The following is a 72089-nucleotide window of genomic DNA, read 5'->3' as shown; positions in this document are numbered from 1 at the left end:
TGTGGATGGAGCTTAACTTGCATCAGTTTAAAGAATATATTTTTTGCCTTTTATTATGATAGGAAAGTATAGTATCAAGAAAGTTCGATGACCCGGGACTTGAACTCGGGTTGCCCCAAAGCTAAAAAAAAATATTATCAGGGAACTGACCACTAGGCTATTGAGGCTAGCAAAATTCCACAATTTAATAAATATTAGAACCTTATTGTGTAAGAAACATAGGGGGAACGGAATCCGACGGCAATAAAACAGTTGTCGGAATCCGTTCCCCCACTCCCATTATGAGAGGTGTTGATGTAATGACTTAAAAAATGCTGATTCTATTTTGTGTGTGGATGGAGCTTAACTTGCATCAGTTTAAAGAATATATTTTTTGCCTTTTATCATGATAGGAAAGTATAGTATCAAGAAAGTTCGACGACCCTGGACTTGAACTCGGGTTGCCCAAAGCTAAATAAAATATTGTCAGGGTACTGACAACTAGGCTATTGAGACTAGTAACTTGCCGTCAATTTGATCAATATTAGAAACTTATTGTGTAAGAAACATAGGGGGAACGGAATCCGACGGCAAATAGTTCAGCTGTCGAAATCCGTTCCCCCAGTCCCATTATGAGAGGTGTTGATGTAATGGCTTAAAAAATGCTGATTCTATTTTGTGTGTGGATGGAGCTTAACTTGCAACAGTTTAAAGAATATATTTTTTGCCTTTTATTATGACCCGGGACTTGAACTCGGGTCGCCCCAAAGCTAAAAAAAAGTATTGTCAGGGGACTGACCACTAGGCTATTGAGGCTAGCACAATGCCACAATTTAATAAATATTAGAACCTTATTGTGTAAGAAACATAGGGGGAATGGAATCCGACGGCAAAAAAACAGCTGTCGGAATCCGTTCCCCCACTCCCATTATGAGAGGTGTTGATGTAATGGCTTAAAAAATGCTGATTCTATTTTGTGTGTGGATGGAGCTTAACTTGCATCAGTTTAAAGAATATATTTTTTGCCTTTTATTATGATAGGAAAGTATAGTATCAAGAAAGTTCGACGACCCTGGACTTGAACTCGGGTTGCCCAATGCTAAAAAAAATATTGTCAGGGTACTGACAACTAGGCTATTGAGACTAGTAACTTGCCTTCAATTTGATCAATATTAGAACCTTATTGTGTAAGAAACATAGGGGGAACGGAATCCGACGGCAAATAGTTCAGCTGTCGAAATCCATTCCCCCAGTCCCATTATGAGAGGTGTTGATGTAATGGCTTAAAAAATGCTGATTCTATTTTTGTGAGTGTATGGAGCTTAAACAGCATCAATTTGATAAATATAAGAACCTCAGTGTGTCAGAAATATGGGGGGAACAGAATCCGACGGCAAAAAGAAAAACAGTTGTCAGAATCCGTTCCCCCACTCCCATTATGAGAGGTGTTGATGTAATGGCTTAAAAAATGCTGATTCTATTTTGTGTGTGGATGGAGCTTAACTTGCATCAGTTTAAAGAATATATTTTTTGCCTTTTATTATGATAGGAAAGTATAGTATCAAGAAAGTTCGATGACCCGGGACTTGAACTCGGGTCGCCCCAAAGCTAAAAAAAAATATTATCAGGGAAATTACCACTAGGCTATTGAGGCTAGCAAAATATCACAATTTAATAAATATTAGAACCTTATTGTGTAAGAAACATAGGGGGAACGGAATCCGACAGCAAAAAAACAGCTGTCGGAATCCGTTCCCCCACTCCCATTATGAGAGGTGTTGATGTAATGGCTTAAAAAATGCTGATTCTATTTTGTGTGTGGATGGAGCTTAACTTGCAACAGTTTAAAGAATATATTTTTTGCCTTTTATTATGATAGGAAAGTATAGTATCAAGAAAGTTCGATGACCCGGGACTTGACCTCGGGTTGCCCCAAAGCTAAAAAAAAAATATTATCAGGGGACTGACCACTAGGCTATTGAGGCTAGCAAATGCCACAATTTAATAAATATTAGAACCTTATTGTGTAAGAAACATAGGGGGAACGGAATCCGACGGCAAAAAAACAGCTGTCGGAATCCGTTCCCCCACTCCCATTATGAGAGGTGTTGATGTAATGGCTTAAAAAATGCTGATTCTATTTTGTGTGTGGATGGAGCTTAAACAGCATCAATTTAATAAATATTAGAACCTTATTGTGTAAGAAACATAGGGGGAACGGAATCCGACGGCAAAAAAACAGCTGTCGGAATCCGTTCCCCCACTCCCATTATCAGAGGAGTTGATGTAATGGCTTAAAAAATGCTGATTCTATTTTGTGTGTGGATGGAGCTTAACTTGCAACAGTTTAAATAATATATTTTTTGCCTTTTATTATGATAGGAAAGTATAGTATCAAGAAAGTTCGACGACCCGGGACTTGAACTCGGGTTGCCCAAAGCTAAAAAAATATTGTCAGGGTACTGACAACTAGGCTATTGAGACTAGTAACTTGCCTTCAATTTGATCAATATTAGAACCTAATTGTGTAAGAAACATAGGGGGAACGGAATCCGACGGCAAATAGTTCAGCTGTCGAAATCCGTTCCCCCAGTCCCATTATGAGAGGTGTTGATGTAATGGCTTAAAAAATGCTGATTCTATTTTTGTGAGTGTATGGAGCTTAAACAGCATCAATTTAATAAATATTAGAGCCTTAATGTGTAAGAAACATAGGGGGAACGGAATCCGACGGCAAAAAGAAAAACAGTTGTCAGAATCCGTTCCCCCACTCCCATTATGAGAGGTGTTGATGTAATGGCTTAAAAAATGCTGATTCTATTTTGTGTGTGGATGGAGCTTAACTTGCAACAGTTTAAAGAATATATTTTTTGCCTTTTATTATGATAGGAAAGTATAGTATCAAGAAAGTTCGACGACCCTGGACTTGAACTCGGGTTGCCCAAAGCTAAAAAATATTGTCAGGGTACTGACAACTAGGCTATTGAGACTAGTAACTTGCCTTCAATTTGATCAATATTAGAACCTAATTGTGTAAGAAACATAGGGGGAACGGAATCCGACGGCAAATAGTTCAGCTGTCGAAATCCGTTCCCCCACTCCCATTATGAGAGGTGTTGATGTAAAGGCTTAAAAAATGCTGATTCTATTTTTGTGAGTGTATGGAGCTTAAACAGCATCAATTTAATAAATATTAAAGCCTTATTGTGTAAGAAACATAGGGGGAACGGAATCCGACGGCAAAAAGAAAAACAGTTGTCAGAATCCGTTCCCCCACTCCCATTATGAGAGGTGTTGATGTAATGGCTTAAAAAAATTTGATTCTATTTTGTGTGTGGATGGAGCTTAACTTGCATCAGTTTAAAGAATATATTTTTTGCCTTTTATTATGATAGGAAAGTATAGTATCAAGAAAGTTCGATGACCCGGGACTTGAACTCGGGTTGCCCCAAAGCTAAAAAAAAATATTATCAGGGAACTGACCACTAGGCTATTGAGGCTAGCAAAATTCCACAATTTAATAAATATTAGAACCTTATTGTGTAAGAAACATAGGGGGAACGGAATCCGACGGCAATAAAACAGTTGTCGGAATCCGTTCCCCCACTCCCATTATGAGAGGTGTTGATGTAATGACTTAAAAAATGCTGATTCTATTTTGTGTGTGGATGGAGCTTAACTTGCATCAGTTTAAAGAATATATTTTTTGCCTTTTATCATGATAGGAAAGTATAGTATCAAGAAAGTTCGACGACCCTGGACTTGAACTCGGGTTGCCCAAAGCTAAATAAAATATTGTCAGGGTACTGACAACTAGGCTATTGAGACTAGTAACTTGCCGTCAATTTGATCAATATTAGAAACTTATTGTGTAAGAAACATAGGGGGAACGGAATCCGACGGCAAATAGTTCAGCTGTCGAAATCCGTTCCCCCAGTCCCATTATGAGAGGTGTTGATGTAATGGCTTAAAAAATGCTGATTCTATTTTGTGTGTGGATGGAGCTTAACTTGCAACAGTTTAAAGAATATATTTTTTGCCTTTTATTATGACCCGGGACTTGAACTCGGGTCGCCCCAAAGCTAAAAAAAAGTATTGTCAGGGGACTGACCACTAGGCTATTGAGGCTAGCACAATGCCACAATTTAATAAATATTAGAACCTTATTGTGTAAGAAACATAGGGGGAATGGAATCCGACGGCAAAAAAACAGCTGTCGGAATCCGTTCCCCCACTCCCATTATGAGAGGTGTTGATGTAATGGCTTAAAAAATGCTGATTCTATTTTGTGTGTGGATGGAGCTTAACTTGCATCAGTTTAAAGAATATATTTTTTGCCTTTTATTATGATAGGAAAGTATAGTATCAAGAAAGTTCGACGACCCTGGACTTGAACTCGGGTTGCCCAATGCTAAAAAAAATATTGTCAGGGTACTGACAACTAGGCTATTGAGACTAGTAACTTGCCTTCAATTTGATCAATATTAGAACCTTATTGTGTAAGAAACATAGGGGGAACGGAATCCGACGGCAAATAGTTCAGCTGTCGAAATCCATTCCCCCAGTCCCATTATGAGAGGTGTTGATGTAATGGCTTAAAAAATGCTGATTCTATTTTTGTGAGTGTATGGAGCTTAAACAGCATCAATTTGATAAATATAAGAACCTCAGTGTGTCAGAAATATGGGGGGAACAGAATCCGACGGCAAAAAGAAAAACAGTTGTCAGAATCCGTTCCCCCACTCCCATTATGAGAGGTGTTGATGTAATGGCTTAAAAAATGCTGATTCTATTTTGTGTGTGGATGGAGCTTAACTTGCATCAGTTTAAAGAATATATTTTTTGCCTTTTATTATGATAGGAAAGTATAGTATCAAGAAAGTTCGATGACCCGGGACTTGAACTCGGGTCGCCCCAAAGCTAAAAAAAAATATTATCAGGGAAATTACCACTAGGCTATTGAGGCTAGCAAAATATCACAATTTAATAAATATTAGAACCTTATTGTGTAAGAAACATAGGGGGAACGGAATCCGACAGCAAAAAAACAGCTGTCGGAATCCGTTCCCCCACTCCCATTATGAGAGGTGTTGATGTAATGGCTTAAAAAATGCTGATTCTATTTTGTGTGTGGATGGAGCTTAACTTGCAACAGTTTAAAGAATATATTTTTTGCCTTTTATTATGATAGGAAAGTATAGTATCAAGAAAGTTCGATGACCCGGGACTTGACCTCGGGTTGCCCCAAAGCTAAAAAAAAAATATTATCAGGGGACTGACCACTAGGCTATTGAGGCTAGCAAATGCCACAATTTAATAAATATTAGAACCTTATTGTGTAAGAAACATAGGGGGAACGGAATCCGACGGCAAAAAAACAGCTGTCGGAATCCGTTCCCCCACTCCCATTATGAGAGGTGTTGATGTAATGGCTTAAAAAATGCTGATTCTATTTTGTGTGTGGATGGAGCTTAAACAGCATCAATTTAATAAATATTAGAACCTTATTGTGTAAGAAACATAGGGGGAACGGAATCCGACGGCAAAAAAACAGCTGTCGGAATCCGTTCCCCCACTCCCATTATCAGAGGAGTTGATGTAATGGCTTAAAAAATGCTGATTCTATTTTGTGTGTGGATGGAGCTTAACTTGCAACAGTTTAAATAATATATTTTTTGCCTTTTATTATGATAGGAAAGTATAGTATCAAGAAAGTTCGACGACCCGGGACTTGAACTCGGGTTGCCCAAAGCTAAAAAAATATTGTCAGGGTACTGACAACTAGGCTATTGAGACTAGTAACTTGCCTTCAATTTGATCAATATTAGAACCTAATTGTGTAAGAAACATAGGGGGAACGGAATCCGACGGCAAATAGTTCAGCTGTCGAAATCCGTTCCCCCAGTCCCATTATGAGAGGTGTTGATGTAATGGCTTAAAAAATGCTGATTCTATTTTTGTGAGTGTATGGAGCTTAAACAGCATCAATTTAATAAATATTAGAGCCTTAATGTGTAAGAAACATAGGGGGAACGGAATCCGACGGCAAAAAGAAAAACAGTTGTCAGAATCCGTTCCCCCACTCCCATTATGAGAGGTGTTGATGTAATGGCTTAAAAAATGCTGATTCTATTTTGTGTGTGGATGGAGCTTAACTTGCAACAGTTTAAAGAATATATTTTTTGCCTTTTATTATGATAGGAAAGTATAGTATCAAGAAAGTTCGATGACCCGGGACTTGAACTCGGGTCGCCCCAAAGCTAAAAAAAAATATTGTCAGGGGACTGACCACTAGGCTATTGAGGCTAGCAAAATGCCACAATTTAATAAATATTAGAACCTTATTGTGTAAGAAACATAGGGGGAACGCAATCCGACGGCAAAAAAACAGCTGTCGGAATCCGTTCCCCCACTCCCATTATGAGAGGTGTTGATGTAATGGCTTAAAAAATGCTGATTCTATTTTGTGTGTGGATGGAGCTTAACTTGCAACAGTTTAAAGAATATATTTTTTGCCTTTTATTATGATAGGAAAGTATAGTATCAAGAAAGTTCGATGACCCGGGACTTGAACTCGGGTCGCCCCAAAGCTAAAAAAAAATATTGTCAGGGGACTGACCACTAGGCTATTGAGGCTAGCAAAATGTTACAATTTAATAAATATTAGAACCTTATTGTGTAAGAAACATAGGGGGAACGGAATCCGACGGCAAAAAAACAGCTGTCGGATTCCGTTCCCCCACTCCCATTATGAGAGGTGTTGATGTAATGACTTAAAAATTGCTGATTCTATTTTGTGTGTGGATGGAGCTTAACTTGCATCAGTTTGAAGAATATATTTTTTGCCTTTTATTATGATAGGAAAGTATAGTATCAAGAAAGTTCGATGACCCTGGACTTGAACTCGGGTTGCCCAAAGCTAAAAAAAATATTGTCAGGGTACTGACAACTAGGCTATTAAGACTAGTAATTTGCCTTCAATTTGATCAATATTAGAAACTTATTGTGTAAGAAACATAGGGGGAACGGAATCCGACGGCAAATAGTTCAGCTGTCGAAATCCGTTCCCCCAGTCTCATTATGAGAGGTGTTGATGTAATGGCTTAAAAAATGCTGATTCTATTTTTGTGAGTGTATGGAGCTTAAACAGCATCAATTTAATAAATATTAGAACCTCATTGTGTAAGAAACATAGTGGGAACGGAATCCGACGGCAAAAAAACAGCTGTCGGAATCCGTTCCCCCACTCCCATTATGAGAGGTGTTGATGTAATGGCTTAAAAAATGCTGATTCTATTTTGTGTGTGGATGGAGCTTAACTTGCAACAGTTTAAAGAATATATTTTTTGCCTTTTATTATGATAGGAAAGTATAGTATCAAGAAAGTTCGATGACCCGGGACTTGACCTCGGGTCGCCCCAAAGCTAAAAAAAAATATTATCAGGGAACTGACCACTAGGCTATTGAGGCTAGCAAAATGTTACAATTTAATAAATATTAGAACCTTATTGTGTAAGAAACATAGGGGGAACGGAATCCGACGGCAAAAAAACAGCTGTCGGAATCCGTTCCCCCACTGCCATTATGAGAGGTGTTGATGTAATGGCTTAAAAAATGCTGATTCTATTTTGTGTGTGGATGGAGCTTAACTTGCATCAGTTTAAAGAATATATTTTTTGCCTTTTATTATGATAGGAAAGTATAGTATCAAGAAAGTTCGATGACCCAGGACTTGAACTCGGGTCGCCCCAAAGCTAAAAAAAAATGTTGTCAGGGGACTGACCACTAGGCTATTGAGGCTAGCAAAATGCTACAATTTAATAAATATTAGAACCTTATTGTATAAGAAACATAGGGGGAACGGAATCCGACGGCAAATAGTTCAGCTGTCGAAATCCGTTCCCCCACTCCCATTATGAGAGGTGTTGATGTAATGGCTTAAAAAATGCTGATTCTATTTTTGTGAGTGTATGGAGCTTAAACAGCATCAATTTAATAAATATTAGAGCCTTATTGTGTAAGAAACATAGGGGGAACGGAATCCGACGGCAAAAAGAAAAACAGTTGTCAGAATCCGTTCCCCCACTCCCATTATGAGAGGTGTTGATGTAATGACTTAAAAAATGCTGATTCTATTTTGTGTGTGGATGGAGCTTAACTTGCATCAGTTTAAAGAATATATTTTTTGCCTTTTATTATGATAGGAAAGTATAGTATCAAGAAAGTTCGATGACCCGGGACTTGAACTCGGGCCGCCCCAAAGCTAAAAAAAAATATTATCAGGGAACTGACCACTAGGCTATTGAGGCTAGCAAAATTCCACAATTTAATAAATATTAGAACCTTATTGTGTAAGAAACATAGGGGGAACGGAATCCGACGGCAAATAGTTCAGCTGTCGAAATCCGTTCCCCCAGTCCCATTATGAGAGGTGTTGATGTAATGGCTTAAAAAATGCTGATTCTATTTTTGTGAGTGTATGGAGCTTAAACAGCATCAATTTGATAAATATAAGAACCTCAGTGTGTCAGAAATATGGGGGGAACAGAATCCGACGGCAAAAAGAAAAACAGTTGTCAGAATCCGTTCCCCCACTCCCATTATGAGAGGTGTTGATGTAATGGCTTAAAAAATGCTGATTCTATTTTGTGTGTGGATGGAGCTTAACTTGCAACAGTTTAAAGAATATATTTTTTGCCTTTTATTATGATAGGAAAGTATAGTATCAAGAAAGTTCGATGACCCGGGACTTGAACTCGGGTCGCCCCAAAGCTAAAAAATAATATTGTCAGGGGACTGACCACTAGGCTATTGAGGCTAGCAAAATGCCACAATTTAATAAATATTAGAACCTTATTGTGTAAGAAACATAGGGGGAACGGAATCCGACGGCAATAAAACAGCTGTCGGAATCCGTTCCCCCACTCCCATTATGAGAGGTGTTGATGTAATGACTTAAAAAATGCTGATTCTATTTTGTGTGTGGATGGAGCTTAACTTGCATCAGTTTAAAGAATATATTTTTTGCCTTTTATTATGATAGGAAAGTATAGTATCAAGAAAGTTCGACGACCCTGGACTTGAACTCGGGTTGCCCAAAGCTAAATAAAATATTGTCAGGGTACTGACAACTAGGCTATTGAGACTAGTAACTTGCCGTCAATTTGATCAATATTAGAAACTTATTGTGTAAGAAACATAGGGGGAACGGAATCCGACGGCAAATAGTTCAGCTGTCGAAATCCGTTCCCCCAGTCCCATTATGAGAGGTGTTGATGTAATGGCTTAAAAAATGCTGATTCTATTTTGTGTGTGGATGGAGCTTAACTTGCAACAGTTTAAAGAATATATTTTTTGCCTTTTATTATGACCCGGGACTTGAACTCGGGTCGCCCCAAAGCTAAAAAAAAGTATTGTCAGGGGACTGACCACTAGGCTATTGAGGCTAGCAAAATGCCACAATTTAATAAATATTAGAACCTTATTGTGTAAGAAACATAGGGGGAACGGAATCCGACGGCAAAAAAACAGCTGTCGGAATCCGTTACCCCACTCCCATTATGAGAGGTGTTGATGTAATGACTTAAAAAATGCTGATTCTATTTTGTGTGTGGATGGAGCTTAACTTGAATCAGTTTAAAGAATATATTTTTTGCCTTTTATTATGATAGGAAAGTATAGTATCAAGAAAGTTCGACGACCCTGGACTTGAACTCGGGTTGCCCAAAGCTAAAAAAAATATTGTCAGGGTACTGACAACTAGGCTATTGAGACTAGTAACTTGCCTTGAATTTGATCAATATTAGAACCTTATTGTGTAAGAAACATAGGGGGAACGGAATCCGACGGCAAATAGTTCAGCTGTCGAAATCCGTTCCCCCAGTCCCGTTATGAGAGGTGTTGATGTAATGGCTTAAAAAATGCTGATTCTATTTTTGTGAGTGTATGGAGCTTAAACAGCATCAATTTGATAAATATAAGAACCTCAGTGTGTCAGAAATATGGGGGGAACAGAATCCGACGGCAAAAAGAAAAACAGTTGTCAGAATCCGTTCCCCCACTCCCATTATGAGAGGTGTTGATGTAATGGCTTAAAAAATGCTGATTCTTTTTTGTGTGTGGATGGAGCTTAACTTGCAACAGTTTAAAGAATATATTTTTTGCCTTTTATTATGATAGGAAAGTATAGTATCAAGAAAGTTCGATGACCCGGGACTTGACCTCGGGTTGCCCCAAAGCTAAAAAAAAAATATTATCAGGGGACTGACCACTAGGCTATTGAGGCTAGCAAATGCCACAATTTAATAAATATTAGAACCTTATTGTGTAAGAAACATAGGGGGAACGGAATCCGACGGCAAAAAAACAGCTGTCGGAATCCGTTCCCCCACTCCCATTATGAGAGGTGTTGATGTAATGGCTTAAAAAATGCTGATTCTATTTTGTGTGTGGATGGAGCTTAAACAGCATCAATTTAATAAATATTAGAACCTTATTGTGTAAGAAACATAGGGGGAACGGAATCCGACGGCAAAAAAACAGCTGTCGGAATCCGTTCCCCCACTCCCATTATCAGAGGAGTTGATGTAATGGCTTAAAAAATGCTGATTCTATTTTGTGTGTGGATGGAGCTTAACTTGAATCAGTTTAAATAATATATTTTTTGCCTTTTATTATGATAGGAAAGTATAGTATCAAGAAAGTTCGACGACCCGGGACTTGAACTCGGGTTGCCCAAAGCTAAAAAAAATATTGTCAGGGTACTGACAACTAGGCTATTGAGACTAGTAACTTGCCTTGAATTTGATCAATATTAGAACCTTATTGTGTAAGAAACATAGGGGGAACGGAATCCGACGGCAAATAGTTCAGCTGTCGAAATCCGTTCCCCCAGTCCCGTTATGAGAGGTGTTGATGTAATGGCTTAAAAAATGCTGATTCTATTTTTGTGAGTGTATGGAGCTTAAACAGCATCAATTTGATAAATATAAGAACCTCAGTGTGTCAGAAATATGGGGGGAACAGAATCCGACGGCAAAAAGAAAAACAGTTGTCAGAATCCGTTCCCCCACTCCCATTATGAGAGGTGTTGATGTAATGGCTTAAAAAATGCTGATTCTTTTTTGTGTGTGGATGGAGCTTAACTTGCAACAGTTTAAAGAATATATTTTTTGCCTTTTATTATGATAGGAAAGTATAGTATCAAGAAAGTTCGATGACCCGGGACTTGACCTCGGGTTGCCCCAAAGCTAAAAAAAAAATATTATCAGGGGACTGACCACTAGGCTATTGAGGCTAGCAAATGCCACAATTTAATAAATATTAGAACCTTATTGTGTAAGAAACATAGGGGGAACGGAATCCGACGGCAAAAAAACAGCTGTCGGAATCCGTTCCCCCACTCCCATTATGAGAGGTGTTGATGTAATGGCTTAAAAAATGCTGATTCTATTTTGTGTGTGGATGGAGCTTAAACAGCATCAATTTAATAAATATTAGAACCTTATTGTGTAAGAAACATAGGGGGAACGGAATCCGACGGCAAAAAAACAGCTGTCGGAATCCGTTCCCCCACTCCCATTATCAGAGGAGTTGATGTAATGGCTTAAAAAATGCTGATTCTATTTTGTGTGTGGATGGAGCTTAACTTGCAACAGTTTAAATAATATATTTTTTGCCTTTTATTATGATAGGAAAGTATAGTATCAAGAAAGTTCGACGACCCGGGACTTGACCTCGGGTTGCCCAAAGCTAAAAAAATATTGTCAGGGTACTGACAACTAGGCTATTGAGACTAGTAACTTGCCTTCAATTTGATCAATATTAGAACCTAATTGTGTAAGAAACATAGGGGGAACGGAATCCGACGGCAAATAGTTCAGCTGTCGAAATCCGTTCCCCCAGTCCCATTATGAGAGGTGTTGATGTAATGGCTTAAAAAATGCTGATTCTATTTTTGTGAGTGTATGGAGCTTAAACAGCATCAATTTAATAAATATTAGAGCCTTAATGTGTAAGAAACATAGGGGGAACGGAATACGACGGCAAAAAGAAAAACAGTTGTCAGAATCCGTTCCCCCACTCCCATTATGAGAGGTGTTGATGTAATGGCTTAAAAAATGCTGATTCTATTTTGTGTGTGGATGGAGCTTAACTTGCAACAGTTTAAAGAATATATTTTTTGCCTTTTATTATGATAGGAAAGTATAGTATCAAGAAAGTTCGATGACCCGGGACTTGAACTCGGGTCGCCCCAAAGCTAAAAAAAAATATTGTCAGGGGACTGACCACTAGGCTATTGAGGCTAGCAAAATGTTACAATTTAATAAATATTAGAACCTTATTGTGTAAGAAACATAGGGGGAACGGAATCCGACGGCAAAAAAACAGCTGTCGGATTCCGTTCCCCCACTCCCATTATGAGAGGTGTTGATGTAATGACTTAAAAATTGCTGATTCTATTTTGTGTGTGGATGGAGCTTAACTTGCATCAGTTTGAAGAATATATTTTTTGCCTTTTATTATGATAGGAAAGTATAGTATCAAGAAAGTTCGACGACCCTGGACTTGAACTCGGGTTGCCCAAAGCTAAAAAAAATATTGTCAGGGTACTGACAACTAGGCTATTAAGACTAGTAATTTGCCTTCAATTTGATCAATATTAGAAACTTATTGTGTAAGAAACATAGGGGGAACGGAATCCGACGGCAAATAGTTCAGCTGTCGAAATCCGTTCCCCCAGTCTCATTATGAGAGGTGTTGATGTAATGGCTTAAAAAATGCTGATTCTATTTTTGTGAGTGTATGGAGCTTAAACAGCATCAATTTAATAAATATTAGAACCTCATTGTGTAAGAAACATAGTGGGAACGGAATCCGACGGCAAAAAAACAGCTGTCGGAATCCGTTCCCCCACTCCCATTATGAGAGGTGTTGATGTAATGGCTTAAAAAATGCTGATTCTATTTTGTGTGTGGATGGAGCTTAACTTGCAACAGTTTAAAGAATATATTTTTTGCCTTTTATTATGATAGGAAAGTATAGTATCAAGAAAGTTCGATGACCCGGGACTTGACCTCGGGTCGCCCCAAAGCTAAAAAAAAATATTATCAGGGAACTGACCACTAGGCTATTGAGGCTAGCAAAATGTTACAATTTAATAAATATTAGAACCTTATTGTGTAAGAAACATAGGGGGAACGGAATCCGACGGCAAAAAAACAGCTGTCGGAATCCGTTCCCCCACTCCCATTATGAGAGGTGTTGATGTAATGGCTTAAAAAATGCTGATTCTATTTTGTGTGTGGATGGAGCTTAACTTGCATCAGTTTAAAGAATATATTTTTTGCCTTTTATTATGATAGGAAAGTATAGTATCAAGAAAGTTCGATGACCCAGGACTTGAACTCGGGTCGCCCCAAAGCTAAAAAAAAATGTTGTCAGGGGACTGACCACTAGGCTATTGAGGCTAGCAAAATGCTACAATTTAATAAATATTAGAACCTTATTGTATAAGAAACATAGGGGGAACGGAATCCGACGGCAAATAGTTCAGCTGTCGAAATCCGTTCCCCCACTCCCATTATGAGAGGTGTTGATGTAATGGCTTAAAAAATGCTGATTCTATTTTTGTGAGTGTATGGAGCTTAAACAGCATCAATTTAATAAATATTAGAGCCTTATTGTGTAAGAAACATAGGGGGAACGGAATCCGACGGCAAAAAGAAAAACAGTTGTCAGAATCCGTTCCCCCACTCCCATTATGAGAGGTGTTGATGTAATGACTTAAAAAATGCTGATTCTATTTTGTGTGTGGATGGAGCTTAACTTGCATCAGTTTAAAGAATATATTTTTTGCCTTTTATTATGATAGGAAAGTATAGTATCAAGAAAGTTCGATGACCCGGGACTTGAACTCGGGCCGCCCCAAAGCTAAAAAAAAATATTATCAGGGAACTGACCACTAGGCTATTGAGGCTAGCAAAATTCCACAATTTAATAAATATTAGAACCTTATTGTGTAAGAAACATAGGGGGAACGGAATCCGACGGCAAATAGTTCAGCTGTCGAAATCCGTTCCCCCAGTCCCATTATGAGAGGTGTTGATGTAATGGCTTAAAAAATGCTGATTCTATTTTTGTGAGTGTATGGAGCTTAAACAGCATCAATTTGATAAATATAAGAACCTCAGTGTGTCAGAAATATGGGGGGAACAGAATCCGACGGCAAAAAGAAAAACAGTTTTCAGAATCCGTTCCCCCACTCCCATTATGAGAGGTGTTGATGTAATGGCTTAAAAAATGCTGATTCTATTTTGTGTGTGGATGGAGCTTAACTTGCAACAGTTTAAAGAATATATTTTTTGCCTTTTATTATGATAGGAAAGTATAGTATCAAGAAAGTTCGATGACCCGGGACTTGAACTCGGGTCGCCCCAAAGCTAAAAAATAATATTGTCAGGGGACTGACCACTAGGCTATTGAGGCTAGCAAAATGCCACAATTTAATAAATATTAGAACCTTATTGTGTAAGAAACATAGGGGGAACGGAATCCGACGGCAATAAAACAGCTGTCGGAATCCGTTCCCCCACTCCCATTATGAGAGGTGTTGATGTAATGACTTAAAAAATGCTGATTCTTTTTTGTGTGTGGATGGAGCTTAACTTGCAACAGTTTAAAGAATATATTTTTTGCCTTTTATTATGATAGGAAAGTATAGTATCAAGAAAGTTCGATGACCCTGGACTTGACCTCGGGTTGCCCCAAAGCTAAAAAAAAAATATTATCAGGGAACTGACCACTAGGCTATTGAGGCTAGCAAAATGTCACAATTTAATAAATATTAGAACCTTATTGTGTAAGAAACATAGGGGGAACGGAATCCGACGGCAAAAAAACAGCTGTCGGAATCCGTTCCCCCACTCCCATTATGAGAGGTGTTGATGTAATGACTTAAAAAATGCTGATTCTATTTTGTGTGTGGATGGAGCTTAACTTGCAACAGTTTAAAGAATATATTTTTTGCCTTTTATTATGATAGGAAAGTATAGTATCAAGAAAGTTCGATGACCCGGGACTTGAACTCGGGTCGCCCCAAAGCTAAAAAAAAATATTATCAGGGAACTGACCACTAGGCTATTGAGGCTAGCAAAATGTTACAATTTAATAAATATTAGAACCTTATTGTATAAGAAACATAGGGGGAACGGAATCCGACGGCAAATAGTTCAGCTGTCGAAATCCGTTCCCCCACTCCCATTATGAGAGGTGTTGATGTAATGGCTTAAAAAATGCTGATTCTATTTTTGTGAGTGTATGGAGCTTAAACAGCATCAATTTAATAAATATTAGAGCCTTATTGTGTAAGAAACATAGGGGGAACGGAATACGACGGCAAAAAGAAAAACAGTTGTCAGAATCCGTTCCCCCACTCCCATTATGAGAGGTGTTGATGTAATGGCTTAAAAAATGCTGATTCTATTTTGTGTGTGGATGGAGCTTAACTTGCAACAGTTTAAAGAATATATTTTTTGCCTTTTATTATGACCCGGGACTTGAACTCGGGTCGCCCCAAAGCTAAAAAAAAGTATTGTCAGGGGACTGACCACTAGGCTATTGAGGCTAGCACAATGCCACAATTTAATAAATATTAGAACCTTATTGTGTAAGAAACATAGGGGGAATGGAATCCGACGGCAAAAAAACAGCTGTCGGAATCCGTTCCCCCACTCCCATTATGAGAGGTGTTGATGTAATGGCTTAAAAAATGCTGATTCTATTTTGTGTGTGGATGGAGCTTAACTTGCATCAGTTTAAAGAATATATTTTTTGCCTTTTATTATGATAGGAAAGTATAGTATCAAGAAAGTTCGACGACCCTGGACTTGAACTCGGGTTGCCCAATGCTAAAAAAAATATTGTCAGGGTACTGACAACTAGGCTATTGAGACTAGTAACTTGCCTTCAATTTGATCAATATTAGAACCTTATTGTGTAAGAAACATAGGGGGAACGGAATCCGACGGCAAATAGTTCAGCTGTCGAAATCCATTCCCCCAGTCCCATTATGAGAGGTGTTGATGTAATGGCTTAAAAAATGCTGATTCTATTTTTGTGAGTGTATGGAGCTTAAACAGCATCAATTTGATAAATATAAGAACCTCAGTGTGTCAGAAATATGGGGGGAACAGAATCCGACGGCAAAAAGAAAAACAGTTGTCAGAATCCGTTCCCCCACTCCCATTATGAGAGGTGTTGATGTAATGGCTTAAAAAATGCTGATTCTATTTTGTGTGTGGATGGAGCTTAACTTGCATCAGTTTAAAGAATATATTTTTTGCCTTTTATTATGATAGGAAAGTATAGTATCAAGAAAGTTCGACGACCCTGGACTTGAACTCGGGTTGCCCAATGCTAAAAAAAATATTGTCAGGGGACTGACCACTAGGCTATTGAGGCTAGCAAAATGTTGCAATTAAATAATTATTAGAACCTTATTGTGTAAGAAACATAGGGGGAACGGAATCCGACGGCAAAAAAACAGCTGTCGGAATCCGTTCCCCCACTCCCATTATGAGAGGTGTTGATGTAATGACTTAAAAAATGCTGATTCTATTTTGTGTGTGGATGGAGCTTAACTTGCAACAGTTTAAAGAATATATTTTTTGCCTTTTATTATGATAGGAAAGTATAGTATCAAGAAAGTTCAACGACCCGGGACTTGAACTCGGGTTGCCCAATGCTAAAAAAAATATTGTCAGGGTACTGACAACTAGGCTATTGAGACTAGTAACTTGCCTTCAATTTGATCAATATTAGAACCTTATTGTGTAAGAAACATAGGGGGAACGGAATCCGACGGCAAAAAAACAGCTGTCGGAATCCGTTCCCCCACTCCCATTATGAGAGGTGTTGATGTAATGACTTAAAAAATGCTGATTCTATTTTGTGTGTGGATGGAGCTTAACTTGCAACAGTTTAAAGAATATATTTTTTGCCTTTTATTATGATAGGAAAGTATAGTATCAAGAAAGTTCAATGACCCGGGACTTGAACTCGGGTCGCCCCAAAGCTAAAAAAAAATATTATCAGGGAACTGACCACTAGGCTATTGAGGCTAGCAAAATTCCACAATTTAATAAATATTAGAACCTTATTGTGTAAGAAACATAGGGGGAACGGAATCCGACAGCAAATAGTTCAGCTGTCGAAATCCGTTCCCCCAGTCCCATTATGAGAGGTGTTGATGTAATGGCTTAAAAAATGCTGATTCTATTTTTGTGAGTGTATGGAGCTTAAACAGCATCAATCTGATAAATATAAGAACCTCAGTGTGTCAGAAATATGGGGGGAACAGAATCCGACGGCAAAAAGAAAAACAGTTGTCAGAATCCGTTCCCCCACTCCCATTATGAGAGGTGTTGATGTAATGGCTTAAAAAATGCTGATTCTATTTTGTGTGTGGATGGAGCTTAACTTGCAACAGTTTAAAGAATATATTTTTTGCCTTTTATTATGATAGGAAAGTATAGTATCAAGAAAGTTCGATGACCCGGGACTTGACCTCGGGTCGCCCAATGCTAAAAAAAATATTGTCAGGGTACTGACAACTAGGCTATTGAGACTAGTAACTTGCCTTTAATTTGATCAATATTAGAACCTTATTGTGTAAGAAACATAGGGGGAACGGAATCCGACGGCAAAAAAACAGCTGTCGGAATCCGTTCCCCCACTCCCATTATGAGAGGTGTTGATGTAATGACTTAAAAAATGCTGATTCTATTTTGTGTGTGGATGGAGCTTAACTTGCAACAGTTTAAAGAATATATTTTTTGCCTTTTATTATGATAGGAAAGTATAGTATCAAGAAAGTTCAATGACCCGGGACTTGAACTCGGGTCGCCCCAAAGCTAAAAAAAAATATTATCAGGGAACTGACGACTAGGCTATTGAGGCTAGCAATATTCCACAATTTAATAAATATTAGAACCTTATTGTGTAAGAAACATAGGGGGAACGGAATCCGACGGCAAATAGTTCAGCTGTCGAAATCCGTTCCCCCAGTCCCATTATGAGAGGTGTTGATGTAATGGCTTAAAAAATGCTGATTCTATTTTTGTGAGTGTATGGAGCTTAAACAGCATCAATTTGATAAATATAAGAACCTCAGTGTGTCAGAAATATGGGGGGAACAGAATCCGACGGCAAAAAGAAAAACAGTTGTCAGAATCCGTTCCCCCACTCCCATTATGAGAGGTGTTGATGTAATGGCTTAAAAAATGCTGATTCTATTTTGTGTGTGGATGGAGCTTAACTTGCAACAGTTTAAAGAATATATTTTTTGCCTTTTATTATGATAGGAAAGTATAGTATCAAGAAAGTTCGATGACCCGGGACTTGAACTCGGGTCGCCCCAAAGCTAAAAAAAAATATTGTCAGGGGACTGACCACTAGGCTATTGAGGCTAGCAAAATGTTACAATTTAATAAATATTAGAACCTTATTGTGTAAGAAACATAGGGGGAACGGAATCCGACGGCAAAAAAACAGCTGTCGGATTCCGTTCCCCCACTCCCATTATGAGAGGTGTTGATGTAATGACTTAAAAATTGCTGATTCTATTTTGTGTGTGGATGGAGCTTAACTTGCATCAGTTTAAAGAATATATTTTTTGCCTTTTATTATGATAGGAAAGTATAGTATCAAGAAAGTTCGACGACCCTGGACTTGAACTCGGGTTGCCCAAAGCTAAAAAAATATTGTCAGGGTACTGACAAATAGGCTATTGAGGCTAGCTAAATGCCACAATTTAATAAATATTAGAACCTTATTGTGTAAGAAACATAGGGGGAACGGAATCCGATGGCAAAAAAACAGCTGTCGGAATCCGTTCCCCCACTCCCATTATGAGAGGTGTTGATGTAATGGCTTAAAAAATGCTGATTCTATTTTGTGTGTGGATGGAGCTTAACTTGCAACAGTTTAAAGAATATATTTTTTGCCTTTTATTATGATAGGAAAGTATAGTATCAAGAAAGATCGATGACCCGGGACTTGAACTCGGGTCGCCCCAAAGCTAAAAAAAAAATATTGTTAGGGGACTGACCACTAGGCTATTGAGGCTAGCAAAATGTCACAATTTAATAAATATTAGAACCTTATTGTGTAAGAAACATAGGGGGAACGGAATCCGACGGCAAAACAACAGCTGTCGGAATCCGTTCCCCCACTCCCATTATGAGAGGTGTTGATGTAATGGCTTAAAAAATGCTGATTCTATTTTGTGTGTGGATGGAGCTTAACTTGCATCAGTTTAAAGAATATATTTTTTGCCTTTTATTATGATAGGAAAGTATAGTATCAAGAAAGTTCAACGACCCTGGACTTGAACTCGGGTTGCCCAATGCTAAAAAAAATATTGTTAGGGTACTTACAACTAGGCTATTGAGACTAGTAACTTGCCTTCAATTTGATCAATATTAGAACCTTATTGTGTAAGAAACATAGGGGGAACGGAATCCGACTGCAAAAAAACAGCTGTCGGAATCCGTTCCCCCACTCCCATTATGAGAGGTGTTGATGTAATGACTTAAAAAATGCTGATTCTATTTTGTGTGTGGATGGAGCTTAACTTGCAACAGTTTAAAGAATATATTTTTTGCCTTTTATTATGATAGGAAAGTATAGTATCAAGAAAGTTCGATGACCCGGGACTTGACCTCGGGTCGCCCCAAAGCTAAAAAAAAAATATTATCAGGGGACTGACCACTAGGCTATTGAGGCTAGTTAAATGCCACAATTTAATAAATATTAGAACCTTATTGTGTAAGAAACATAGGGGGAACGGAATCCGACGGCAAAAAAACAGCTGTCGGAATCCGTTCCCCCACTCCCATTATGAGAGGTGTTGATGTAATGGCTTAAAAAATGCTGATTCTATTTTGTGTGTGGATGGAGCTTAACTTGCAACAGTTTAAAGAATATATTTTTTGCCTTTTATTATGATAGGAAAGTATAGTATCAAGAAAGTTCGACGACCCTGGACTTGAACTCGGGTTGCCCAATGCTAAAAAAAATATTGTCAGGGTACTGACAACTAGGCTATTGAGACTAGTAACTTGCCTTCAATTTGATCAATATTAGAACCTTATTGTGTAAGAAACATAGGGGGAACGGAATCCGACGGCAAAAAAACAGCTGTCGGAATCCGTTCCCCCACTCCCATTATGAGAGGTGTTGATGTAATGACTTAAAAAATGCTGATTCTATTTTGTGTGTGGATGGAGCTTAACTTGCAACAGTTTAAAGAATATATTTTTTGCCTTTTATTATGATAGGAAAGTATAGTATCAAGAAAGTTCAATGACCCGGGACTTGAACTCGGGTCGCCCCAAAGCTAAAAAAAAAAATTATCAGGGAACTGACCACTAGGCTATTGAGGCTAGCAAAATTCCACAATTTAATAAATATTAGAACCTTATTGTGTAAGAAACATAGGGGGAACGGAATCCGACGGCAAATAGTTCAGCTGTCGAAATCCGTTCCCCCAGTCCCATTATGAGAGGTGTTGATGTAATGGCTTAAAAAATGCTGATTCTATTTTTGTGAGTGTATGGAGCTTAAACAGCATCAATTTGATAAATATAAGAACCTCAGTGTGTCAGAAATATGGGGGGAACAGAATCCGACGGCAAAAAGAAAAACAGTTGTCAGAATCCGTTCCCCCACTCCCATTATGAGAGGTGTTGATGTAATGGCTTAAAAAATGCTGATTCTATTTTGTGTGTGGATGGAGCTTAACTTGCAACAGTTTAAAGAATATATTTTTTGCCTTTTATTATGATAGGAAAGTATAGTATCAAGAAAGTTCGATGACCCGGGACTTGAACTCGGGTCGCCCCAAAGCTAAAAAAAAATATTGTCAGGGGACTGACCACTAGGCTATTGAGGCTAGCAAAATGTTGCAATTAAATAATTATTAGAACCTTATTGTGTAAGAAACATAGGGGGAACGGAATCCGACGGCAAAAAAACAGCTGTCGGATTCCGTTCCCCCACTCCCATTATGAGAAGTGTTGATGTAATGACTTAAAAATTGCTGATTCTATTTTGTGTGTGGATGGAGCTTAACTTGCATCAGTTTGAAGAATATATTTTTTGCCTTTTATTATGTTAGGAAAGTATAGTATCAAGAAAGTTCGACGACCCTGGACTTGAACTCGGGTTGCCCAAAGCTAAAAAAAATATTGTCAGGGTACTGACAACTAGACTATTAAGACTAGTAATTTGCCTTCAATTTGATCAATATTAGAAACTTATGGTGTAAGAAACATAGGGGGAACGGAATCCGAAGGCAAATAGTTCAGCTGTCGAAATCCGTTCCCCCAGTCTCATTATGAGAGGTGTTGATGTAATGGCTTAAAAAATGCTGATTCTATTTTTGTGAGTGTATGGAGCTTAAACAGCATCAATTTAATAAATATTAGAACCTCATTGTGTAAGAAACATAGTGGGAACGGAATCCGACGGCAAAAAAACAGCTGTCGGAATCCGTTCCCCCACTCCCATTATGAGAGGTGTTGATGTAATGGCTTAAAAAATGCTGATTCTATTTTGTGTGTGGATGGAGCTTAACTTGCAACAGTTTAAAGAATATATTTTTTGCCTTTTATTATGATAGGAAAGTATAGTATCAAGAAAGTTCGATGACCCGGGACTTGACCTCGGGTTGCCCCAAAGCTAAAAAAAAAATATTATCAGGGGTCTGACCACTAGGCTATTGAGGCTAGCTAAATGCCACTATTTAATAAATATTAGAACCTTATTGTGTAAGAAACATAGGGGGAACGGAATCCGATGGCAAAAAAACAGCTGTCGGAATCCGTTCCCCCACTCCCATTATGAGAGGTGTTGATGTAATGGCTTAAAAAATGCTGATTCTATTTTGTGTGTGGATGGAGCTTAACTTGCATCAGTTTAAAGAATATATTTTTTGCCTTTTATTATGATAGGAAAGTATAGTATCAAGAAAGTTCGACGACCCTGGACTTGAACTCGGGTTGCCCAATGCTAAAAAAAATATTGTCAGGGTACTGACAACTAGGCTATTGAGACTAGTAACTTGCCTTCAATTTGATCAATATTAGAACCTTATTGTGTAAGAAACATAGGGGGAACGGAATCCGACGGCAAAAAAACAGCTGTCGGAATCCGTTCCCCCACTCCCATTATGAGAGGTGTTGATGTAATGACTTAAAAAATGCTGATTCTATTTTGTGTGTGGATGGAGCTTAACTTGCATCAGTTTAAAGAATATATTTTTTGCCTTTTATTATGATAGGAAAGTATAGTATCAAGAAAGTTCGATGACCCGGGACTTGAACTCGGGTCGCCCCAAAGCTAAAAAAAAATATTGTCAGGGGACTGACCACTAGGCTATTGAGGCTAGCAAAATGCCACAATTTAATAAATATTAGAACCTTATTGTGTAAGAAACATAGGGGGAACGGAATCCGACGGCAAAAAAACAGCTGTCGGAATCCGTTCCCCCAATCCCATTATGAGAGGTGTTGATGTAATGGCTTAAAAAATGCTGATTCTATTTTGTGTGTGGATGGAGCTTAACTTGCAACAGTTTAAAGAATATATTTTTTGCCTTTTATTATGATAGGAAAGTATAGTATCAAGAAAGTTCGACGACCCTGGACTTGAACTCGGGTTGCCCAATGCTAAAAAAAATATTGTCAGGGTACTGACAACTAGGCTATTGAGACTAGTAACTTGCCTTCAATTTGATCAATATTAGAACCTTATTGTGTAAGAAACATAGGGGGAACGGAATCCGACGGAGAAAAAAACAGCTGTCGGAATCCGTTCCCCCACTCCCATTATGAGAGGTGTTGATGTAATGGCTTAAAAAATGCTGATTCTATATTGTGTGTGGATGGAGCTTAACTTCCATCAGTTTAAAGAATATATTTTTTGCCTTTTATTATGATAGGAAAGTATAGTATCAAGAAAGTTCGATGACCCAGTACTTGAACTCGGGTCGCCCCAAAGCTAAAAAAAAATGTTGTCAGGGGACTGACCACTAGGCTATTGAGGCTAGCAAAATGCTACAATTTAATAAATATTAGAACCTTATTTTATAGGAAACATAGGGGGAACGGAATCCAACGGCAAAAAAACAGCTGTCGGAATCCGTTCCCCCACTCCCATTATGAGAGGTGTTGATGTAATGGCTTAAAAAATGCTGATTCTATATTGTGTGTGGATGGAGCTTAACTTGCAACAGTTTAAAGAATATATTTTTTGCCTTTTATTATGATAGGAAAGTATAGTATCAAGAAAGTTCGACGACCCTGGACTTGAACTCGGGTTGCCCAAAGCTAAAAAAATATTGTCAGGGTACTGACAACTAGGCTATTGAGACTAATAACTTCCTTCAATTTGATCAATATTAGAACCTTATTGTGTAAGAAACATAGGGGGAACGGAATCCGACGGCAAGCTGTCGAAATCCGTTCCCCCACTCCCATTATGAAAGTTGTTGATGTAATGGCTTAAAAAATGCTGATTCTATTTTTGTGAGTGTATGGAGCTTAAACAGCATCAATTTGATAAATATAAGAACCTCAGTGTGTCAGAAATATGGGGGGAACAGAATCCGACGGCAAAAAGAAAAACACTTGTCAGAATCCGTTCCCCCACTCCCATTATGAGAGGTGTTGATGTAATGACTTAAAAAATGCTGATTCTATTTTGTGTGTGGATGGAGCTTAACTTGCATCAGTTTAAAGAATATATTTTTTGCCTTTTATCATGATAGGAAAGTATAGTATCAAGAAAGTTCGATGACCCGGGACTTGAACTCGGGTCGCCCCAAAGCTAAAAAATAATATTGTCAGGGGACTGACCACTAGGCTATTGAGGCTAGCAAAATGCCACAATTTAATAAATATTAGAACCTTATTGTGTAAGAAACATAGGGGGAACGGAATCCGACGGCAATAAAACAGCTGTCGGAATCCGTTCCCCCACTCCCATTATGAGAGGTGTTGATGTAATGACTTAAAAAATGCTGATTCTATTTTGTGTGTGGATGGAGCTTAACTTGCATCAGTTTAAAGAATATATTTTTTGCCTTTTATTATGATAGGAAAGTATAGTATCAAGAAAGTTCGACGACCCTGGACTTGAACTCGGGTTGCCCAAAGCTAAATAAAATATTGTCAGGGTACTGACAACTAGGCTATTGAGACTAGTAACTTGCCTTCAATTTGATCAATATTAGAACCTTATTGTGTAAGAAACATAGGGGGAACGGAATCCGACGGCAAATAGTTCAGCTGTCGAAATCCGTTCCCCCAGTCCCATTATGAGAGGTGTTGATGTAATGGCTTAAAAAATGCTGATTCTATTTTGTGTGTGGATGGAGCTTAACTTGCAACAGTTTAAAGAATATATTTTTTGCCTTTTATTATGACCCGGGACTTGAACTCGGGTCGCCCCAAAGCTAAAAAAAAGTATTGTCAGGGGACTGACCACTAGGCTATTGAGGCTAGCACAATGCCACAATTTAATAAATATTAGAACCTTATTGTGTAAGAAACATAGGGGGAATGGAATCCGACGGCAAAAAAACAGCTGTCGGAATCCGTTCCCCCACTCCCATTATGAGAGGTGTTGATGTAATGGCTTAAAAAATGCTGATTCTATTTTGTGTGTGGATGGAGCTTAACTTGCATCAGTTTAAAGAATATATTTTTTGCCTTTTATTATGATTGGAAAGTATAGTATCAAGAAAGTTCGACGACCCTGGACTTGAACTCGGGTTGCCCAATGCTAAAAAAAATATTGTCAGGGTACTGACAACTAGGCTATTGAGACTAGTAACTTGCCTTCAATTTGATCAATATTAGAACCTTATTGTGTAAGAAACATAGGGGGAACGGAATCCGACGGCAAATAGTTCAGCTGTCGAAATCCATTCCCCCAGTCCCATTATGAGAGGTGTTGATGTAATGGCTTAAAAAATGCTGATTCTATTTTTGTGAGTGTATGGAGCTTAAACAGCATCAATTTGATAAATATAAGAACCTCAGTGTGTCAGAAATATGGGGGGAACAGAATCCGACGGCAAAAAGAAAAACAGTTGTCAGAATCCGTTCCCCCACTCCCATTATGAGAGGTGTTGATGTAATGGCTTAAAAAAATGCTGATTCTATTTTGTGTGTGGATGGAGCTTAACTTGCATCAGTTTAAAGAATATATTTTTTGCCTTTTATTATGATAGGAAAGTATAGTATCAAGAAAGTTCGATGACCCGGGACTTGAACTCGGGTCGCCCCAAAGCTAAAAAAAAAATATTATCAGGGAAATTACCACTAGGCTATTGAGGCTAGCAAAATGTCACAATTTAATAAATATTAGAACCTTATTGTGTAAGAAACATAGGGGGAACGGAATCCGACAGCAAAAAAACAGCTGTCGGAATCCGTTCCCCCACTCCCATTATGAGAGGTGTTGATGTAATGGCTTAAAAAATGCTGATTCTATTTTGTGTGTGGATGGAGCTTAACTTGCAACAGTTTAAAGAATATATTTTTTGCCTTTTATTATGATAGGAAAGTATAGTATCAAGAAAGTTCGATGACCCGGGACTTGACCTCGGGTCGCCCCAAAGCTAAAAAAAAAATACTATCAGGGGACTGACCACTAGGCTATTGAGGCTAGCAAAATGCCACAATTTAATAAATATTAGAACCTTATTGTGTAAGAAACATAGGGGGAACGGAATCCGACGGCAAAAAAACAGCTGTCGGAATCCGTTCCCCCACTCCCATTATCAGAGGACTTGATGTAATGGCTTAAAAAATGCTGATTCTATTTTGTGTGTGGATGGAGCTTAAACAGCATCAATTTAATAAATATTAGAACCTTATTGTGTAAGAAACATAGGGGGAACGGAATCCGACGGCAACAAAACAGCTGTCGGAATCCGTTCCCCCACTCCCATTATCAGAGGAGTTGATGTAATGGCTTAAAAAATGCTGATTCTATTTTGTGTGTGGATGGAGCTTAACTTGCAACAGTTTAAATAATATATTTTTTGCCTTTTATTATGATAGGAAAGTATAGTATCAAGAAAGTTCGACGACCCTGGACTTGAACTCGGGTTGCCCAAAGCTAAAAAAATATTGTCAGGGTACTGACAACTAGGCTATTGAGACTAGTAACTTGCCTTCAATTTGATCAATATTAGAACCTAATTGTGTAAGAAACATAGGGGGAACGGAATCCGACGGCAAATAGTTCAGCTGTCGAAATCCGTTCCCCCAGTCCCATTATGAGAGGTGTTGATGTAATGGCTTAAAAAATGCTGATTCTATTTTTGTGAGTGTATGGAGCTTAAACAGCATCAATTTAATAAATATTAGAGCCTTAATGTGTAAGAAACATAGGGGGAACGGAATCCGACGGCAAAAAGAAAAACAGTTGTCAGAATCCGTTCCCCCACTCCCATTATGAGAGGTGTTGATGTAATGGCTTAAAAAATGCTGATTCTATTTTGTGTGTGGATGGAGCTTAACTTGCAACAGTTTAAAGAATATATTTTTTGCCTTTTATTATGATAGGAAAGTATAGTATCAAGAAAGTTCGATGACCCGGGACTTGAACTCGGGTCGCCCCAAAGCTAAAAAAAAATATTGTCAGGGGACTGACCACTAGGCTATTGAGGCTAGCAAAATGCCACAATTTAATAAATATTAGAACCTTATTGTGTAAGAAACATAGGGGGAACGGAATCCGACGGCAAAAAACAGCTGTCGGAATCCATTCCCCCACTCCCATTATGAGAGGTGTTGATGTAATGGCTTAAAAAATGCTGATTCTATTTTGTGTGTGGATGGAGCTTAACTTGCATCAGTTTAAAGAATATATTTTTTGCCTTTTATTATGATAGGAAAGTATAGTATCAAGAAAGTTCGACGACCCTGGACTTGAACTCGGGTTGCCCAAAGCTAAAAAAAATATTGTCAGGGTACTGACAACTAGGCTATTGAGACTAGTAACTTGCCTTCAATTTGATCAATATTAGAAACTTATTGTGAAAGAAACATAGGGGGAACGGAATCCGACGGCAAATAGTTCAGCTGTCGAAATCCGTTCCCCCAGTCCCGTTATGAGAGGTGTTGATGTAATGGCTTAAAAAATGCTGATTCTATTTTTGTGAGTGTATGGAGCTTAAACAGCATCAATTTGATAAATATAAGAACCTCAGTGTGTCAGAAATATGGGGGGAACAGAATCCGACGGCAAAAAGAAAAACAGTTGTCAGAATCCGTTCCCCCACTCCCATTATGAGAGGTGTTGATGTAATGGCTTAAAAAATGCTGATTCTTTTTTGTGTGTGGATGGAGCTTAACTTGCAACAGTTTAAAGAATATATTTTTTGCCTTTTATTATGATAGGAAAGTATAGTATCAAGAAAGTTCGATGACCCTGGACTTGACCTCGGGTTGCCCCAAAGCTAAAAAAAAAATATTATCAGGGGACTGACCACTAGGCTATTGAGGCTAGCAAATGCCACAATTTAATAAATATTAGAACCTTATTGTGTAAGAAACATAGGGGGAACGGAATCCGACGGCAAAAAAACAGCTGTCGGAATCCGTTCCCCCACTCCCATTATCAGAGGAGTTGATGTAATGGCTTAAAAAATGCTGATTCTATTTTTGTGAGTGTATGGAGCTTAAACAGCATCAATTTGATAAATATAAGAACCTCAGTGTGTCAGAAATATGGGGGGAACGGAATCCGACGGCAAAAAGAAAAACAGTTGTCAGAATCCGTTCCCCCACTCCCATTATGAGAGGTGTTGATGTAATGGCTTAAAAAATGCTGATTCTATTTTGTGTGTGGATGGAGCTTAACTTGCAACAGTTTAAAGAATATATTTTTTGCCTTTTATTATGATAGGAAAGCATAGTATCAAGAAAGTTCGATGACCCGGGACTTGAACTCGGGTCGCCCCAAAGCTAAAAAAAAATATTGTCAGGGGACTGACCACTAGGCTATTGAGGCTAGCAAAATGCCACAATTTAATAAATATTAGAACCTTATTGTGTAAGAAACATAGGGGGAACGGAATCCGACGGCAAAAAAACAGCTGTCGGAATCCGTTCCCCCACTCCCATTATGAGAGGTGTTGATGTAATGACTTAAAAAATGCTGATTCTATTTTGTGTGTGGATGGAGCTTAACTTGAATCAGTTTAAAGAATATATTTTTTGCCTTTTATTATGATAGGAAAGTATAGTATCAAGAAAGTTCGACGACCCTGGACTTGAACTCGGGTTGCCCAAAGCTAAAAAAAATATTGTCAGGGTACTGACAACTAGGCTATTGAGACTAGTAACTTGCCTTGAATTTGATCAATATTAGAACCTTATTGTGTAAGAAACATAGGGGGAACGGAATCCGACGGCAAATAGTTCAGCTGTCGAAATCCGTTCCCCCAGTCCCGTTATGAGAGGTGTTGATGTAATGGCTTAAAAAATGCTGATTCTATTTTTGTGAGTGTATGGAGCTTAAACAGCATCAATTTGATAAATATAAGAACCTCAGTGTGTCAGAAATATGGGGGGAACAGAATCCGACGGCAAAAAGAAAAACAGTTGTCAGAATCCGTTCCCCCACTCCCATTATGAGAGGTGTTGATGTAATGGCTTAAAAAATGCTGATTCTTTTTTGTGTGTGGATGGAGCTTAACTTGCAACAGTTTAAAGAATATATTTTTTGCCTATTATTATGATAGGAAAGTATAGTATCAAGAAAGTTCGATGACCCGGGACTTGACCTCGGGTTGCCCCAAAGCTAAAAAAAAAATATTATCAGGGGACTGACCACTAGGCTATTGAGGCTAGCAAATGCCACAATTTAATAAATATTAGAACCTTATTGTGTAAGAAACATAGGGGGAACGGAATCCGACGGCAAAAAAACAGCTGTCGGAATCCGTTCCCCCACTCCCATTATGAGAGGTGTTGATGTAATGGCTTAAAAAATGCTGATTCTATTTTGTGTGTGGATGGAGCTTAAACAGCATCAATTTAATAAATATTAGAACCTTATTGTGTAAGAAACATAGGGGGAACGGAATCCGACGGCAAAAAAACAGCTGTCGGAATCCGTTCCCCCACTCCCATTATCAGAGGAGTTGATGTAATGGCTTAAAAAATGCTGATTCTATTTTGTGTGTGGATGGAGTTTAACTTGCAACAGTTTAAATAATATATTTTTTGCCTTTTATTATGATAGGAAAGTATAGTATCAAGAAAGTTCGACGACCCTGGACTTGAACTCGGGTTGCCCAAAGCTAAAAAAATATTGTCAGGGTACTGACAACTAGGCTATTGAGACTAGTAACTTGCCTTCAATTTGATCAATATTAGAACCTAATTGTGTAAGAAACATAGGGGGAACGGAATCCGACGGCAAATAGTTCAGCTGTCGAAATCCGTTCCCCCAGTCCCATTATGAGAGGTGTTGATGTAATGGCTTAAAAAATGCTGATTCTATTTTTGTGAGTGTATGGAGCTTAAACAGCCTCAATTTGATAAATATTAGAACCTTATTGTGTAAGAAACATAGGGGGAACGGAATCCGACGGCAAAAAGAAAAACAGTTGTCAGAATCCGTTCCCCCACTCCCATTATGAGAGGTGTTGATGTAATGGCTTAAAAAATGCTGATTCTATTTTGTGTGTGGATGGAGTTTAACTTGCAACAGTTTAAAGAATATATATTTTGCCTTTTATTATGATAGGAAAGAATAGTATCAAGAAAGTTCGATGACCAGGGACTTGAACTCGGGTCGCCCAAAGCTAAAAAAAAATATTGTCAGGGGACTGACCACTAAGCTATTGAGGCTAGCAAAATGTGACAATTTAATAAATATTAGAACCTTATTGTGTAAGAAACATAGGGGGAACGGGATCCGACGGCAAAAAAACAGCTGTCGGAATCCGTTCCCCCACTCCCATTATGAGAGGTGTTGATGTAATGACTGAAAAAATTCTGATTCTATTTTGTGTGTGGATGGAGCTTAACTTGCATCAGTTTAAAGAATATATTTTTTGCCTTTTATTATTATAGGAAAGTATAGTATCAAGAAAGTTCGACGACCCTGGACTTGAACTCGGGTTGCCCAAAGCTAAAAAAAAATATTGTCAGGGTTCTGTCAACTAGGCTATTGAGACTAGTAACTTCCTTCCATTTGATCAATATTAGAACCTTATTGTGTAAGAAACATAGGGGGAACGGAATCCGACGGCAAATAGTTCAGCTGTCGAAATCGGTTCCCCCACTCCCATTATGAGAGGTGTTGATGTAATGGCTTAAAAAATGCTGATTCTATTTTGTGAGTGTATGGAGCTTAAACAGCATCAATTTGATAAATATAAGAACCTCGGTGTGTCAGAAATATGGGGGGAACAGAATCCGACGGCAAAAAGAAAAACAGTTGTCAGAATCCGTTACCCCACTCCCATTATGAGAGGTGTTGATGTAATGGCTTAAAAAATGGCTGATTCTATTTTGTGTGTGGATGGAGCTTAACTTGCAACAGTTTAAAGAATATATTTTTTGCCTTTTATTATGATAGGAAAGTATAGTATCAAGAAAGTTCGACGACCCTGGACTTGAACTCGGGTTGCCCAAAGCTAAAAAAAAATATTGTCAGGGTTCTGTCAACTAGGCTATTGAGACTAGTAACTTCCTTCCATTTGATCAATATTAGAACCTTATTGTGTAAGAAACATAGGGGGAACGGAATCCGACGGCAAATAGTTCAGCTGTCGAAATCCGTTCCCCCACTCCCATTATGAGAGGTGTTGATGTAATGGCTTAAAAAATGCTGATTCTATTTTGTGTGTGGATGGAGCTTAACTTGCAAATGTTTAAAGAATATATTTTTTGCCTTTTATTATGATAGGAAAGTATAGTATCAAGAAAGTTCGATGACCCGGGACTTGAACTCCGGTCGCCCAAAGCTAAAAAAAAATATTGTCAGGGGACTGACCACTAGGCTATTGAGGCTAGCAAAATGTGACAAATTAATAAATATTAGAACCTTATTGTGTAAGAAACATAGGGGGAACGGAATCCGACGGCAAAAAAACAGCTGTCGGAATCCTTTCCCCACTCCCATTATGAGAGGTGTTTATGTAATGGCTTAAAAAATGCTGATTCTATATTGTGTGTGGATGGAGCTTAACTTGCATCAGTTTAAAGAATATATTTTTTGCCTTTTATTATGATAGGAAAGTATAGTATCAAGAAAGTTCGATGACCCAGGACTTGAACTCGGGTCGCCCCAAAGCTAAAAAAAAATGTTGTCAGGGGACTGACCACTAGGCTATTGAGGCTAGCAAAATGCTACAATTTAATAAGTATTAGAACCTTATTGTGTAAGAAACATAGGGGGAACGGAATCCGACGGCAAAAAAACAGCTGTCGGAATCCGTTCCCCCACTCCCATTATGAGAGGTGTTGATGTAATGGCTTAAAAAATGCTGATTCTATATTGTGTGTGGATGGAGCTTAACTTGCATCAGTTTAAAGAATATATTTTTTGCCTTTTATTATGATAGGAAAGTATAGTATCAAGAAAGTTCGATGACCCAGGACTTGAACTCGGGTCGCCCCAAAGCTAAAAAAAAATGTTGTCAGGGGACTGACCACTAGGCTATTGAGGCTAGCAAAATGCTACAATTTAATAAATATTAGAACCTTATTGTATAAGAAACATAGGGGGAACAGAATCCGACGGCAAAAAGAAAAACAGTTGTCAGAATCCTTTCCCCCACTCCCATTATGAGAGGTGTTGATGTAATGGCTTAAAAAATGGCTGATTCTATTTTGTGTGTGGATGGAGCTTACCTTGCAACAGTTTAAAGAATATATTTTCTGCCTTTTATTATGATAAGAAAGTATAGTATCAAGAAAGTTCGATGACCCGGGACTTGAACTCGGGTCGCCCCAAAGCTAAAAAAAAATATTGTCAGGGGACTGACCACTAGGCTATTGAGGCTAGCAAGATGTGACAATTTAATAAATATTAGAACCTTATTGTGTAAGAAACATAGGGGGAACGGAATCCGACGGCAAATAGTTCAGCTGTCGAAATCCGTTCCCCCACTCCCATTATGAGAGGTGTTGATGTAATGGCTTAAAAATGCTGATTCTATTTTGTGTGTGGATGGAGCTTAACTTGCAAATGTTTAAAGAATATATTTTTTGCCTTTTATTATGATAGGAAAGTATAGTATCAAGAAAGTTCGATGACCCGGGACTTGAACTCGGGTCGCCCAAAGCTAAAAAAAAACATTGTCAGGGGACTGACCACTAGGCTATTGAGGCTAGCAAAATATGACAATTTAATAAATATTAGAACCTTATTGTGTAAGAAACATAGGGGGAACGGAATCCGACGGCAAAAAAACAGCTGTCGGAATCCGTTCCCCCACTCCCATTATGAGAGGTGTTGATGTAATGGCTTAAAAAATGCTGATTCTATATTGTGTGTGGATGGAGCTTAACTTGCATCAGTTTAAAGAATATATTTTTTGCCTTTTATTATGATAGGAAAGTATAGTATCAAGAAAGTTCGACGACCCTGGACTTGAACTCGGGTTGCCCAAAGCTAAAAAAATATTGTCAGGGTACTGACCACTAGGCTATTGAGAGTAGTAACTTCCTTCCACTTGATCAATATTAGAACCTTATTGTGTAAGAAACATAGGGGGAACGGAATCCGACGGCAAATAGTTCAGCTGTCGAAATCCGTTCCCCCACTCCCATTATGAGAGGTGTTGATGTAATGGCTTAAAAAATGCTGATTCTATTTTGTGTGTGGATGGAGCTTAACTTGCATCAGTTTAAAGAATATATTTATTTATTTTTCCTTTTATTATGATTGGACAGTATAGTAAAGTTCGACGACCCGGGACTTGAACTCGGGTCGCCGAAAGCTAAAAAAAAACTAAAAAATAGTCAGGTCACTGACCACTAGGCTATTGAGGATACTAATTTGCTATAATTTGATCAATATTAGAACCTTATTGTGTAAGAAACATAGGGGGAACGGAATCCGACGGCAAATAGTTCAGCTGTCGAAATCCGTTCCCCCATCCCAATGATGAGAGATGTTGATGTATCGGCTTAAAATATGCTTATTCTATTCTGTGGGTGGATGGAGTTTAAACAGCATCAATTTGAGAAATATTAGAACCTCAGTGTGTCAGAAATATGGGGGGAACGGAATCCGACGGCAAAAAAAAACATCTGTCGGAATCCGTTCCCCCACTCCCATTATGAGAGGTGTTGATGTAATGACTTAAAAAATGCTGATTCTATTTTGTGTGTGGATGGAGCTTAACTTGCATCAGTTTAAAGAATATATTTATTTATTTTTCCTTTTATTATGATTGGACATTTTAGTAAAGTTCGATGACCCGGGACTTGAACTCGGGTCGCCCAAAGCAAAAAAAAAAAAAAAACATTGTCAGGTCACTGACCACTAGGCTATTGAGGCAAGAAATTTGCTGCAATTTGATCAATATTAGAACCTTATTGAGTAAGAAACATAGGGGGAACTGAATCAATATTAGAACCTTATTGAGTAAGAAACATAGGGGGAACAGAATCCGACAGCAAATAGTTCAAAAGTTCAGTTCGCTGCGGAGCTTCTGGCCCAACGGTGGAAACGCAGCGTGGTTTTGGGCTCGGTGCTACAGGTCCGAGACTATTAGCTCTGTCCGGCCAGTTGAAAGCCCTGGCTCACACTGGCCCGACAGTGGGAAAGCGGCTAATGAGAAACCTTTTTTTTAATAGCTGTCCAGTGTAGTGACCTCTACGCGTAACTGAAAAAAAAAAGTTACTTATTTGATTTCAGCAAGTTGCCAAGTCAACATTTTCATTTAGTTTAGCTCGATGTACTAGCCTACTTGATTGCATTTCATACAGCAGCATCTCTGTAGCAGCTGGCGATGCGGCGCTCTGTAACATTTCATAAATCAGATCTGATGTTTCCTGACACAACTCCTCCTCTCCGGTCTGCTTCCTGTTGCCACCGTCCTCACGTTTCAGACCGAGCGACATGAAAAATTAATGCGTAGATAAGAGTTATTTTGTCACGGAGCCGCACTGCACATGAAAACAGCATCTTCACAGACTTTTGCCTTTGGACCCCCCCCCCCCCCCCCCCCCCCCCCCCCAAAAAAAAACACTCAATTCAAGCTTCTCCCAGGTCCTTTTTTCCCAGGTTTTGAATAAATAAGGTGCAGGGAGCTACTGTGACCCACATATATCATGTTCTGGTGGCACAGCGGTGGCCTCATGTTTATGTGCGACATTCACTCTGGTATAATTAGCTTCCTTTGGCATCAAAACTCAGAAAGTAGCAGCAGACCGGAGGTTTGGATTCTGGGTCAGTGTGAGAATGAGCTCAGAATGATCTTTTCAATGACGTGCCAATGTTAGATCTCTGACTTCAAGTCAGCAAAATGCACATGAAGATGTCAAAATATAAGATTCCTCAGATCATTGACTCAAGATTCAAGACCACATTATAACGTATTTATTATTTTACTATATATATATATATATATATATATATATATATATATATATATATATATATATATATATATATATATATTAGTGTGTGTTTGTGTGTGTGTGTGTGTGTGTGTGTTTGTAATATAAATATTCCTGGTTAATTTCTAATTAGAGTGAGTGAATCCTTTTGACTGACTTGTTTAAAAGAACGGCACTTTATACTTTAAGAACTAATAATTTAGGCATACACTTTTAAAACAAATCAGGCTACCCAAAAAATGTAATGTAAATACATTAAAATACAGTTTACAATTTTTACATCATTAACAGTCGGTATAATATGGTTAAAAATCTTCCAGCTGCTTCTCTAATCAAATATATTACATTCTGATATTTCCAGGTGTGTCTGAAACCTCTCGTTCAACTCATTCTAGAACATGTTATGTTCATCATCATCACAGGAAAAACCTGGCATAACTCTGTGATGTGTGTATATAATTTTAAAAGCAGTAAAATGTTTAATAATTTAACAAATCGTTTAAACCAATTAAGTGTTTTGTGTATACATGAAAACAGCTCAAAGTACACTACCAGTATTTTATTTTATTTTATAAACAGTAACCTGCAGTAGCGGAAGTCGTCCAGCAGATGGCAGTTGTTCACTGTTGGGAATGTAAGTCCATCATCTTAATGAGGTTACATCATTAATTATCCAACTTACACATTCACACAGCAACTTTTTCCATTAATACGTGACATCATCTAATATTTAGTGGAGCTGGTAGTGATTTAAAAAAAAATCGCACATTTTACCTCACCATGATATCACTAAAATAGGTGCACACAATATAACCCCCCCCCCCCTCGAATGCTCCCTGCATTTCACGATCATGATAAATTGTGTATTAGCACAATGCCAGCATGTGCTTGAATTTTTTCTTTTCTTTTTTTTTCCAGCCAAGCACAGATGTTTGGTGACTCCTCCAACATGTGAGTCATAAACACAGAACAGTCCTATTTAAACACTCCTATGGTCAGCGGCCAGCCTCCAACCAAAACGCATACGCGCAATGTTCAGTGTGGCCAAAAACCCACTGTCGCGGTGGAAGCCGGTGCCACACGATCTCGTGATGGAGGCCGGTGACACATTCGGACGCCCACAGGGTTTGACAACTGTTTACCGGGCCGTGCCAAGCAGGGTAATGCTGGGGTTCATGGAAAGACACCTGTTCACGAGCAGCACGAGCCAGCAGCACCTTGGCACAATAACAGCGGGAGCAGCGGGTGTGCCACTTTAGCTCCTCTATTCAAGCGCAGATCACTATATTAGATCGCTGCTAGAGCTCTATTCACACAGACCCGCCCACATCAGCTTATACAAGAGCGCTGATAACATAAAGATGGATATTAGTGTTAGAAGTGGGCTATTACAGTGGATATTACAAGATATTATAGATCTGTCTACATTTGCTTCTAATTTGAGGGTGTTTATTTAGGCTACCATATAGCCTATCATACTGTAGCTAGGTCTGGAAGCCAAAAAGTTTCAAAAGTGATATGTTATCAAAATAATACCATACATCTTTTAAATATACAATATAATCTTAATCTAATGATTTCTATATTTAAATATCATAGTATTTATATCCCTTACAAAGTGCCTTGGTATTATGTGTTTTGCCTATTTCACAACCACACCAAAACATACCATGGTGGTATCTTGAAGTACCTTGCAGTACCAAATACCATACACGAATTTCAGTTACATGGTAAACATTACAATACTATAGAATTACCATGTGACACTATTGCTGTACCATGGTGCCTGTCACAGTAATGTTTTTTGGTGATACTACTATACAATACAATATTGTTTGAAAGTTTTTTTTTTTTCTTTGAAAGAAATTTATACTTTTATTCAGCGAGGGTCCATTAAATTGATCAAAAGTGACAGTAAAGACTTTTAAAATGTAACAAAAAATTTATATTCCGAATAAATGCGTTCTTTTCTACTTTATCAAAGAATATGAATGAATCATGGTTCTCACAAAAAAAAAAAATTAAGCAGCACAACTGTTTTCAACATTGATAATCAGAAATGTTTCTAGAGCAGCAAATCAGCATATTAGAATGATATCTGAAGGATCATGTGACACTGAAGACTGGAGTAATGATGCTGAAAATTCAGCATTGATCACAGGAATAAATTACATTTTAGATGTAAAACAATATTACTGTTTTGATCAAATAAATACAGCCTTAAGGCCAATTCACACTGCAGACAAACACGTTTGTTAGATTTTGTCTGATCAGTTGGCGTTGGTCAGGGATTGTTTTCACCTGTTTTCACTTGGGGAAGTGTGAACATGACACTTTATTATTTTTCATAAAAATCTAAATCCGACTGCCAGCTTGTTTGTTGCTGTTTGTCTGAGTGGTGTAAATTGGCCTTTAGAGAGCATAAGAGTCTTCTTACATCTTCTAAAAAATCTTACAGACCCAAACTTTTGGAAAAGGTTGTGTATGTCAACAACACCCATAGTATTACCATGGAAATCATCCAAAAAAGTGTCCCACATACCTTTCTTAAACATTTCAGGCAGAATATATATATATAATATATAATTTTAATATATCTTTTCCATGTCAGCAGATTTATACAGCAATGCCAATCATGCCATATAGAAGAACCATTTTGGGTTCCCTTAAGAACCTTTCATGGAACTGTTTTTCCTTAGCGTGAAAACCTTTTTTCCACTATAAAGAACCTTTTGTGCAATGGAAAGGTTTTATGGCTGTTCAATGTTCTTCGTGGAACCATCAATGCCATTTTTAAGAGTATCTACGTAGAAAGACAAGCAACAATATGTCGAGGACTGAAAATAATTCAGATTGTCCTATTACGACAGATAAATACAGCAGAATGAAATGTAGGTTATGGGGCTGTGGGAGCAGAATTCAGTTCATCCGTGGTCAGTTCAAAAGAGTAATCATGAGGAAATAGCACAGGGAATTATGGGAGAAAGGCGAGAGGACAGGAACTTCAGCACAGGCGCCCAGCTGGCTTCTGAATTGTGTGTGTGTGTTTACATTACATTGTGCGGACCAGGCAGCGGTCCCCATGGGGAAATGGATTATTAAACATACTAAATGATGTTTTTTTGAAAATGTAAACATGAAAATGCAGAAAGTTTTCTGTGATGTATAGGTTTAGAGGTTTAGAGATAGATAGGGGGGATAGAATATACAGTTTGTACAGTATAAAAACCATTACGCCTATGCACAAAGATAATGAAACCGCGCGCGTGTGTCTGTGTCTGTGTCTGTGTCTGTGTTTGTGTGTGCGTGCGTGTGTTTATATGAATCAGTGCCTGACTCTGCCTGTGATCCTCTGTGAGTTTGTCAAGGATGTGTGTGCCCACTATTGGCTGCTCAGTAGGATGATTAAAGCACACTTGTCCGTGCTCTGGGGGTTGTTGCCAGGGCTCTGAAGGAGAACGCGAGCTGATTGGTTCCCTCAAATGACTGAGGATTCCAAACTAGTCACATTAACTCAGCAAGCAGCCCGACCCGAGTGCACATCTTAGTCAACAACTCTTACAAAAATCCATAAAAATCAATTCCGCAGTTCACGTTAATTGATTCCTTTTAAGGTTCCCTTTCATTTTCAAAGAGATCGTCAAGACCAAAGTGGCATGGATTGGAGACGGCCCTTCGTCTCGGTGACTAGACGGAAGCCGCATTAAAATGCGCACAGTGTTTTGCAGAGGTATAAACCCAGAGACGTTTAAAGAGCAGAGGACGATTTAAGATGAGCCGAGATTGAGAGAGAACTTCCGAGGCTTTAGGGATGATGGAAGGTCAAAGATACCGGCATTTTGGATTAACATTTTCACTGCACAATTTTCTACTCTGTCACCCTCTAAAATATACTTATACCACTGATAACCTCTTTACAACACCTCCCAGAAAAAAAAGACGCCTGCTCAAACAAAGACGGCAATTACTGCCAGTCATGATTTCATGCATCTCTCGTCCGTTTTATTATGCACTAAGGCTTCAAAAGTATCCCGTCGTCAGCCTTTTACTGCTGTAGTAAATACGCTGGCATTATTTATTGGGCGGCTGAGTTTTTCCATCAGGCCTAGATTTTGCTTTTGTGCTCGTGAGGCAGGGCTAGAAATAAAAAGAGAGAAAGCGGCATCAAAATATTTAATTTTCATCTTGTCCATTTTGCCTGAAATATTTACTTTCTCTTCTAGAAAATAAGCGAAACATATGGATGACTGGTTTTCATCTTGACCAAAATCCTTTCATTTATAAATGAATTATAAATGATACACTACCATTTACAAGTGGTATACACACACGCATTCACCGGCCACTTTATTAGCTACACCTGTTGAACTCGATGCATTTAGGCATGTATACATGGTCAATATGATCTGCTGAAGTTCAAACTGAGCATCAGAATTGGTAAGAAAGGCGATTTAAGCGACTTTGAACGTGGCATGGTTGTTGGTGACAAACGGGCTGGGCTGAGTATTTCAGAAACTGCTGATTTACTGGAATTTTCATGCACAACCATCTTTAGGGTTTACAGAGAATGGTCTGAAAAAAAGAAACTGTCTTGTTGATGCCAGAGGTCAGAGGAGAATAGCCAGACTGGTTCGAGCTGAAAGAAAGGCATCAGTAACTCAAATAACCACTCATTACAACTGAGGTCTGCAGAAGAGCATCTCTGAACGCACAACGCATTGAATCCTGAAGCAGATGGGCTACAGCAGCAGAAGACACTCCTGTCAGCTAAGAACAGCAAACTGAGGCTACAATTCACATGGGCTTACCAAAATTGGACAACAGAAGATTGGAGAAAAGTTGCCTGAGTCATTTACCGATTGTAGGGTCAGAATTTGGTGTAAACAACATGAAAGCATAGATCCATCCTGCCTTGTATCAACGGTTCAGGCTGCTGGTAGTGTAATGGTGTGGGGGATTTTTTTCTTGGAACACATTAAACCCCTTAGTACCAATTAAGCATTGTTTAAACGCCACAGCCTACCTATTGTTGCTGACCATGTCCATCCCTTTATGACCACAGCGTACATATCTTCTAAGGCTGCTTCCAGCAGGATAGTGCGCCATGTCACAAAGCTTGAACATGACAATGAGTTCACTAAACTCAAATGGCCTCCACAGTCACAGATCTCAAGCCAACCCTTTCACATCATGGATGTGCAGCCGACAAATCTGCAGCAACTGCGTGATGCTATCATGTCAATATGGACCAACATCTCTGAGGAATGTTTCCAGCACCTTGTTGAATCGATACCACGAAGAATGAAGGCTGTTCTGAAGACAAAAGGAGTCCTAGCAAGATGTACCTAATAAAGTGGCCAGTGAGTGTATCAAATCTCATTTTATACTCTGATGACACAGTATTTTTTAGGAAAACAATTCCATCACAAATGCATCAAATAAAATAATAAAATAAATGCCTTCATAATCACCCCTGAAAATCATATCCTAGTGTTGCCTGTTTCATTTTATCTCTAGTGTAAATGTTGCGCCGAAACGGGAGGGTTGGTTTGAAGGGCTGAGGGTGTTTAGCGTGTCCTTAGCAGCCCTCTGAATGCTTCAGTGCAGATATTGCATGTTTTCCTCTCTCGGCATGTCTATATCTTGCTCTTTCCCTCTCCCTCTCTTTTTCCTTCTCAGTCTCACTTCCTTTTCATGTCCTGTTCCACAAACAACCCTTTCAACTTGATTATTCCATCCGTGGAAATGCCACGGTGCTGTGATATTTATAATAAAAACCAGTGCAACGACCAGCAGGTACACCTGCGCAAGACAACGGTTGTGTCAGGCAAACGTGTGTTTCTTCACAGTTGATGGACAAGCAACAAATGAAAATCTAATAGATAATGCAAAAGCCTGGCACCGAAAACATAAAAATGGTAATCACATTTCAGATGAATCCTGCCAGGCCATGCATATCAAATCAGCCCCACCTACAGTACGAAGAACATCCAATCTAATGCTAATCTACCTTTTTTTTTCTCGCATCTCATGGTTTGCATGCAAGTTTCATGCACACTTGTGTGACAGACTACACCACACACATGCTTTTATACATGTGTTTGCATCCATTTGTGAGTGTGATAGCAGTATATTTGGACGATAATACTTTATTAAAAGACCTTCCTTGTGAGTGACGAGAAGCTCATTATCATCTAATAGCTTCTGGGAATAGCATCAGGGAGTCTAAGTTGAGCTCTCTCATGATCTGGCAGAAAAAGCCTCCAATGGTCTCCAGCTCTCAGTCTGGACAAATGTCTAATGCAAAATAAATAATTGCTTAAATAAATGCACAAAAAAGCCCTACATTATGGCATTCTGCATTAGGTAATGCAAAAAAACTCATAATATTCCAATATACTTTTCATCTACCACAGACAAACAGGATCCAAACGGCTGAGAATAAATCAGCGACATTGTGCATCTAATTCATCTGCCGTCCCTCCTGAGCAAAACATCATTCCCCGTAGACAATAACTTGTGACTCAGGCATAAATCACAACGCATAATCTCATTATGGAAATAAGGCTGAAGAGAAGCATCTTCCGCATTGCCAAATACCATCACAGCATCCAGATGTTGTGTCTACACAACAGAGCACTAGAACGTTCCTAAATTCGATGGATGTGTTACAAATTCATTTTTAACACCACTGCTAAACAAATCTGACTTGAAAATGTCATTTAGCATATTTCCATTTTAAACCTGTTGAATAGTATTTATCACAACACACTATAGCACTGTTCATAGAGCTTTGCATAGAAAATAGACCCAAAATAAAAGCAGGGTTATAAAAGGAATTAAAAGAGATAAATTATACATTTATAAAATGAATTAGAGTAAAATGAATTAAGATAGTAAATAAACTTCTCATCTGGCAAAAACACCATTGTATCTTATTTTGACTCCATGACGGTCAGTATTCTTCTGTGGATTTTCATATACCATGGATTATCTGAGCCCACCAGATTAGTAATCTGTACCAATCCAGACCAGTAATCTGCACTAGTCACCACAGTGTTATAGGTTGTGCTATAGGCAGCATATTAGCATATTAATCAAGTGTTCTACATAGACCGCATGTTACTCAAAAGTCAACATTGATTTCAGTCGAATTCAGCGTTAGCCCATATTTAAAGTATCAGCATTAAAGTAACCATGAAATTAAAATGGACATTTCTCAACCTGTCACTCACATGAGACCAATAGCAAATTCCTGATAAACAAAATAAAATCCCGCCCTATTTTTTTTTTCATGTTCGAAAAGCTTTTTCACTCAGATAATAATAACTAATACATAAACACACACTCAATATTAATATTGGCGCTTTTACACAGTGCTTTATGAAAAAGATTCCTAAGCATTTTTTGAATTACCACAAGGTGAAGTAAACAGTTTTCAGTGCAACTCTCTATTGTATTTGATCATTATATGCATTAAACTAACAGAGATTATAATACAGCAATCAGTCAATGCAAAATGCTATTCACAGCGATACCTAATATTCCAGTTACTTCCTTTCATTGCAGAGAGCTTCTTTATCTATTAACCTTTGACCTCTAGGTTTCAAACCAGTCTTCAAATGTCCCATTATTGATGTCTTCTGATTGGCCTTTTGGTTCGGTCCAACCCCATACCTTAATTCATTCCCTGAGCACTCTTGCCCTTTAAAAACTGCAAAATCATTTTTTCTCACTTGGTGATTTAATGTTATTGCATGGCAGGACTTTTGGGAGGCAATTTAGAGTGCGGACAGCAGGACGGTTCAAGGGTGTAACTCATCCGCCACCCCGCAGGACGACAAAGATCTCAAGCGTGTGCGCTTCAGTTGGAGAAGATGATTTAGATCACAATTGGGACATTACTGTTTGCTAACACCCTGGGAACGGTTCTAAAGCCTGAATAAATACTATGATCTGAAACACAATACGTCGGGGGAAACGGACAAGTAGGCAAATCGATATTCCCGAGAAGCCATTTAAAGCTGGATAATGTGTCATAGCTGTGAATATAACTCACAGAGCGGGGATGAGTGGACATACCATTACGAGGGCTTTAAGGGGTTAATGTATTACTAAATCCAGGTCATTTCCCATGTGCACTATCATCACAGGAGGGTTTAATACTGTAACTCTCCAGATCCTCATTGAAAAAATGGCATTTCCTAAAGTTTGCTGCTCTTTAAACACTCCATGCGGTTGTTAAAACCCCATGTTCACAAGCACATGCACATGACTTTGAAATCAGATGGATTAATGTTGTCCCAAACGACAAACTATCCACTATGCACTTACAGTATACTATGCATTATGTTCTCAACCATGTAGTGCATGAATTTTAATGATCTGAGTCTGATGCAGAACCTGATTTCACCAAGTGCAACATGTTCCTGTGAACAACATTCCAATCAACCAATCAGATTTGAGGGGAAAAGTTTACAGTTTGTGTCAAGTTCTGGCTTACAAACAGGGTTAGGTGCCTCTACATCAGCGTTATCCACATCATTTCCCTAATAACTTATGGATGGGGTTAGGTTTAGGGGTAGGGATATGGTTAGGATTACATTTTCGGACAGGAAAGTTGTTCCAGGATCAACAAAATGTGTCTAACTCTGCAAAATTAAGACATGCAAGTCTGATATCCCCTCCCCTTCCTCAACGTAAGGTGCAACAGTTGAGCGCATGAAGCCTCCAACATTCCAACAAGTGCCTCATCCGAGTTTTTAAAGTGCAGTGTGAACCTGCTACTCACACTATTTATACTTCAAAATGGCATAGTGCATAAGTACGCGAATTGGGACGCACCGTCAGAGTCAGAATGAATGAACAAGACAATGATCATCGCAAAGGAAATGGAGAAGAAGAGATGCAAATGGTTTTCAGAGGTGGAGTGGGTGGATTGAATCAGCAAACTGAATACAGAGTTGATCATTCATCTTCCTAAGGAGCACAGAAAAACACACTCCCTGCAGAGTGACGTTCCTAATGGAGTTTCACATTGAGGTAGACGTGCTGTTTACGGCCTCAAAAACATGTTCATGACCCACGTCTGAGGCTCTCTCATGAATCTTTCTGGACTGTTTACATGCGATACTGAGAAGACTTCAGGCTAACAAGTAGCCACGCCCCCAAAATTACCATGAATACCATGATATGTAAATATGTGCTGTGCGTTTTCATCTCAATAACAAAATAAACATACAACAAAAATTAGAGTGGTGAGAAAATAGGAGGTAAGAAAGCATCTGATCATAGCGGTGTGGATTTGCACAAGCTCTGCAAATTCACCACCATCATGTCGACAGATGAGGTAATTAAAAATAACACTGTTATGATAGTTTAATTATTAAGTATATTTGAAAGTATAGACTATATTGAAATAGCTATGTGAGTTTGAATGAATCCTTATTTGTTTGCATGACACATTGACATTACAGTACAGAAATGATGTTTCACCATTATCCTAAACATTGTATAAGCATTCATTTCATGTGTCATTAAAGTCCTTCTCATAAAAATCAGTCTACAGGATTTCACTGACAAGTTGGGGAAGGTCTCTCTTTTTAAGTTTCTTTACAAGCTGTTCACACATTGGGAATAAAAAAGTGAGTATTACATGAATATTCCTACATATAGCCCCTTTAAATTAACCTTAAAGAACTTTTAAGTAGGTATACACATGAAAAACATCTGGCATTTGCCTTTATTCAGACTGTTATCAACATTACATCTGTGTATTGATGCAGAAACCTGTTCATTTCATCATCAATACCATCTCATCTCATAAACACAGCAGTCAGCGTATTAAAATTGAGTTTCATTCTCATCCATTGAAGTGAGCGAAACCCATCGATCGCCTTTGCTTGCAGTTCTCCACGAGTCTCCATTTGCGACGTGATCGCGTGTACACCGGTGACCCCGTGTGTATGCGGGGCCCGTCAACACACGCACACTTAACCTTGGAGCTCACGCTCGATCAGTTAATGAATAATTTCAGTGCGACGGACGATCCCCGGGCATGGGGAACACAAGCTGGAGATAACAATCTTGGTTAAAGGTCACTCAGCAAATTGATGAAGTCATCTTAACTAGTTTTGCGGTATCTCACAGGGGGTTTGGCCCTCAGCCAGAACATCACTGGGCCAGCATCTGCTCCATAGGACCACCGTGCGCCGCAACACTATTATATACGGAGCGGTTATAATGGGATGGCTGAGTGGTTCCAATGAGAGTGGGAACAGACGATTGGCCGTCGCAGGAAATGTTTCAGGCCGCAGAGCCGCACTCACTTAGCTGTATCACAAAGCACTCTGAAAGCGGCTGTGCTCGGTGTAATTGACTCAATGAGTCCATCGAGCTGTGGTATCGGGACGAGAGTGGGCTGAAGTGGGGGGAGAGGGTGGTTATTTAGAAATGACACCCAATGGAGCCATTTGGGTGCTGCTGTAAAACCGCAGTGAAGGTCAAGAGCGCTGCCGCTCCAGAGATACCCGTGTCATGCTTCAGGGTCATAACTGAGTGCTCGATACACCAAAAACTGTTTCTAACAAGAAATGGACTGCATTAGTCATTTTTTTATTTTTGTAGTTTACTTTAGTTGCATAAAATTCTTGCATAGAGAAGATGTCCAGACTCGTCATAGCAATAATGATCAGATGGAAGGTAAAACTACATTAATGCAATATTGACTTTGCTCAAGACTAAAAACTATTTTATTAAAGTGTCCCTAATGCTTTTTTCGAATAATAGCTGTTTGTGAGTTTTAAAGATCAAATGTACAACAAATAAAGTTACTGTATCCAGAAAGTTCAATTCTGAACTGCCAAGACAAGTCGTCAGCAAATCCAGTCTCACTTCCTGTTACATACCTAAGAACTATGAGAGAATTATATTATATTATTATAATTATATTTATATTATGAGAAAATTTTACCTTTGATGCATGTAAATCTATTGTAGGAGACCTCCAAATCAAAATTAGAACCTTTAAAATAGCATAATAGGGCACTTTAATAAATAGCAAAATAACCATTTTTACTCTTTAAACTATGAGTTCATTTAAAGGGCCCCTAGCTATTATGGATTTGGAAAATGACCTTTCATGTAGTGTGTAACATAGCTCTAAGTGAATGAAAACATCCTGCAGAGTTTTAAATCTGAAAGTGCACCGTATATAAAGTTATTGTCTTTCAAAAGTAAGAGTTGACTCTCGTTTTTCATACGAGTCATAAGCCGTTTCGTTGTGACGTCAAGACGAAACATTAGCATATTGAGCTCGCCGACACCAGGGAAAACTTGAACGCCCTCAAACACTGCAGCTGATTCCTGTGGATACTGGATAGCATCATGTTGAGGAGAAGCTGTGCTCTACAATGTGAAGGTAAAGCCAGTTTTTTTCACTGCCTGAGCATGTGAAGAATCAGTGGTTAAAATTCATCTTTACCCTTATACCACAGCAGTATAATCCTAAACTTTTGCTGTGTTCTCTTTATTTTACTGACAGACGACTGCTTCTCAAATCTCGGAGTTCAATCCAGGATTCGCAAACCGCTTGCTCTTGAAAGATGGTGTTCAAAATACTTAGTTTTGAGTTTTATATTGTGTAGGTCTCCTGCTTCTGGCTAACTCACATTATTACTGTCTTACTGAAATACTTCAGTTGTGGGCCACTATTACCTAAAACTGTGTATATTAATGCAGATCGTCTGTCGTTCTCACTACTTTGAGTAAAGATTAAGCATTGAGCAAGATTTGTTTTACCCACGTTCATGTCATCAGTCATTCACGCTAGAGCTCGGCTAATGTATGCACTGTTTTTGATACAGTTTCCACATGTTCACCGCAATAAATTAGAAAAATACTCTGTAAATAAATAAGTAGGCCTATAAGTAAAATAATCGGTTTGTTGATGGACATGCACTTGTAAATGCTGATGGTGAGGAATTACAGCTGCAACATCTCATAATGTTCCTCAAACCAAGTAGTGTATCACTGAGAAACGTCCTGCTCGAGTCGTCCTTGCGATGGAGGTTCGGGTTGAATGAATTCTTCCAATGTTTCATCATCGGGCTCGTGCTCGGATCGATATGGTAAAATCGACGTCATTGTTCGTTACTGTGTTTAGTTTACGGTGTAGGAAGCCTCAGGACATGCAGAGCTGACGTTGTTATGGCAATGGACTTTTTTTTTTCGACACGTGCGGTAGACCAATCACAACAGACTGAGCTGTCTGGCCAATCAGAGCAGAGTAGCTCGCGGAAAGAAGGGATTTAGAGAGATTGATTCATCTGACGAGTCGTTTGAGAATCATTGAAAATGTGGTGATGTGAAAATTAAACCGTTTTTTGACCTTTGATGCATGTAAACCTGTCGTAGGAGTCTCCAAAACAACATTAGGAAACTTTAGAATAGTATAATGGGGCACTTTAAATGCTACTCACGTAACTGCTTACTACAAGCTAGAAATTTAGTCCTGCGCATAAGCAAATCTAATCGGGCCCTCTGATTTCTGCATGTATAGGGCACAACACTGTCCAATGCCATGTCACAGAAATATTAAACAGTTTAAGCCTCCTATTTTGTTCAACACAATTTAGTTTATGTGGCATTAAAGAGATGCTGTGAAAGGAGCTTCAAGTATGAGAGCATCTCAGTCAAGTTGCCTGGCAGCAGTGGGAAAAGCTCATTAGGTTTAGCGGCACATAACACCAACAGCTGGTACGTGCTAGTAGCTTTTTTTAATTAAAGTAATTTAGTTTTTCCCACAAAGTCCAAATGTGTGCTTCAGCTCCGTCTTTCTGCTTTATAAATGCAGAGTCAGAGCTCAAGACACTTTATCCCTTGATGGCTGAATCAAATCCTGGCACTTGAAAAATCACAAAAAAAAGCCCTCTCCTTAACTTTACGTGATTGGAGCAGATGTATGCCATTTAGCAGGTGAATGAGTTTTAGACGAGTTTTCTGAGAACTCACGAGGATCAATCAGTCTTTGATATGCTAAGGACTCCTCCAATCACATGAACAGGGCTGCAGAAAATCGCTACAGCTGATTGGATCAGACACTTGGAATCATGAATTATGACAGTCACAATTCCCAAATGTGACAATTATCCTCGTTTGGGGTGGGGGGTGATAGTCAATCAATATAAATGGGAAAGAGTGTAAATGTTAAATATTTGGCATCATATACGGCCACCCACTGAAATGAAGCAAAAAACTTGGGGTGCTCATATTTTACCCAATTTTGCAGTATTCATTGAATCGGATTAGATTTTCCAGGATCAACAAGAATGTTGCATTCAAGCATTTTAATCAACCAATCCCATTTGTGGGATAGATTTACAATTAATGTCGTGTTTAGACTTAACAACAAGGGTTAAGTGCTTCTACACCATTCTTATTCACCTATCATTTCCCTCTGATTTTAGGGATGTTATAGGTAGGGTTAGGTTTACTGGTAGGATAGGGTTAGTATGAATCACAAACAAATGACTTTTATGAACCGGTTCTTTTTAGTGAATATAATACAGCATGTGTGGTACAAATTACTTTTATGAACTGCTTCTTTTTAGCAAATCAAAACCATACAGCACAACCACTGATTTACTATTCATCATGACCAAGTGACTTTTATGGACCAATTCTTGTTAGTCAATCAAAACCATTCAGCACAACCAGAGAGGTATGATTCACGAACAAATGACTTTTACAAACCAGTTATTTTTAGTGAATCAAAACTATACAGCGCAACCAGTGTTGTACAATTGCTTCCAAAATCGCATACTATATAGCAGGTACTGGTTTGAAACTTACTTTGCAACCAAAACATTTCTATATGTGACCCTGGACCACAAAACCAGTCATAAGTCGCACTGATATATGTGGCAATATAGCCAACAAAACATTGTATGGGTCAAAATGATCGATTTTTCTTTTATGCCAAAAATCATTAGGATTTTAAGTAAAGATCATGATCCATGAAGATATTTTGTAAATTTCCTACCTTAAATATTTCAAAAATGTATTTTTGTGAGTGGATGCAGCACAATCCAACATAAATGGACAACTTTAAAGGTGATTTTCTCAATATTTTGATTTTGTTTGCACCCTCAGATTCCAGATTTTCAAATAGTTGTATCTCGGCCAAATATTCCTATCTTAACAAACCATGCATCAATGGAAAGTTTATTTATTCAGCTTTCATATGATGTATAAATCTCAAAAAAAAAAAAAAAAAATCACCCATTAGGACTGGTTTTGTGGTCCAGGGTCACATATAGTATGAATGTGTGTAGTATGAATGAAATTTGGATGTACCACATCCGCCATGTTGTCACTGACATCTTAAATTAATCAGAATAATCAAATTGAATCGGGATGTAAAATGTATCAAGGAACGTGTATTAATACCCTGCCCTTGTGCTTAGAGTCTATTCTCATCTTACATGGTGAACTAGTAGTGGTTCTGACCATAATTATGAGGCGAATAGATGCCAGCGAGGGAGGAGGGTTGAACTGAACTTGGATTTGGATTTGGGCTAAGCAATTGAATCAAGTGTGACAGCCGAAAAAACAGATATTAAGGCCTTTCACTCGTATTCAAATGTCATATTGCTCTCACTGCAAAGAGCAGTCAGGATCTCTTCTATGCGTTGAAGTACTTTATCTGTTAACAGCCACAAATAAACCATCACGTTGCGGGATGGAAAGCATGAAAGTGTTCATTATTCCTCCAATAAATGAAGAGAGGGCTTCACAGCGCTGTGACATATCTGGCAGTGTTACAACGCTGTTGATTAGAGTGAAAAGCCTTGGATGTGGAATTCGTGTGTGCATTTAATTTATCACGACAGAGCAACTATAAATTTTGCGCTTTTAACGGGGAGAAATGCACCAATGCAGTCTATTCAGAGAGCCGTCCATCATGCTGTCGTGAACCTCTATTAGGGGGAGTGCAATGTTTCTGAACATATAAATCAATTCTGTAATATCACCCCAGCTTGCTGGACGACTACGGCTTCGGGCCTTTTCTCAGCCCTGTGTACAAGTGCGGGATCCCTGTCGGACGGCTCATTTTCGAGTCCCACCAAAGGAGAGATGAAAAGCAATTTCAACTAGGGCATAAATATCATTACCAGGTCAGACAGAAAGTAACTATGTGGGATTGCCTTGGACCATAAACGTAACTTACACAATATAACGTTTTGTACACTTGCTAGCCGTGCTGAAATTGGTGAGATGCTTGGCTTGCAGGTCTAGGTGACTGTGTCTTACTAAATCTTTTGAGGGCCAATGGCAAGGACGGGAACTTTCAGTGGTAAATGTTCCTACTGTACACTGCTTTCATTGATAAGAAGAGATATTAGTGCCATTTCAAAACTTTGTGAGCTGCCTTGCTGTCTCCTGCTTACATAGTCTGCGTCAGCACGTGTTGCTAATCAAATGGAATGCTCAATAAGCATAAATAGTACAAAGCATATACAAAATATTGGGTGAAATAATAAATTGTAACTCATTTTCACTGACATTTTTCAGTATTAAATGAAATACATGTTCTCACTGGGTTATGGAACAGAGCTTTGGAAGTCACATGGAAATATTATTGTATTAAATAACATAATATGAAGACAATCAAAATCAGAACACAAATAAAAATGTTGGGGTTTTGGGTCAGTAAGTTTTTTTTTTGTTTTTTGAAATCAATATTTTTGTAAAAGTGAAAGTAAAGACTTACATTGTTGCATTGTTTATCAAAGAATGCTGATTTTCAACTGATAATAATAAATTTTTTCTTGAGCAGCAAATCAGGATATTAGAATGATTTCTGAAAGATCATGTGACACTGAAGACTAGTGATGATGATAATGAAGAGTAATGATGCTGAAAATTCTGCTTAGCGTCACATAAATAAATTACATTTTTTAAATATATTAAAATAGAAATAGGTTATTTTAAATTTTTATAATATTTCACAATAGTCTTTTTACTATTTAATCAGATTAATGCAGCCTTGTTGATCATAAGAGACTTCTTTCAAAATCCAGACGGAACCCAAACTAGTGTATTTTAAAGAAATGTAGAACAAACAGTTTTCAAGCAAAAAAATTATAATAATTAAAAAAATAATAAGAAGAAAATAACATTGTTTAAAATTAAGAAAGAAACTTTCTGGTTGTCAAATGGTTGGTTAAAAGTAGCCTAACTATTAAACATTAATAGTAAATTAGATGCATCCAAATACTCTTCTGGGCAAGTAAAACCTCAGACATACTGTATGTTTCCTGCTAGCCTGATGCCTCACACTCATAATGAACAGTGTGTTCTTGTGAAGCTTATCTCAGGTTTTTTTTTTTTTTTAAGCTAATGACTAAACAAATCTGTTTTAAGCACCCTCAACACTGAGGGCTCACCATTTAATAGTAGATTTCATTAAATTAATAACTAAACACCAACATTCATAAGGGTAATGTTAATTTTAGTAAACCGTGAATTAAAATGAAAGGATTGTTTATCTAAAGGTGTCTGGGAAATGTTGATGCAGATAACGGCTTGTCCAGAAAGCAGCGAACAGTCACTCTAAATGTAATTACAGCATTTACTGCTTTCTCATCCGTGTAAGGGACAGGTCTTATTAGAGCACTGAGGTTAAGTTACTGAGCCGATGAATTGTCTGTAATGCTGTGAAACATGTGCCCGTGACACTAATACATGAGGAAAATATTAAACTTGTTGGGACTGGTGTGTACACCTTTGCTAACAGTGTTTGCTAACACTTGCATTACAAGTAACGCACGTCACGTAATCATATTACTGTTTAAGTAACTAGTAAAGTAATGCATTACTTTCATATTGTTACTTTTTTTTTTTACTTTTTCAAATAAGTAACGCAAGTAATTTCATTTTACCATTTATTGACTAACTCTTCTCCTGCCCTCATGTTGAGAGAAATCGTGAGTAAGTGCAAAAGTCATTGTGTGCACTTGGTGAACATGATGGTTATTTTTGAGAAATGTATTTATTAAGATGAACCCCTGGAGATGAACCGTCTCGTTTCCAAGGGGGTCCCATCACTCATCTCACTTGCACAAAAACACATTCAGTATCCCTCAAAATAAATAAAAACAGTGAAACGCAAACTCAAATTACGCAAACCTGCAATAATTAAATGTTAAATTACACAAATACACTTTATGCATTTAATCTCACTTTATTAACCAATGTCTTTGCTGCTGACCTTTGATGATCAGTTCAACCGTAGGCTACTAATAATAAGCAAAAATGACTAGATAAACATCACATTTGGGTTTCTTTCTCTCTTTTTATTGCTGAAGTAAGAGTGTTGAACTTCTTTCTCCAGCGTCCTATTCGTCCAGAATGGCAGCACAGCCGAATGGTTTGTTTGAGCAGCGCCCTCTACTGTACAGGAGTGAACTGGCATTTCCTTCAGCCTGAGTTTATTCATTTCACTTTTGGTGTGAAAGGGCTATTACATTTGCATAAATAGAACATTTCTGTTGATGCTAAAAAATAAAAAACGAGCAAGCCCAGCGCAGGTAAGAAATAGTAATGCAAAAGTAACTTAATGCATTATTTTCCATAAAAAGTAACACAATTAGTAACGTTTTAGGGACAATCTTGTTACACAATGCTAACTGGGTGTAAGGGTGGGTTTCCTGCAGTGGTTCAAGCTGCAAGACTGCCGAATGACTAAAGAAATGTTATTAGCAAGATGGTATAGAAAACTGCACATTTCTCGTCTATTCCACCCACTGCCACTTATACCAACAACGGAAATAAGCGCAGTTACAATAGCTTAATATGTGGGGGAGCGTTGCTATAGAGAGTGACGATATTGTATTGCAATGTGTAGCACTTCAAAGTCAATACCAAATCAAAACTAGTTAGCACATTAGTTGTAATTGAAAAGGTTTAATGACAAACTATGGTTATGGTTACACTTAAAATAGTTACAAAATAGATGAATGAGATGATGATAACTTATATTATTAATTGTACCCAGCATATGTGAAAAATGTTACCAGAGAGAGAGAGAGAGAGAGACAAAGAAAACAGGAGGTAAAGAGTGAGAGCCCCAAGAAAGGGACCCAGAGAATAAGAGAGCCAGAGCATAAAAAGAGAGAGAGCAACAGTTTCAATCTTCTTTTATCCTTTCCTGACCATGTGACTTTAACCCAACTGTGAGACGTTTAAACTGAGCAATCAGATAATTCGAACTTCCCCCACTGTACTAAAGGTGTGACAATTAATTGACCCCCAAAATACAAACATATTGGCCTACAGGCCTAGATCACTATCAGCCCATCTGTGCCTTTAGGAACTCCAAATGGTCCTTGTGGTAGAAAGAGGGGATAGAAAAACAGTCAAGCAAATGTCTTTGTTCATTTCAAATATCTTGGATTATTTCAATTCTACATGGGTTATATTAAAGTAACTTTTCGCAACATAAACAGGGACCTAGCAGCATTGTTTATTTATGAACCGTTTTTCCTTTTTGAGTTCATCTTTTGGTCATTTTGCAGCAATTTTTTCCTACTAGGTCTTAAACAAACATATCTGTATGCTCTGAACATCTAATCATTTTGTGGACAAGGAAGTCAGGATTGATTATTCGCTTCTGTTACAGTTGAATACACACCTTGAAGGGGCATTTGATGAGAATTTCGCATAGTTCACTCGCAATATTAAATCACGTCCATAGCTTGAGGCTGTCCTGGACGAGACAGCACGTTAATGAATGTGAAAGAAAAATAGCTTGCATCAGATGGTATTCAGTTTCTGATTTGTTAAAGTATTAAACTTTAGCACGAAAACTCATCTTTGCACTGTTTGAATAACACCTCAAACTGTGAAGTGGTAGAGCTTAATAACAGCCTGCCAATCATGCATAACACGTCGGTTAGATTTCCACAGACAACCATCACTTACATTTTTTCCTACTTCATTCTTCTATTCAATCTGTAAATATCTGTGAAAAAGGGAGAAGACAAATTTCAAAGTGCAGTATCCAATTCTCAATTTGAATGAATAGGCATGTTGAAATGCTGCAAAACAATTTAAATTAAATTATTGATTCGTGACTGTTCTGTGCAGGCTATACTCACCGACCGTATTTCCAAGGCCTCACAAACACTTGAGGAAACTGTATTTCACTGCTTTACAGATATGTAACTGATCTTCACAAGTCTTAAAACCATGAAAGGAATGTTATTTTCACCTGAATCTTGAGCTGAGCTTCATTCAATGATAAAGAATGTACTTTGGACTCATTTAATGATATGAAATAAGATTTGTCTTCTAAATTCATATAGCCGCTTAATCTAAATGGAGTTTCTAAGATGGGCTATTTCACTAAAGCTCATAAAAGACTAGATTTTAACACTATCAAAAAGAGAGGGAGGGGTTTTTTTTAGCAACCAAGGCTTTTACGTTTCCTCTTACGACCACACGAGACTCAAAGTGCACTAATCTCTGTCGATTTCACTTTATAAAGCAGAGACAGTGCGAACTCTCCATCTGTCTTGTCCGGACAATTTAGATACCCAGAGACATAAAGTTCATGGTTAAAAAAAAAATATTGCATTTGCAATAATGCATCTAGCTTAGATTTACACTAATTTCTGGGTAAATCATTTATACAACCTTGCTGAAATTCGTTCTGCTCATGTTTCATGAATAAATCCCAATATGTGATTAGAGCGGGACTGTATTTATAAATCAGTGTTTCAAGGTTTAAATATGCTAAGTATCTAAGTGGATGCTACAGATAAACCTTTGCATTCAAGTCCACTGTGTGTCTATTTTTTATTTATTTTTTGTCCTTAAGTGGAGTTATATCAGGGGTAGCCTACTACAATATTAAAATTTACGTAGCCATTTGGTACACTATTTTTTACTCTGAAGCAACAGTGCATTTAAAGTATACATGCTAGGATGAACATTTTTTGAAAGATTTTATTTCTCTCAAGACAACATGCTTATAACAAGATAGATCCGTAGAAAATATGTTAGCTAGTCCAGGAACTTACAGTAGGCCTATATACTACAGTACAGTATCTTATAGTCTATGTTGTAATGGACTATTTTTCTTATTCTTAGCTTTAAAGTATTATAAGTAATTATTTTAAACCATAAAATCATAATTTAGTAGCTGTATAATAACCGGAATAATGTACTCAGCTGGTCATTTTTTGCTAAATAAACCTCTCTAGTGTAAAACATGTTTGTTGTATTTGAATATACCGGGTTTGACCCATTTTGCCTTCAGAACGGCCTTAATTCTTCATGGCATAGATTGAACAAGGAGCTGGAAACATTCCTCATTTCAAATTTTGGTCCAATTTGACATGATAGCTTCTCGCAGTTGCTGCAGATTTGTCGGCTGCACATCCATGATGTGAATCTCCCGATCCACCACATCCCAAAGCTGCTTTATTGGAATGAGATCTACTGACTGTGGAGGCCATTTGAGTTTAGTGAACTCATTTAAACAAAGCTATATTGGTTCTAAGGGGCTCAAAGTGTACCAAGAAAATTTCCCCCACCCCATTAAACCACCACTAACAGACTGAATATTTGATGGATCCATGCTTTAGCGTTGCTTATGCCAAATTCTGAACGTACTACCTGAATGTTGCAGCAGAAATCAAGTTTTTCCAGTCTTCTGTGTTTTAGTGAGCCTGTGTGAATTGTAGCTTCAGTTTCCTGTTCTTAGACAGGAGTGGTACCAGGTCTACATGCCTAAATTCACTGAGTCTCTGCCATATGATTGGCTGATTAGATGTTTGCGTTAACGAGCAATGAGTACCTAATAAAGTGGCCGGTGAATGTTTGTGTTATCCTAAAAAAAAATTAACCACTGCAAAGTAGTTTTTCTTAATATGCTGCAACTTTTCCCTCTAAATGGTAACAAAATGGCTGCCGTTATGTAATAACATCAACTGAATAGTTGCCAGTGATCAAGGTAGTTATTAACCCTTCCCAATATGGGGATCAATTCTGCTTTACTCTGATTGTATAGCCTGGTAATAATGTAATTTTGTGTGGGAAAGCTTGCACTTCTTGTGTCCAGGTCAGTAATCATTAAGCTCACTAGCAGTAGATTCAGGACTGGCACCTTCCTGCATCTCAGAGGATGAACTATTCTGAAGGGAACAGTGTGTATCAGTGTGTATGTATATGTAGTTTCACAATCACACACACACACTAAATTCAGGCACAGTCACTGTCAGCTGCCTCTAAATTAGGCTATTCCGTTCCACTGCCCAATTGCCCAACAGCTAAGAAAAAATGAGAAAGAGAAAGAGGAGTTTCTTGGTAAAAAAAAAAAAGGGGACACATGCATTAAAATGAAACAGTTGTGGTATAAGCTTAGATAAAAGGCATAAAAATCTTTCTTAGCAGGCTTGATAGTTTAAACTATTTAAATTATGACTGGTCCACTTTACAAATTACTTTGACCAAGAACTGTCAGAAGCCATCTTTGTTAGCTACAAAAACAATAAAAAATTTTTTTTAGAAATGTACTACTGATTGTATCACAGATATTAAGCTAAGAACCAGTATACTTTAGACAAAATATTTTGAATGACACAAACCTCCTATGCTTTGGCAACTCCAGTGAATAATTCTTCCTCCTAGTGTTCATTTCGCAAACACAAATTTATCATGTCTAAAATCCACACCACAGAAGATATATCAAGATTATAAGATGTACGTGATTGCCTTTTAACTTCAATGAAAACATGCTATCAGGTGATTCAGAAAGGTGTGATGTCTCCCTCATTTGATGCCTCAAACTCCTGTTGGCATTTAATTAAATGACTATATTCAATCCAAAGCATCTGTGGGGAGAGTCTATTTTAAACACAGTCCACTGGGTGAGTTTCTGTCTCTCTGCCTGGCTTCGCTCATGACAGGTGAGCTAATTACCCTTCACGGGGTTATTTGGCCACATCAACGTTTTTAATTCAAGCTATTCAGTTGCAGCTGTTCAGATAAATAATTTGAAATCACATTTGAAATCAGTCCATATCAATGAGCTTTGGGACCATACATGCAAGAGGGAATCGCACTGCTGGTAAATGCCATACTTTATTCTTACTTATTCTCCTTTGACAGCTATATAAAAATTGGCCAAAAGTTGTATTCTTACTAAATGCAATTTTTCATAAGCAACATATAAATCAAAAATGTTGTACTTTATTACATTATAGTATGTTATTACCAATGACTCTTCTCTGGTAAGGCCCTGAGGCTGTGCGTGTTCTTATGGATAGCTTTCTCAGGTATTATAGACGTGTTTGGTCAAAAGAAGTCGTCTTAAAAATTGCATTGAATCTTCACAAATTAATTGTTTGTTGTATGCAAAGCTTCTTTGAATTTTCAAACACCTTAACTGTGCGTTTCCATGTTATGATTTTGACCCAATCATGCAGTTCCATTATACGACTCTTGACATCTGCTTACTCACAGCTGATGTATCTGGATTTGAAAAGACATACGAGGTCCCGATGAGTGTGCTTGTGTCTGCTTCTGACTCAGTAACCCTCAATAGATGAAGCAGAGCACTGCTAATTCAGTTTAGAGGATGAAGCTATAGCCTTAATCTAATCATTGCATAAAGCATTTCTGCCATATTTACATGAATCACTGACCTCAGCAAAGATGCTACACTTTGCCTCTGCTAACAACAATCTTTATGTCAACAAGTAGCAGGAACTGGATTTTAGAGGGTTTGTGATAACAATGGCATGAAAGTTCCCCAAACCTTTAAGAGACAAGCAGGAAATGTTTTTCCCCTCGCTTTGAAAGAACAGCCTCAAGGTAGCCATAGTTCATCCGCCTCCTGTGCTGAACTAATAAAATGCATGAAAGTGACTATGAAATTGCCAACCTCCTGGACAGTGAACTGACTAGGAAGCCGATTAAGACACACCAAGTGCTGGTCGTATTAACAGAACAATTTATGCTAGCTAATCATCACTAAACAGAGCTGGAACACCTACTTACCAAGATGCTTATTTTAAACAGTCTTTATTAAAGGATGCTGGTCTGTTGATAAAGAATTAATAAAACAAAAACCCCACTGAAAATACAAAATACAATATGGCATGATATGGTTTAAACATTGGCTGTTGAAGAGGTCTAAACCAGACCTGCTTTACTTCTTGGCAAAAACAAAATAAGTAAAAACCTTCTAAAAGAACAATTGAGATTTCTTGTTTAACTTAGCCTGAGACTGAATTCATTGCAATACACGTATTTCACCCACATCCAGAGAAAATCCACTTAAAGCCTAATAAATTAACACAAGGCACTTGGCACTGACAGTCTCAATATTGTGACAGTGGCTATATTGTGTATATAGGGAACAGATAAACAGAAGAAGTCATCATTTGACAATGGTGTTCAATCCTGTTCCTAAAGTTCGACCTACCTGCAAGGGTTAGTCCTAACTCAAATCAAACATTCCTGAACCTTCTAACCAAAGTATTTGGTTCAATTGAAAATTAGTGTGACTGATCTCTAGGAACAGGACTGAATGTGAATTCAACAGTGAATGATGCTTCCCATCGATAATTGATTATCAAAGTAAAAGGCAACGGAGCACTCAATAAATGATATCCCAAAAATTGCATAGAAAACATATATGGTGATGTATATACATCATGTAGAACAAAAGCAATTGGTCCCCTATGATCGGACTAGTTTGATCCCCTGTCCCGTGTCCAGTATGCTGGGAGGGAACCAAGAGAGTTTCAGTCTCCTGACGCAGCGCAAACACACACTACACAGCCACAGGAGGTTGAGTCCGCAGCACCAGTTGGCGACAGCCACCAGTGGGTACGTGGTCTTGGGGAAGTGTGTTTTCCAGTGCTTGGCCACATCGCTCCCGGTGGGCAGGTGGAGGGAGTAGTCACTCCAGGGTTTGGACACGCCATATATTGCGGAGATGACCCGACCCCTCTCTGACCACTGCACGCCACTGTCAGGATCGCAGTTATATTTCACCCACTCAGAGGTGAAGTCTCCCAGACGGGGGGCTTCTTGGGCTTCGGCATCCTGGACAGGGCTCATCTTGGCTCCCTGTACCGCAACATACATCCCTTCCACCTTCTGCACCGCCTTCACCCACGGCGCAGAATTCTCAGTGTCCAGGACCAGGATGAGGCGGGAGGAGAGGCCACTGTTCCTTTCTCTCCACATATCAAGGATCTGCTGCAGACGCAAGTTATCGCCACCTGCAGGCAAGAAAGGTTGTCAATCAGTCGCAAGAAGGTCTCAAGTCTTTTCCTGTGCAGAATAATCTGGACCAAACCTTTTGCTATTTAAAGGTCTGCCAACTCAAGACAAGTTCAAACAACACAAATATCCAATAAAGCAAAATTAAACCAGTTTGCATTCACTAAAGAAATTTTCATTCACAAATACATAAAGTGTTGACACAGATGTGACAGGCTGTTGCTGCAGGGGAAACGGAGAGATGGTGCAAGCAACACAGTAAAGGTATAAAAAGATATCTTGCAATGCTGTGGGGAAGACTGTGAATAACACTCGGCAACTACCTCGTTCAGAAACCGAATGAGGATTCCTGGCTGCCTGATCAAACATTATGACAGAGGCTGTGACATCCCATATCGCTCCTGAGGATTAATACCTCACCGAGTTACAGGACGCACACACAGGCAGTAAGATAAAGCATGGTGGAGTTCAGAGAGAGCTTTCAGAGCGATAAATTGCTAAATTCTAGTTAAAATAAAAGCATTTGTTTCTTGATCTCTTTTACACAGACCTGAAACAGCAATACTGATTTTAGCATTCGAGAGAACCTATGATATTAAAAACTCCCGATTGGTGCATGATATACAGAAATTAATTTAGTTTGGGTCTTCGTCAATACTTCGACATGCTACAATTCATAACCTCAACTCTCAGTTAATTTAGATAAATTCCGCCCAATCAATTGCTATCCAGCTCTTACCTGCCAAAGTCCAGTCTCCGCTGGGAAGCGTGTGGCCGCTGTAGTATAGGATGTAAGTGTCGTGCCGCGGGCCTTCGGCGGTGCAGAGCTCCAGAAAGGAGCGCAGTTTGGCCTGCAGGGTGTCCAGGCTTAGACTGGTGGAGTAATCACATCCGAAGGTCTGGATGAGGTGGTGGGAGAAGAGTCGCTGCACAGCATTCAGAGTAGCTGTGGAGTGCAATTCCTGGACTTGCCCTGGAGGCAACAGCAATGGCTGGCCATCCGCACTGCAAAGAAGTAAAAAAAAAAAGAGAAAAAAAAGGATAAAGGATGGGTGAAATGCGGAAGAAAGGCTGATGCTTGGCTGATTGCTAACTGGGTCAACTTTGCCTTCTGAGTGTACACTAACCCAGGTACAAAAAACTGGAGAGTAAATGCAAAAAGGCCTTGAAAATAAGCAGTGCAAAATGTAAGATGGAGAAAAGGATTCAAAGAAAAGGAGAAAGGCCTTAGTAAGGATGACATTAATCTGCTCGAAAATGCAAGTAGATCAACATCACCTTGCAGCGTCAACTCCTTCTGCCTTTCTAAATGAGCACAAGACTTCCTGCAGTAAATATCACCCAGAACAGCACTCGCTAATAACAAATCAACAATTAACAATTAAAACCATTATAACCCCCTGTAGCCTTTGCTTCACAAAGATTGTGATTATAAAACCAAGACCAAGCATTTGTGGTGGCAGTGTTTCCCATAGGTAGACATCCTAGCTGAAGACTGAAATGGCAAGTCTAAGGCACAGTGACCCATGAAAACTACCTAGGCAGGTGCTGAGCTATTCAAGTGGAAATGACCGCTTCTCTGAGCTTGCTTGTCAGGACTCTATCCTTCTCTATCTCTCAATCACTTAGCTTTCATGCTTGCGTTTTCTGTACCATTCTTTTCTTTACTACTTCAGATCTTGTTTTTTTTCCCCCACTCAACCCATCCCTGGCTCAGTGCCCCTCATTCCTAAACACAACAACAATTTAAGCACCAAAAATAATATCATGACTAAAGGCAAAAATTTTGCTGAAATATCTTTCCACTTGAATTCCACACGAAGTTTATTAGCCACAAGGCTTTTATCAGAACAGATAAACAAAAAATTTCATTAAAAAGGACTAATGGATTGTTCACGGTTTTTATTAACTATTAAAATGCTTTCTGGGTGAATCTGAATATTTGGTTGATGGCCAGAGCTCATTCCCTTATATCTGATCGACCTGAGAATTTCTCTCTCATCCCTCCCTCCCCTCTCATCTTCCCAAGAGGCCCTCGTCATTGTAAAAACATGATCTGTACCCATCAGATGGAAGATTACACCTAGCCACATTCCCCTCATGTGCCTGCTCCACGCATAGCCTTTTCACCAAGAGTGCTGGAATACTGAGCGTGAAGAGGCTGTGGAGCTGCATCCTAATCGACATCATAATCAGCGACCTGACTGACGGCCTGCCCCGGACCCCACCCTCGCTCTCTCTCAGTATGCATGGCACAGGCTTCTCCCAGAGGAACCAGCAACAGACCAGGTTTATTAAAGGCTATGACTTTATTTAATGCCAGCATGTGTTTATAGTGAGCCAATCCAGGGTGGTTTCTACACCCCTCTATTTTTTCTGGACACTTGACTGTTCAAGATGATAAGGAGTAGGGCAGCAAACTATTTCCCTTGATGTTGTAATTATAAATATTTATCATCTTTCTGATTCATCTGCACATCCAAAGCTGTTTTTGTAATGACTTTATCATCATTTTTGTGACATCATGACCAAAAACTCAGTAGTGTACGACCGGCCTGATTCAAATATCAAAGACTATTCGGTATTCAGCAACTTTACCAAACCTAGAGAACAGCAATGTGAACTGTGCTGGTAAACAAAGGTTAGCCAATCATAATATAGGTAATTTACATATACTATAAAAGTCATAAATGTACAGTAGCAAAAACTATCATTTTAAGGGTCAGAGAAAGGATGAAAAGAGTTCATGTAAAACTGTTTTAGTGCAAGAAACATTGACAATTATCAGGAGAACAATTTTTTGGGTACAGACATAGATATGTATAGGTAGATGCCACATCACGTCATCGCGCCCGCCATCTTGCAATCTTGTATCTTTAACTCAATATTACATGTTTTTACTATGGTACTTTTAATGTTTTTACTTTTACTATAGTAACTTTTTAATGTCGTGTCAGCTAACGCCTTCATCTTCTTGTATTGTGTTTAGCAAGTCTATTTCATATATAGATATTCATAGATGCGTCTAATTGCGGTTTCAGATGCTCAGTCAACTTGCTCTCGAATGTTCACAAACCGCTCCAATATGGCGGACGGCTTATGTATAGCGGCCCATTGAAAGGGCCACTAATGAGGCATCTATATCTATGGGTACATGTGGATTAAAACAAACAGAAGAAACAATACATAATTAATGTATGTCATTAATCCACAAACATAAATAATAGCACTTCTCTGAATTGATTTATTTTCTCTGAATTGCTGCTAATATTGTTCCTGTATGATATACTGTTATGTATGATATACTGCACATATTTCTCACTTTGCATAAAAGATTCTGTTAAATGAATAAATGCAAATGCTTGTGAATTGATTCTAAGAAATATGACTCCTCAGAAAACCAGTTCTTCAGGTATTAATGTCTGTTATATATAAACCACCAATAAGCTGCTTTCTGCAAGGTTATGGATCTCGGTCAATGCACATGTGACCATGTGAACAACATGCAAGTTAGAATATGCCTTTGTATGCCATATATCCATTGAATGATTTTACCTGCTGTAGTAAGTGGGAATTACCACCGCATACCCAACGCAGGTTCCTCCCAAGCAGCTGCCCAGTTCATGGAAGAGTCCATGAGTCAGAGACTCCAGTGGCAGTACCACTAAAAACACACTCATGAAGAGTCCAGAAGTGACCTGCGGAAATGAACCCTCAGTGATCAATAATTATGAAGTGAATTCAAAGGGAAGGACAGTTGTACATGCAAACAAACAGTCTAACTTCAGTCTAAGTCTTCAGTGAGTATGCTAGTATTCAGTTCCAGACAGACATTGTTCTCAGACCTGTTCATTTGAATTAAGTGTACTAAGTGTAATGATCTGACTCACCAGCATATTGCTTTTGTTGGTAAAAGAAATGAAACTCTGCATTTGCTTCACATGCTGGATAACATTAGCAAAATTGTAAGTGCTTCTAATGACTCATTGCAGAATTCATATCTTAACATTAAACCTCAAATGGATTACTGTAATGTTTAGATTAGGACTGATAGCTGGTTTATTGAAATGTCCCCATTTAACATTACTTATGAGACATTTTTCTAAATATCTTCTTTTGTGTTCCACAGGAACAATATGAGGGTGAGTGAACTATGCCATAATTTTCATTTTGGGATGAAAGAGTTTTTTAGTAATAGTATCATAATGCAGCATGATTCATCCGATTTGGATGTTGATGTCAAGTATAAACAGAATTCTTGATATCTAGATAGATTGATTCTAAAAAGCATTAATCAACATGCTTTACCTGCCATGAAACAGCCCCTAGTATGACAGTGGACATCAGGCAGAAGAGCACCAGCCGTTCGGAGATGAGGCAGAAATGACGCATGCCCCTGGAGGCCATGATCCTGTCCAAATTGAGCTTTTGTGAGCGCTGGGTCGCCCACATCTTCTGACACTCGCTCAGCTTAGTGTGGAAGCACCAAAGTGTGACAAGGAACACCATGTGGCACAGGATCCACAAGAGGCCAAAGACGCAGAAGCCAGGGATGACCAGGTACCAGGCTTTCATGTTACCCAGCTTCAGGGCACAGAGCACAAAGAACGCCAGCTCAACGAATGCCAGCGGAAACAGAGAAAATCTCCTCCACAGGCGGCCAGCTGAGAGAAACTGCTTCCAGCGTTCTGTCGCCGACAAGCCGCTGAAGTAGACGTCTAGAAGGGGCTCGCATATAAGCCGTCCCAGGTAGCAGCTGAGCACGTAGGGGTTTGTTTGGATCTCCAAGGACTGGAAGAAGGTAACGGCGGTGATTACAGCAAAGCAGGCAAGATTGGGGAGAGCCAAGGGCGACTTCATGCGAAGGTCCACAATAAGGGCCATTAAAGCAAAAGTCAGAGCAATCATGGCTAGTGATTTGTGGAAAACCAAGCTGATGCTTGCTACACCAAATCCCAGGAGCTCTAGGAGCTCAGGTGAGGTCAGAACGACTGGTTTATACTTAGCACTACCGCACAGACGTTCTGTTAGGGCCCAGAGCGACCGAACAGCTACGCTAGAGAGCAACAGGTAGTTTGTGACCTGTTCCTTTATGTCTTTCTCCAGAGAGGGGAAGTTCAGAAAGCACAGGAGACCCTGCAAGAAGCCGAACCACAGGTGGAAGAGACATAAACTGGCCGACTCCATTGAAAAGTAGTAGTAGAGGATACAAGCTATGGCTGAAACGAACAAACCCAGGATGAAAATGACCAGAATCATGGATTCTGAGGTCTGCTCCCATCGTACGTACATTCCCAAGCACACAGCGACCAGCAGGTTGAAGCTGGAGAGATACCCCAGACAGCGGAGAGAGGACCACATGTCCACACCCTTGTCCGATTCCTCTTGGCCTGACATTTTTGAGTATGATCGCAGAGGATTAGGCCTCACTCCTCCAACACTAGGAGAGATAATGTTGAGGCATTCCACTGAAATCAATAATGGGGGGGGAAAGAGTTACTAAAGTCAGTGATGCAATTCTAAAATAATCAAAAACACATCCATATAATCGACATGTATCGATCATGCATGTCATCTCAAAATTACACTATCATTTTAAAAAGGCATCCTGATAAATGATGAAAAAAAGATTATTCTCATTTTGAATCTGTAATCAAACAATGGCATGGTGTGTGTGTATATATATATATATATATATATATATATATATATATATATATATATTATATATATATATCTCATGTCCAATTTCATAATTACAGAATATAATTATTATACTGTATGTAACTGTATGTAAACAGAACAGTAAAAAGGTGTGACAACTAGCCCCGTTTCATCTTAATACTTGTAACTTATAGGCTACACAAAGAGAGATGTAGGTATAAGAGAACAGATGTTTTGCACACATGATGGTCATTCGATTTCCTGACAACGATGTACGTATACATAACAGACATAAGATGACAGATCCCGTTTAATGTATTACGAGTGCCAAGGTTCAAGATTAATAGATGTCAGATGTGAAACTGCCACATAATCAGCCTAGCCTAGACCAGACCAGAACAGACACTCTCAACTTTAACACTGTAAATACTTTGAAAGCATTAAAATACCGCGATTACATTTTAAACAAATTAGTATTATATGACTGGCTTTTGTAATTCGGTTAATTGTTGTTCGAAAGTAAAACATATAAACAGAATTATTCTTACATTTCTTTATAGCAAAGAGTTTTTAGTTTCCCGATAGCCATGGTGCTTCCGGACTCCAAACTACGGCGGCTCAGAAGGATCAAAGGCAAAGTATAAATATGCCTAGAAATTCTTTTCTCCACATCCATGATCGATTTTCAGGTGCTGTCACATACTGTTAATGTATAGTCGGTTTGTTTATCGGAGATATACATATTTAAAAGGCTTTCTGTTTATAATAAAGAAAACAAAATATCCTGTGCTATGATGTGATGTGCTTATTTACTTGTTCCATGTGCCAAAAATAAAGCTACACAGTCTATTTACTGAGTGTGTCTGTGAAGAAAACAGAAAGTCATGCAGATTTATTTATTTATTTATTTATTTATTTAGCAGTTGGCATTAGAAAACATAACTCTAGATTTTCATGACGGGCAAGCTATAAGCTTTTCTACTGCAGCGGATAATATGCTTAATAATTTCTCATTTGTATGGCTGGAAATAAAATACTTAAAATCAACAAATAAAACTTCTTAGTGAAGTCAGAGTACAGGTGAAGAAGCTTGCTCCCTTAAATCAAGGAGGCATAATACCAGGAGAAAGTTATTCCCATTCATGTCAATAGCAGGTGCTCACTAAAATGTCCCCATTGAAACCCATTAAAAAGACAATTTTTAATAAAACAATAAAACGATGCAGTCTTTGTTAATAGGCTTTCATTCTGATTCATTAAAATTTTGAACTACCAGAAGGTGCAATTGTCTCAGGTTTGACCTATAAAGAAGAAGGAAAAAAAATCGCTTTATTCCTGTTTTCTGCTTCTGCATATTATAGAGCAAATTGGTTAAATTACGCAGTTATAATTGTGTCAGTGAGTTGGTATAGATGTCAGAGTGTGATTTGTATGTGTGTTAAAAAGAATTGTGTGTGTGTAATATTTGAAAGAGAAAAACTCTACTGTAGCCTATAGGCTAGGCCTACTGCATATCACAGACCCAACCATTTTAGCTAATTTGGAACACAACTTGTTTAGATTTATGACTTATGACAGTGTTTGAGTTGAACATGTTTTATTGAATAAATATTTTTATATAAAATAATGTTCATAAATTATTTTTATAAACTTAAACCTCTATAACTTTGTCCACTTTAGATTTTTACTTAAAAAAAATCGGCTTCGTGGATAATATGCCACTTTACGCCACCGTAAAAATCCCACTTTACGAAGGAGATATTAGCCTACTGGCAATATTTTATCAAGTCCTGTTTCAAATATTTCCTGTTTATTTGCTGTATAGAATCAGAATTAACGATGCCTGATTCGCGAATGAATAAACTCTTTTGAGTCGGTTCTCAATTGAAACGTCAAATGGATTTGCAAAACAGTCATTTGGAGCGGTTTATCAATTTGTGAAACACTAGATTTATCGTAAACAGAATAATTTACACAAACAGCGGTGGATGAATTTGATAATTGAACAACTGTCCATTGAAATCAAGCTGCAAACATCCTATCTTTTATTGCAGCGACGATCGGGTTTCTGCAAGAGAAGCTTGCGACCGACTCTACTTCAGGTAAAGACATTTTCCGCGCAAAATTGTCTCAAATCATCAACAGAACTCGAAATCAATCAAAATACCAAAAGTAGGCTAGCCTACCATGGTACCATGCAAAACTTTTAAATAAATACCATGGTACAAGAATGTTTATCGTTCAACATAGCGTTCCGTGCTTCACTGCTGACAGCGCCACGGCAAAAGAAGTCAAATTTGACCCGAATAGATTTGGGTTTTCAATCTGAAATTAATGTAATGAGAGATAGACTACCCGAGTGAATAAGAAAGAAAAAAACATAAAACAACTACGATTCACGAGCAAACGAATCTTGTGACTCTTGTTTATAGTCATAGTAACTCGCTAACTGAAATGCGAGTTACCTTTACTTTTACCATGTAGGTTACTTAGTTCATTAAACTTAAATCCCTGTTTAAACTTAAATCCCTGACTAGTTAAAAATACACCGTGCAACAGTTATTATTAAATAAAATTTAATACAAAAAAGCAATATATTATAGGCTACATACAGTAGGCTGTTATCCCTTAGCCTAAACAGCTTGAAATTAGACAACATTATCACATTTTCAACATTTTGTAATGTTGATTTAAAAAATATTCACCATTTATTTGAATGTTTTTATTGCTGTTTCTTATTATTCTAACCCTGTGTGGTTAAACAATATCATAATATTTTAACGAAACAGTTTGGTGAATGTGTCTAAATCTACAGCTGCATCTGTTGCTCATCAAACCATTGGCAGTAATAGAGTGGAGATTCACTTGTTTCCATAACTGCCTGCACATGTGGGATTGTTGTTTGAGCCATGTATAAATGTGTGCAACATGCTAATAGATGTATGAAGAAAGGATGAAACGGAGAAAAAAAAAACGTGCACGGTCTCAGAGTGCATTAAGGGGTCATACCCTTTTATAAATACATTCAATTAGTCCACATTCACCTCTTTTGAATGAAATATTGAGGTCATTCTTCGTAAAATAGGCCATGTAATTCCGAAGGAACAAGATAAGTGCGACAAAGGGAATGTGGGCTTTTTTTAATTAGCACTGACATTTGAATGTATAATTGAGAGATCTGAACCGTCCAACGTGTTTGAATGATTCCTCAGTCACTCAAACACACAAATAAGCATGCACATATTAATCTTTGTAGCTAACGGTCGAAAAGATGTTAAACATCTTAAAGATGTTGAATTAATGCAGGAGTCCATGAATGTGCTGCTTTCTGGACTTACTGTGAGCTACATGACTCCATCCACCTCTTCCTCCTCCGCAGAGAAAAATAAGAGAGAGAAAGGGAAAAAAAAACCTATGAATTATGCACACCTGTATACCTCCGTGCCACCTGGCAACCTGCATGTAGCATCACATTAAAAAGTGGCATATAAAATATAAATACCATTCTTCCGTTCAACACCATGACATGCAATAAGAGCAGCAAGCATTTTCAGTCAGGCTTGGACTTGATATGAATGTTGAGTACATTTTTTCCAGAGAGGACAATAATGCACTAATTAATTTTGTGTCCTGCTCGGCCATGCAGACAACTTGTCTGTCAAATACTGCCACACTGAGAAAAAAAGAGTATGCAAGTGTTTATTTTTTTGCCCAGGCATATATACAGTACCCTGGAAATCCAGAGTTCTCACGAGAGCACAAGTTGAATTTGCTCAGCGAGTTACTCTGGTGTCGAGTAATGATGCTCATTAAATATGCCCTTGTATCCGAGCTGCACCAATCACATCGGGTTATCTGATATAGGCGGGCCAGAGGCGAGCTAAACAGAAGACGACAGCGCTGTGACGTCGAAGTCATTAGTAAACATTGCAAGATGGCTATGGATGAACACCAGTTGTTTGAAACGGCTTTGGCCGCTACAATGAACAAGTTAGACTTGGCTTTTTATCTAAAAGAGGAACAGAAGACGACGCTCGAATCGTTACTTTGCAAGAAGGGCGTTTTTGCTGTTTTGCCGACCGGATGCGGCAAGAGTCTAATCTACCAGTTAGCTCCGCTAGCTAAGCGTATGGGGCTTGTTGTGATTGGCCGTAGTGTTATCCAATTGCGTGCAGTGAGATTTTCAAACGCATGATTGGTGCCGCCCCTCGAGCTGGACGATTTTCATTAGTCGATGCCAGACCATTAATCTTTCAGATTTAGGTCTGGATTTCCAGGCTAGGCATTTGGTGTAGTGCCTAAACATCTGAGCTGGCCTGCTTTGGTGCCCCAAAGAGGGTTCTTGACTTGCTTAACTAGCAAGATCATGTTGGTTAACCAGCTTCACTAGATAATTTTGCTAGTGTAAAGTTGAAAACGGTTTGTTTTGGCTTTACATGCTGTTTAAGGATCTGGAAACATTAAATATTTCACTTAATTAATCAAAAGTATTGGTCAAACTGTCCATAGATTTTTTTTAATGACAAATAAATCTATTTGAAAGTTATCTCACAGACAACTCAAAAATGTAGTTCTCCTCATAAATAATAAAATAAAAGAATTGACTTTCTATTATTTATTTAAAAAAATACATAAAAATTTAATTTACACCTATAACCTTTTATATGTATTCTATTTTTTATGGACATTCTTACATCACTGACCCAAATATGACTTAGTTTCCAGATGTGCTGTTTCACTCCGACTCCTGGAAGTTGCGTAATGATAGACAATTGGATTGAGACATGTTATTTTGGTCAGTGCTTGCCATTTTGTGTGCAATATGCTTAGACGGTCGGGCAGTGAATGGACTGTGTGGATGTTTTGTGGGTTTACCGTCTGAAACTAGCATTAGACCATAGCCGCCATAATTTACGTTTCCTGGTATTGGGGTCAGATTCACCAAACTCCATCCTTCCATTCTCCTTCCTTCTCATGTGCGCGACCACCTTTATCTGACAAGCACAGCATCAGCAGCACAAGCGATTTGTTCACAACAAATCTCATTCCCACAGAAATCAATATGATGTACTGAGTCTCATAAAGAGGCTGTTTGGAAAGGCATGCCACATCACAGCCTAAATCAAGAAACATGTCAGGCTTCAAATGAAATTGGGGAAAGAGACAGATGGGGATAAAGAGTCAAATATTAGTGATGTATTTAAATGTATCATGATATGGCATTGCGGCATGTTGTACTAAGGTTGTTGAAAGCCAAAGATACATCTCACAATGCCCCAAAACTCATCCATCTCAATAGAACAAAGAGAGTCTTTCATCTCAACAATGTCTTGTCAGTCTCTGAGGATAAACGTTGCAGGTGAATGTTTTTTTATCAGGAATTGTTGGTTCATGGCATGGCGGTTTTGGCAATGTATAAAACCGCCATATGTCTTCGATAAATGATTCAAGTGCTTCAGTTAGCATGTTACGGTGTTTAATTTGAGACAGTGTGCCTTATTCTGGTGTATTACATTTGAGCATTTAATTTAGCATGAATTAATCATGTCACCCGGCAAATTTTCCCTGACAGAACCGAAAAGGAAACTTCCCTTGAAGTAATGAACAAAATGCCATTTCTGGTTCAGCCTACATGAGCTAAATATACACTTGGCTTGTCTTTGGCTCCTTTACATTTTGCACATCGTGTTCTCTCATTAAAAGAGAGAAAGACAATCTTACCACGGTTGATCTTAAACATTAAGACGTTTCCTTTCATGATGGTGATCTCAAATATCACCTTCATGTATAGCCAAAATGGCTTTTTAATAATCTGACCTGTTCAGTGCTGCTGAGCTGCAGAAATGACGCCAGGATCCATTAATCGAGGAGACTGCGAGGAAATTGCAATTCAACATTAATATGTTTGTTGAAGCTAAAGCTACACGACGGGACTGTATGACCATAATACGGCCATCACGGCCAATAGAGAAAATTATAAACATACTAACATTAGGAGGCATTAGTCACCATATCCATGATCAAATAAATGAAATATTGATGAGATCTTCTGGTGAGAATATATTACAGTCATACAATAAATCCGTCTCTCAGGATGGGATGAAATGTCCCGTACGGGGATGTTTATGTGAATTGACTGGTGATCTCCCGCTTGATTAAGATTCAGATGATACATGCATGCATCTCTCTGTCTGAGCCATTACGTTCACCAATCAAAGGTGGAAAGTAAATGAAATCGATCCCTTAGGATGAATCCTGAGAGACAAGTTGTTCCTCTTGGCTCTAAAATGGAATCGTCAGATCAGTTAAGCTGAGTGAGCAGTTTGGTGTGTGATATTCCAGCCCGGGCGCTTGACTGTGCATTGGACAGATGGAGTGTAAGAGGGTGGCCGGGTCACAGATGCCCCTCGACGCCCTGTCAATGACTGTGACAAAGGTTTCAGGGTCAACCGATCCTCTCAATCAGATTCTGTTGCTCTACAGACTAGAGATACAGTAAAGATAAAATCCTGCATAATTTCTTCTTGAGTCAAAGTGCCCCTATTAGGGCTGCACAATACATCGAAATTATCAAAATATCGCAAATGAATATATCGCGATATGTAAGAGAAAATCACTCACTGCTCTTGGCTGAATAACTTTTGTAGCTTTAATAAGAATCAGTATATATTTAATTCATACAGTGAAAACTAAGCAGTGTTTTATTTTTACATTTGATTATTCAGTTTCTGTTGTTATATAATCCTAATGTAGGATAACCTGAGATGTTAAAATAACACTTCTTATGTTACAGTAAAACACTGCTGTTCACTTTCAGAAGTTGTAGGGATGTTTTCTTGTCACAAAAAGAATGTGAAACACGTATGTAGGTTATAAAATTTTAAACATATTTTAAAGATAATTTAAGTTTATTTTACACACTTTAAGCATTATCGTATCGCATATCGAGTATCGCATTATTTAATGAGTTATCGCATATCACACTTTTCTTCAATATCGTGCAGCCCTAGCCCCTATTATGCTAGTCTCCTACAATATGTTTACATGCATTTAGTGTCAAAAAACAATAATTTTCTCATATTATATAAATTGCAGCATCACCTGTTTTCTCACAGTGTTAGAAATAGTTTGATAAAAGATTTGGTCTCTCTAAACCCCTCCTTTCCAAGAGCCTACTCTGCTGTGATTGGTCAGATGGCCCAGTCTGATGTGATTGGTCTAATTTGTTATAAACCCACGTCGGTTCGTACAAGAAGACTGGATTTACTGACAAGACGTTTCAGGCAGTTCAGAATCGGATCTTTCTTTTGGGAGACAATAACTCCATTTATCGTCCACTTCGATCTTTGAAACCTTGCAGAGCTTTAACATTCACAAACAGCTATTTTACACACTACATGAAAAGTAATATCCGAAAAAGCATAGTAGGGTCACTTTAAACTTTGCCTATTTTCAACTACCTTTGGATTGTTACAATATCAG

The 72089-nt window shown here is 38.4% G+C and overlaps 1 protein-coding gene across 1 annotated transcript; it reads right to left on the bottom strand.

The window, feature by feature from the left end:
• Positions 1 to 57647: 57647 nt before the first annotated feature.
• Positions 57648 to 65231, bottom strand: tmem168a (transmembrane protein 168a). The gene is made up of 5 exons (XM_084408197.1): positions 65156 to 65231; positions 63252 to 64411; positions 62499 to 62641; positions 59683 to 59948; positions 57648 to 58942 (listed from the first exon to the last, which is right to left on the bottom strand). Exons 2-5 carry the CDS (start codon positions 64338 to 64340, stop codon positions 58395 to 58397), a joined length of 2046 nt encoding a protein of 681 aa, XP_084264323.1. The 5' UTR covers positions 64341 to 64411; positions 65156 to 65231; the 3' UTR covers positions 57648 to 58394.
• Between the last annotated feature and the right edge of the window lie 6858 nt (positions 65232 to 72089).

This window comes from Rutilus rutilus (assembly GCF_951802725.1).
Source record: "Rutilus rutilus genome assembly, chromosome: 4".
NCBI classification, from domain to species: Eukaryota; Metazoa; Chordata; class Actinopteri; order Cypriniformes; family Leuciscidae; genus Rutilus; species Rutilus rutilus.
The sequence above is the reverse complement of the archived record's forward strand: the minus strand, read 5'-3'. Positions and strand labels throughout refer to the sequence as shown.

Coding starts and splice junctions, on each gene's coding strand:
- tmem168a (XM_084408197.1), bottom strand. CDS start 64,340: ATGTCAGGCCAAGAGGAATCGGACAAGGGTGTGGACATGTGGTCCTCT. Junction 59,949..62,498: donor ATTCCCACTTACTACAGCAG/GTAAAATCATTC, acceptor ACTTCTTTGCAG/TGCGGATGGCCAGCCATTGC. Junction 58,943..59,682: donor CGGAGACTGGACTTTGGCAG/GTAAGAGCTGGA, acceptor TCTTGCCTGCAG/GTGGCGATAACTTGCGTCTG.